This window comes from Paramormyrops kingsleyae, chromosome 12 (assembly GCF_048594095.1).
Source record: "Paramormyrops kingsleyae isolate MSU_618 chromosome 12, PKINGS_0.4, whole genome shotgun sequence".
NCBI lineage: Eukaryota > Metazoa > Chordata > Actinopteri > Osteoglossiformes > Mormyridae > Paramormyrops > Paramormyrops kingsleyae.
The window spans coordinates 513,909-585,997 of NC_132808.1; the positions used below are offsets into that span (position 1 = coordinate 513,909).

Genomic DNA, 72,089 nt, shown 5'->3' on the forward strand with positions numbered 1-72,089 from the left:
TCAAAACGCAAGCGTCAGTCAGTGTTGTCAGTGTTAGGGCAAACAGCTCTGTCCACGGTTCTGAATCAACCGCGCTTAGGCCTACATCATGCAAATCATGATGAAAACAGAATAACTCACATAACAATCATAAAAAAATACATCAATATTAAATAGGATTAGGGCCAATCCTCACAAACGCACAGATCAAGTAAGTAATTCCATGATTCTTACCTTAAATCAGAAGTGACCACAGAGGCCTGGGGTCTTCTGTCTTTGCTTTCCGTCCTGTAACCCAGGATGTTGAGGGTCGGTGACTGTCCCGATGCTTGTAAATCTTTTTCTGCAGGTTATTCTGTGACTCGCTGCTGACCTCTCCATTCATCCATTCCTCTGACAGATGTACTCCCGTTGCTCTTTCGGCGAGCAGCAGGCTTTTTGCCTCCATGCATACTGTACATCCTAACTTCTGATTTTTGGAGTAGAGCCATGTATTCCTGATTCTCCACTCACTCCATTGCTTTGTTGTCCAGTTGAAAGGTGTTGCATGATCGCCTGGTCCGCTGCAGGTCGCAGCGGTGGTTTCTGGCGCCAAAGTCTCGCTATCCTCGGTGCTGGTGCTGTCACTAGCAGCAACTTTTAGCGGCGGCAGCGGCGGTAACACCGGCAAGCTAGTTGTAGCTGGTGCACTGTCATCACTCCTCTTCGTTTGTTTTGTAAATCCAAATTGACTGAGGTTTGGCTGCTTTCTTTTTGACATTCTTATTAGTATCCACAGAGTGTTCCAAAAAACGAATAAAGTATGTTTTGAACTTGAAGTTAAGCTAACATTCAAATACCAACTCAGTGAGAAGTTCAAGTGGTGACGTAAACGTAGTACCGTAATTTTTGGACCATAAGACGCACCTGACCATAAGACGCACCTAGTTTTAGAGGAGGGAAATGAAGAAAAAAAAATTCTCAACCAAATAGTGTCCTAAAATATTTTATGTCAACCATCCTTACCTGGCCACATCCCTCCCCCCTTTTATGGCGCTGATGGGGATGTATCTAGATCGCGTTTCACCGCTGCGTTGTTCAGCAAATTACCATGCGAATGCGATTTGAATACGCGCTAATGCGGCTATTTAGAATGTGAATAGCGATCTTCGGGTGACAGCGGTACTACACGCCCCCGATGCAGGTAAAACAAAGTAAGGTGACATGGTTTGATTTTTTTAATGTATTTTTTTATTTAACGTAATTTTGAAAAGACAGAAGCCAGCGTTTTTTCATTATTCTACATTAAGATTTCAGTGAGATATAAACTGAAATAGACGCGAAAAGTACGCTGTACAATGCACTCGAACCCAGAAGGTTAAAGCACGTGAGCAGAGCAATATTCGGACCATAAGACGCAGGGACTTTTTCCACCCACTTCTGGGGGGGAAAAGTGCGTCTTATGGTCCGAAAAATACGGTAATTTCAGTGCAGCGCCGCCACGCATGGATGGTCACAGCAGGAGACAGCGGAAAATAGTGTTCGGAAATAGTAATGTAATGAGCGAATAAACACACAACATTGACACATTTTTAATATCATCATTTATTTCAGGAACCTTAATGTACAGAAAATCAAAATCCATATGCGACACAAAAAATGGAAAGTGTTTTAGAGCTCCCCCTAAATGTGTCAAAGTAGGCTTTCAGGGGAGCCCAGGTCCTTTTCAGGGGAGCCGAGCTCCCCTTAGCTCCCCCGTAATTCGAACCCTGGGGGAGCAGTACCTTCCAATGACTAGAAGGTGGAGCGCCGGCTTTGATTTTGCAGACACCGTGTATTTAAATTTTACTTGCATATAAATGGGTTAAAAATAGAAATAACTCTGATAGATCTCATTGATTCCCTCCTGTTGTAGGCTATGCCACTTTCCCCTGAATAATACTGTCCCCGATAGTTCAGATACAACACACTGGGGAGCCTGTGTGTAAAATATAACAATAAAATGATGAGTATGAATGGATTAATACAAGGAGTAACAGACTCTCTGTGGATCCTCATAGAATCATTGGTGTCAGAAACAGCAGATGGAGCTAGTTACTCAACCCGGTCCGTAGAGTGTTCAGGGGGACAGTCAGGACAGGACAGTCACTGGTCAGCTGCCTATTGTAAGGAAGGTTCCTTACAGTAGCCAAGTGCACTTTCTATTTTGTCATCACTGCCACTGCTGCCTGGTGATTTATCATCAAACTTCTCTGCAGTTTGTGTCTCTTCTGGACCTTCTTCTGCCTTTATCTGTTGTTCATTCCTGCTATTTTCAGCAGGGTTTAACCCATCCATCACTTTACTAATTAACTCCCTCATATATACAGTTAAAAAAAGCACAAGGAAAGAAGGCAGGGAATAACCCAGGATGAGGTGCAGACCTATAACACTGGTATTGTCTGAGTGTCTGTATTTGTGTCGTACTTCTGTGTGCTCTGCATTACCCTTGGGTCTGTGTGTAATTATACTATTTCTAAAGGGAAATATGCCGGTAGATGTGTAATTACTGTTTTATTAAATAAAGCCCTGTAAATATGCAGCTAACAGAAATGGCTATGAGTGCTTAATCTTTCCATGCTGAGTCCCACATGGCTGCCCTGGTTCCTGTCTCAGGTGCCTGATTCAGGTGTGATAAACAGCAGACTGAGCCTGTGATCAAACCACTGGCTGCTAAGCAGCTCATCATACTGTCATTATGTTGTGTTGCAAGTGAGTAGAAGTCATTCCTCAAAGCATAACTGGAGCTGTGTGTGGCTCAGTGGGCTAAGCCTGTGTGTCTTGCATCACAAGGTTGCTGGTTCAAACCCTTAACCTCAAGGCCCTTAAACCTTAGCTCCCCAGGTACTGCTATGGGTGGCTGCCCTTTGTGGACAACATAATTTACATAGTGCAAGTTGAGGGGGACATAAAGACAATTTCCCCACAGGGATCAATAAAGTATTTATTATTATCCATTTGCATGGCCATTGTAGGCTCTTTTGACAGTGGACTGGGGTTAGAATGGACCCTCTGAATGGGGTTAGCATGGACACTGATTTATGTGTCTGTTTTCCATGCATACATTTACATTATTCATTCTTACATTGTATATTTCTCTTACTGTTTTTTTCAATATGCTCCCCAACCAAGAATGTTATTTTTTGCAAATTAAACGATTTAAATAAAAATCCTAAACCATAACATTTCAATAGTCTTTATTTAGTAACAAGCTGGCAATACAGTATATGTGCAACTCAAATTTAACTACTGGCTAAATAAAACTTTAGATATTAAACAATAATATGCAGTTAAAATGTATACGATTTGGAAGATAGGAAATAAAGTTACAGGAGAATTAGGCTACTGTTTTAAAAAATAACAAATTAAAGATACTGACATATATTATGCAGCAAAAGATGATAGGAAAAAATATTAAAGGAGAATAAAAAAGTGGCTGAAATGTAATTTAATAAAAATGTTCTACATTTTTTCCCAGCCTTTTCTTCACCACCTGAACCCAGTGAGCTCCGGGATCGACACACACTTCATTGCCCTTTTTGGTGTAAAGTCTTAAATTGAAAAATAAAATGACATGAGTCTGTTTGTCACTTGTTAGAATCCTTCTCCATATACATCTGATCCCGAACTACAAGTCAGTTCTATTATAGACATTTTGCACACAACAAACATTAAATTCCAAAGCAGTAATAGTTCAAAACAATACATGAATAAAGTAAATATTTACATAATTCCAGGTTTAGGACAGTTCCCTGTGGTCTCCTCAAATCCAGCTATCAGCCCCATCCTCAGTATTCCAGGAAAGTATGTAAAACAGCACTGATCTAGTCCTTTGGCATCAGGAGAGATATGAAGAACATAAGAACATAAGAACTATACAAACGAGAGGAGGCCATTCGGCCCATCGAGCTCGCTTGGGGAGAACTTAACTAATAGCTCAGAGTTGTTAAAATCTTATCTAGCTCTGATTTAAAGGAACCCAAGGATTCAGCTTGCACTACGTTATCAGGAAGACTATTCCATACTCTGACTACACGCTGTGTAAAGAAGTGCTTCCTTAAATCCAGTTTGAAATGTTCTCCCGCTAATTTCCACCTATGGCCACGAGTTCTTGTATTTGAACTAATGCTGAAGTAACTATTCGGTTGAACAGCATCCAAACCTGTTAGAATCTTATAGACCTGGATCATGTCCCCCCTCAGTCTCCTTTGCTTGAGGCTGAACAGATTTAGCTCAAATAACCTTTCCTCGTATGACATTCCTCTAAGACCAGGAATCATTCTTGTGGCCCTACGCTGCACCTTTTCTAAGGCCGCTATGTCCTTTTTAAGATATGGTGACCAAACCTGTACACAATATTCTAGGTGAGGTCTCACCAAGGAATTGTATAATCTTAGCATTACCTCCCTTGACTTAAACTCCACACACCTGGAGATATACCCCAACATCCTATTGGCCTTTTTTATTGCTTCCCCGCACTGGCGAGAATGAGACATGGAAGCATCAACATACACACCAAGGTCTTTCTCATAATCAGCTACCTTTATTTCAGTAGGTCCCATAAAATACCTGGACTTTATATTTCTGCTCCCTACATGGAGTACCTTACATTTGTCTATGTTAAATTTCATCTGCCAGGTGTCAGCCCAGTCACTAATTAAATTAAGATCCCGCTGTAGCTGCTGAGCCGCTAGTTCAGTATCTGCTACACCACCCACCTTGGTGTCATCTGCAAATTTCACCAGTTTACTGTATATATTGGTGTCTATATCATTTATGTAAATTAGGAACAAAAGTGGTCCTAAAATTGAACCCTGCGGTACCCCACTATGAACGCAGGCCCACTGTGACATCGAGCCTCTTATAACTACTCGCTGCTTCCTATCCGTTAACCAGTTATCAATCCAAGTCGCTACAGTTCCTAAAATACCTGTCGCTTTGAGTTTAAGTGAGAGCCTCTTGTGGGGAACAACATCAAAAGCCTTTTGGAAATCTAAATAGATGACATCATAGGCCTTCTTATCATCAACTTCCTGAGTAGCTTCCTCAAAAAACTCCAACAGATTTGTTAAACAGGATCTACCTCTCCTAAATCCATGCTGGCTATCCCTCAAAATGTTATTTGAGTCCAGGTAATCTACCATTTTCTCTTTGATTATAGCCTCCATAACTTTACCAGTTATACAAGTTAGACTGATTGGCCTATAGTTTGACAAATTACTTCTATCCCCTTTTTTGAAAATGGGCGTTATGTTGGCATGCTTCCAATCTGATGGTACCACACCCGCAGATTAAAGTTGGCTAATAATATCCCTCATCTCTTTTAAGACTATTGGTAAGATGCCATCAGGCCCCTGCGATTTATTTATTTTGAGTTTAGCTAGGCTTAGTATCACATCAACCTCAGTTATACATATATTGGTCATAGACGATGCTGTATTCGTATTAATTGGTGGTAAGTTACTTGTGTTCTCTATTGTGAACACCCTTGAAAAATAATCATTAAACTCATTTACCATATCAATTTCATTATCAATTATAAGTCCCTTACTATCCTGCAAATTAGTGATTTCAGCTTTTAGTGCTCTCTTGGAGTTAAAATATTGGAAGAAACCTTTACTGTCATGCTTAGCCTCCAATGCAATTTTTCTTTCTACATCCCTCTTGGATAGCCTAATGTCATTTTTTAACTCTGCCTGTAGACTTAGATACTCCTGCTTAATTTTGAAATCATTAGTTATTTTCCATTTTTGGAACAGAGCCCTTTTCCTCCTGACTTTATTCTTAATTTCCTTAGTAAACCACCTTGGTTGTCGTTTCCTAGATTTAGTTTTGCTGGAAACAGGTATGAAGTCCTCTTGCACTTGCAACAATGTGCTTTTGAAAAATTCCCATGCTTCTTCTACTGTTTTGCTATTTAACTCTGTCCAGTTTACAGTTTCTAATTTCAGTCTCATACCATTAAAGTTAGCCTTCCTAACATTGTATACTTTTAATTTCGACTTTGCTCTTCGGACACTAAAATTAACCTCGAATTTAACCATGTTATGATCACTACCGTACAATGGGTCTAAAACCTCTAATTTTCCAATCCTATCCTGGTTATTACAGAAAACCAGATCAAGAAGGGCTTCTCCCCTGGTAGGAGTATTAACAAACTGAGTAAAAAAACAATCCTGTACTAATTCCACCATCTCAAGTTCATTTACAGAAGAGCCAGAGATTGTGTCCCACTGTATCCCAGGTAAATTAAAATCACCCATAACCACCACATCATTTTTATTACTCATAATCCTGATATCGTCATATAACATTCTGCTTTCCTCTACAGTTACATTAGGTGCTCTATAACAAACCCCGACAATTAGGCCATTTGAATCTTTAGCATCAAGTTTTATCCATACAGCTTCTGAATTTTTATTTTTATCAGTGAGATCCCTCGCCTGCAAGTTTTCTTTTACGTATACTGCAACACCACCTCCCTTCTTGCCTATCCGGTCTCTACGGAACAACGTATAACCATCCATATTATATTCATCACCATCATTGTCACTCATCCATGTTTCAGTTATTCCTATAATGTCATAATTGTCTGAAGAAATTAAAGCCTCTAAGTCAGTAATTTTGTTTCTAATACTCCTAGCATTCAAATACAGACCACTAATGGTAGTCCTGGGTAAATCCCTGCCTTGGGCCCCTGGCCAATTGCCTTATGCAGAATAGGAAGCTGTACAATCTGTGTCCATGAGTGCTGCCTTTACATTGACACTCTTGCTGAAAGACCGTTTTTATTACCAGTCTTTACGTCGTGGTTAAGAAGAGTATACAGTATTGAGATTGGTTTTCATTTAAATTGATAAGTGCTTGGTAGAAAAAAATCAGAAATTGTGTGTGTGTAAATTTACATGTTGCTTAAGCTCGTCTGTGCTTTGAAAAATAAATAAGGGCCCCTGGTTCATTCCATAGGGTTAAAGACATTCAGGTGGTTAGGTGAATGTGATATAAACAAGAATAAAACCTGACCAGGGCTGGGAATTAACTGCAGAGAGGTCTGGCTGTCAAGTGGCCCTAACAAGCATTACTTCTGTGTGAGATTCAGAAACTGCATCTGCATTTGTGCCTCTTCTGGCTGAAGTGTCCCAGTGGAAACCAGCAATGATCTGCTCATTCCATGTCGTCAGAGGGCCAGATGAAAATGGTGTATGCAGGCTACATCCGGCCCAGAATGTTTCTGCTGACTGGGATGAACATCCAAGCAGCTGACTGGAAATAATTCTTGTAAATATCTGGTAGATAAATGTGTAACTTTGTCTTCAGCTTTCTCTCGAGCTGCCAGTGAATAAAACCCCATCTGGAGTGTCAGAGACACACTCACCATCTCCCCTCATAGCTTCACCTGTGTCATTACAGCCCCCCAGCTTGGCCCTACCACCCAAGCTTTCCTTCTCAACTGCATACCTGCTTACATGGTTTACCTGTTTTATACTTCATAAGTACAAATACTATAACATGTACAATATAAATTGTCAGGGTCAGCCCCTGCTGTGGTCCTTCCGTGTCCCTTCCCCATTTGACCAGCAGGCATTGCTGGTCATCCCGTCCTTCATGTTTGTCTTTGAGTTTCCCCTGTTACCTGTCTGGTCTTGTGGCTCAATGTGTTGAGCATGTGGTTGTCTGTGTACCCTTCTGTCGTGTGTTTGAATCCCACCTCCTGTTTTTGTATTTTGCTCCCTAGTGTTTCATTTGAGTTTCTTTAGTTCTTATGTCTGATTTTGTAGTTGGTTTTGGTTTTGTTCCTTGTGCCCCTGCTTGTGTCTTTATCTGTTTAAATTCCCTAGTGTTGGTTTCGGTTTCCCTTTTTCCTTGGTTAATTCTTAGTTTCCCTGTTTTGTTCCCTGAGTTCATTAGTTCCACCTGTTTCCTGTTCCTGTGCCTGCCCTTGTGTGTTTTCCTGATTGCTCGTTGTCCTGCACCTTCCCCAATTGGTTAATTGCTTGTCTCACTCCTGCTGCCTCGTTACTCTGTTCAGTTTTTCTATTTAAGTTCCTGCCTGAGTTTAGTTCACTAGTGGTTCATTGTTGTTGAATTTAGTTTCCGTGTGATGTTGCTTGTCTTGGTTAGTTTGGGTTGATCTGCATCCTGTTTTCCTTCCTAGTTTTTGTTATTTATTCCCTTTAGTGTTTGACCCCCCCGTGGTCCTTTGTTTTTGGTTAGTAATTTGTAGTGTCTTCTGTTTTATTTAATAAACCCTTTCTGTTCCCTGAGCCGCAAGTGGGTCGTCCGCCCTTTTTCGTGCACCATGCGTCGTTCCCGTGCCCGAGCCGCCCGGATCCCCGACAATAAATATTAATTTAATTACCATAATGTGTGCAATACCTGTTTACACTGCATACTTGCACTTTTTCCTTTTTACCTTATCTTGTATTCTGCTTGTAATATTGTCTACTTGTAATTTTATTGTCTACTTGCAGACTTATTGTGCATTTTGCTGCATTGCTGCTGTCTTCTCTCGAGAGCTACTAAACACAATGTCTTTGTATAACTACAATGACAATAAAAGTCTTATCTTATTACTCACATTTGAAATTGCTCCCAAACTGGCAGACAAGCCGGCTACCCTGCAGAAGTCGAGACTTGCTGATCCACATTTCGCTGATCCTTGCTTCCACTCCTCCAAACACATCTCACTTGCCAGGATGCCACAGCGGCATGAAGAAAACTTCCATGAAAATAGATAAAAACAACAGATAATATATGAAACATACAGGAAAATATATTCAACATCCCTTTTTAGATGAAACATAAAACTAGTTGAAATAGCCAATACATTTCAATGGATCCTCATTTTTACTTGCAAAGGTAATTAATATGCAATATATGTAGGTTTCTAATATTTCTAATATAACTACTGCTCTGGAAACATAGTTGTGCTGACAGAAGGCTACACTGCGAGGCAGGCTGCTTCAAATGTACAGCAGTACACAAGAACACGGTGAAGCAGGAGACATTGGGAACTACTAGAAACCAGCCGGGTAAAGGGCGCAACTTTCTAATGCCAGAGATGATCGACAACTTGTCCGTCAGTGCCTCATAAATCAGCGGATGACCTCAAGTGACCTTCAAAAGGAATGGGAAGCATTAAGTGCAGGTGTGATGTGCACTGCTAGAACAGTTCATATCAGGCTCCTAGAAGCAGGACTGAAGTCCCATAAAGCAAGGAAGAAGCCCTTCATTAATGAGAAACAGAGAAAAACCAGGCTGCAGTTAAAAAAAAATAAAAAATCAGACACACAGCCGTAAACTGAGACATGAGTGAACCAAAAAACTGCCTTGTAGTCGGCGTTAGTTATACAGTCATGCAGGCTTCAGATGGACACTATGCATCCTGGATTATTCTCTGCTTTGTGCCCATAGTGGCTGCGTGAGTCTGTGAAGCAGGAGCGACACAAATTGGAGCAGCTGCATGGCGCTTCGGGTCCTACTGCTCCCGCTCCCATTGCTCATCCAGCTCATGGCGCTCCTGAGTCAGCCGGGCCTCCCAGCTGCGACACGCCTCCTCATGGCCAAACAAAGCAGCCTCCACCTGCTGCCTCTGATGGTCCTGCACACAGCTAGGGTCATGCTGCGGCTCCTCGCAGCAAGTTACACACGGGGCTCCATGCTGCGGCTCTGGGACCACTTCCTGTATCCCACTTCTAACACCAGTGTAGCACTTAGCAGACTGAGGCATCACAGTGGCAGAGAAGAGATGAGGCCAGATGGGTTCAGTTGGAGCTAATCTTTAATTATGGTCCTTAAAAGAACCACACAAATAACAAGCATGCACTGGAATGTAAGACACACAGATGGTGACGATTTACAGAGGGCAGGGAAACTGGCACAGAACAGAGCAAACATAGACAGACACACTTACATAGACTGAAGATTCAGCATTACTGTTTACTACAACAATTACACATGGGGGTATTTACATGTCTGGCGAGCATGCTGGGAAATACTAATAGGTTCTTCTATGCAGTGCCATCTCACCAGCGCTACAATACTATTCACAGACGGATACCCATGAACTGAGAAATGAGTGAAACAAAAAATGTTGCTGTGGTCTCTTCATTTTTCCAGAGCTTTATGTTCGGTATGTGTGAAGCAGTGCAGAATGGTGTCTGAATCCATGGGTTGGTTTTATGGTGTGGTGTGGGGGCGGTGTATCATTTACAAGACGGGGTGGGGGACGGAGAAGTGGGACAGTCTGGCTACAGCTGTTGGGGAAAAGTTTTTTTAGGCTTGTCGTTTGGGCAGCATTTGTCAGATAGCAGTTTTTCCATATAAGACGTCTCTGGGCAGGGAGAATCCAATTAGTCCAAACTCCATCCAGCCTGACTGCTTGCTGGCACTGAGCCTGTGCAGTGTGTGTCTGACTGGTGTGGAGGTTCAGTATCTGCTCACTCTCAGACAGACTGTATGATTGACTGGCCCAGCTCTCAGATGCTGACCCTTGTGAAAAAAGATTATACTTAAGCACACAAGTATTTCAGCACATCTTAAGTTGTGTTGGGACACTTTTTTCATACTAACTTATAATGAATTACTACTAATGAAATATAATCAGTACACTGAAAATATACTAAATATACAACCCATATGCTATTTTGGCCACCCTTGAGATATACTTAAAATATATTACTGTATGACATCAAACTAAGTGCTTTGTAAGTGTACTTAAATTATATTTTAAGTAGTTTATAGGTACTCTTCAATTATAATTTTAGGGTCATAAGTATATACTCCAAGTATACAATCATTGTATTTCCGAATTGAATACAATATATTTATGAAACGCTTCAAGTGTGCTTGCAATACAAGTGCAGCACACTTAAATATAGTTTAGGTAGTTACCATGTAACTAACTGCACTATGCTTAATATATACTTTTAGCTATTTACTTATTATACATTTAAGCATATACAGAGTACATTTCCAGTTTTTCAATTTCTAGTACATATCCATTATAATCAAATGACTACTGTTAAAGTTAACATGATTATAATGGCCAGGTAGCTAATGTGAATTAGACCACCAAATACTAAAACTACAAAATAAAAATAATTTTGATCTCAATTCCACTTATTCCTAAAAAGCTCTTAATCAATTTTTTCCCATTCATTAACTGATCAAACTATTGTATTTAATACTGAAACAAATACACCAAAGATAATAAACTACGTTTATTTAAATTATTTAAATTTCTACAGCTGTAAACAACTGACTGATGAATTAGTTAACACAACTTAACAATTAGAAGAATATAAAATTAACATTAAACCTTCGCAATCGATCAACAATCACAACTTTGTTTCTTACCATTAAACAATTAAGAATAATGTAAACATTCTGCTCTAATCACTTAAAGTTGAACAGAATACAGTTCAATACAACTCTTCAAAGTAATAAATAAACAGGCTTTTTATGTAATCAATGTGTCACAGTCTTCTTTTTTGAGTAACTCTCATTGTTACATTTTCTCCGTAGAACATTCCTGACATCTTGCACAGTTGTTCCAGGGAATTCTGCTATAACACAGTCTGCGGGAAGAAAAGGCTATGAGTTAGTACTTTGATATGAAAAAAGGACACTCACGCAACTGGGTAAACTACATGTCAATACAAGAGTATATCAAGTGTATAGCTGAAAATATGAGGATGACAAGCAGACTGATAGATCAGACAGATAAATGCTTGAATGTTTGAAGGCTGTATGTTTATAATAGAATAATGATTCCAAATTTTTGTACACTGCATATTTTTGTACTTAATTTTAAACATGTCAATGTATATAGCCATGAATTTAGCAATAACAGCTTAACACCATTACTATTTTAATTCCTAGTACTAATTACAGCAATAACAGAATTAACATGGAAACAATTAATATGTAAACAATCCTGTAAATTGACTTACCAGTCAGAGCATTCAGTTTTTCTGGATCGAGCGGAGACTTTTCAGGAAGGTCTTTGAAGGCATGACTGTGCTTCCCTGTAATTGAAGACGTGGCAAGGGTTTCCTTTCCAAAAACAAGTACGGCCAATTCCTGAGCAAAAACCGACATGCGTGTTCTATTCAGCCTCTGAAAGGACCTTCTTGAAACGCCAACATTTGAATTAGTCAGCAGCACCTACAAGTGAACAATACATCATACTGGACAATGAAACTGGTCAACACATCACAACAGTGTGTGCAAAACTAATAAAAAAAATAATGAAAACCATCTATTTTCATGACATCCTTATGAACAATCATCTTCATTATCTCATTTGTAAGAAGCTTTTAACCAAACTTACACGAGTTTAAGTTCAATAAGTTACTAATGAGTACTAATGACTTAACAGTGTAAAGCAGATCAGCTACTATACTACATAACTTCCTACAACAAAGAAATTTCAAGGTCAGTTGTGTAATTAAAGTTTTGAAAATGTAGCCTAAACAATGTTAAGTATTACAATGTCTACTGTTGGAGAACTAGCCATGCTCTCATCTGGTGTTTGTTCTGACCAACAGCCTGGCAAAGATGTTTCCAATTTCTGTAGATATTGCTTCATAGATTTCATGAAGGATGGCAGTTCTGGGGAAAATAAAGTATTTACCACTATCTCTGCATGTAATGAATCATAAAATCTAAAGTCAAACCTTTAAGTGCTAAAACTGTCTATTTGTATTACCTTTAAGTGCTTGAACAGTCTCCTCATCAAGCTCTACTATGCAAGGTTTTGATATTTTTCTTGCCCTTACATTTTCTATATCAGTATCTGAATCACTCTCCATCTGTAAATTCAGCATAATTAGCACAATACAAAATGAGTTAAAGAAGTCATACTCTCTTAAAATGCATGGAAACTCAGAAAGTAATTGTAACAATGTGAATGCACCATTACATCTCTGATTATACGCCTTGTCATGAACACATTATGAATCTGGGAAATTGTTATTAATATTTTACTGCATTGTTTGAAGAATTTTATTTTACTCAAAGTAAGGTTTTGTACATAGTTTTAAAGGATGTCCCTGTGTACCACAGAAAATAAAAATAAAACTAACACTAAAATAAAGTCATGTTTACATGTCAAAGAGAATCATTTTACTAACCAATGTTGTCTTTCCCCTGTCTGTGTCTTCATAAAAAAGTGGCTCAGAAAAGCCCCTATCAACAACCTGAAGAGACAACATATAAACACATTTCATGTGTTTGGTTTTATTAACAGTTGTCAGAAAACTATGAGAAGGTAGCTGATAAAGATAGACTAGACAGCAATTTCACATTATGTCATACCGGAGTATTTGTTACACTTTGTTCAGAATCTTCCTCAGAATCTTCCATATCAAGGATTACAGGAGTCTTCTTTGTGGTCCTTTTTTGTATGTCTTTTTTCATTTTTTCTCCCATTTTGAAGGCACTCTCCTGGAGAAATCGTCTGTCAGACTTAAGAAGAAAACACAAAATTAGCACATGCAAAAGGCTGATTTATCCATTTGTTTTGTCACTTGCTACAATGCACTATTCTCATCATTTTATTTAATATTAATAACTTTTAAAAACGATGAATATATAAAGTAGCACACCATAACACAACTGGGGAAAAATGTTCGAATGAAGAGGGAATATACAAATGATAACATTTATGTATTTTTTATTGCCAATATAAATTAATTACTGCAGGAATCGTATTATAATTATTATATTAATTCTGTCGTTTTTAAGTGTGAGATGATTATGTAATGTTGACTATTGTGTTGAATGTTTGTTGATTTGCCTTTATTAAAAGGGCTGCACCATATCACATTACGATGTACTCGCGATTATATGGCGCATGCGCGATAATCACCAGGGCTATAGAGTATAGCGAAAACATTTGTCCAGATGCCAGATTTTCAGTAAAGAACGTTACTTACACCCACAATTTCATAAGCAGATTAATATGCGTCTAATAATGAACATTACGAATCTGTACAAATTGCATATCCTTATGTTTAATAAACGTTTCGGACTTCTGCAAAAAGAATTTATACAGACACTTATGGGTGTCACAAAACCGGCCCCTGGTGATTATTATGCATGCGCAATATGATATCGTGCAGCCCTAATTATTAGTTTTAAAATGTCCCCTGATTTTAAAGCAAGACGTAATTTGTTGCTACCACAAAACACTTTGACTAACTTTTTGAGGTAAAGATGCACTGCATCCTTCTGGCTGGGTGTATTCCTTTTGGTGGCACTTTTAGCAACTGTCCAGATATCTTCCCCTTTGATAAATCTGTCCCTTTTTTCAATGAGTGACTTTTGGTCATCTGCAATATTGAAAAGATAGGCTGATTAATTAATACATCACTGATAGCACACAAACACACATACAGCCTCTCATCGGGGCTACGTTCCGACAAACCTATCGTAAGGCGAAAATGCATTTTAATCCAGTACACCTAACCTAAGAAAAATTATAGCCTTGCCTGTATGATCTATCACAAGCTTAGAACACTTATATTAGCCTACAGTTGAGTAGAATAATTAACACAAAGCCTATTTTATATAAAAAAAAATAGTTGAATATCTCATGTAATTTATTGAATGATGTACTGAAGGTGAAAAACCATCGTAAAGTCGAAATATCGTAACACGGACCATCGTAACCCTGTATATATATTCTCTTAACCCACTGGTTAATTCACTGGCAACCAAACCAATACGAAATTTGTTTAGTGACAGTTTAAGTTAAATTTAGGCTGCTATACACATTTTCTGTAGTGTTATTTTTATAACTTTCTAAGAAAGCAGCTGTGTTCTATGGTATTGTGCCAAATTCTTTAGCTACTAACACATGCTAGATTCTCCGTTGCAATTTACCATTAACTTAAGCAAACCTAAGTTGTTAGCAATACAATATAATTGCTGATTGTTATAATATACGGTTATTAACTTACTGTCACGGTGCGGCGTGCCGTCGCTCGGGGAAGCAGGGAAACGGAGCCAGGGAGTCGGGTAAAGCGGGGATTTATTGGGCAGGGCAGGACAGGACAGGACTGGGGAAGCAGGACGGCAAACAAAGGGTAACGCTACAATGACAAGTCTGGGGAAGACTGACTCAGACGAGGACTAAATACACAAGACAAGCTAGACTTAATAGGACACAGGCGATCACATTTAGGGCTGAACACGAGGTAACGAGGTGGGCGTGGCACACATCGGGAGCGGACGGAGCGGGGCGTGACACTTACATTTCATAACCCGCCCCTTTCATATACATATATATTACTTCACTTACCTCCAAACAGCAAGACTTTGGCTGCATGACGTTCCTTCTTCCCTCCTTTTTTTGTGGGCCAGTTCACTTCAATCCATCCTTTATTGCTCGACAGATCCGGACACTCAGTTATTGGAGAGAATGGCCGGTCGCCTTTCTTTATAATTTCTGAATTTGCAACCTCGACAGATTTATCACAAAAATATAACAACGCGAATTTTCCAGCCATTACTTCTCCTCGGACTTCCTCCCACCAACTCAATGACACGGTGCGGGAGTCAGTCGAGGTAAGGCTCATGCTCATTGGATGATGTGATGCATTGATTTACGATGATTGGATGATTTTTGGCGCTACATTTAAACTGCAATAAGGCACCACGTACATCCTTCTCATTTCACAGTTGAGAAACAGGTAAGACGAATGTCGTTTTAAAGAAATAAAAGTTGTATATATTATTTATTTTTAGCTTTTCAAAAAAATATTCAAAATTACCTTTTTATCTCTCTATATATGTGTGTGCGTGTGTTATGTGTTCGGGAAATTAGAATAGTACCTGAGAATTTAATTAAATTATTTTTGTTTTTATTTATCAGGATGTCTAACAAAAGGGGTCCATATAAATTATATCTGGAGGAAGACTGCCCAATTCCCAGGAAGAGTCAAAGGAGACGTAAGAATAATGACAAAGTAAATGCAAATAATAATAATAATAATAATAATACAACAACATATATAATGGTATTTTGGAAAAAAAGTAGTTCCATTGTTTTTGTTTTCATGTAGTATGTGTTTATGTATTTGCAGGAGGCAAACAAGAGCATTAGAAGAAAATACCCTTACAAAACTTACATTGAGACTGAGGGACCAGTTCCAAAGAGTACCTCATTTCGGCATTTGCGTAAGAAACTGGTGTGTTGAGTTTGTTTCTTAAACTTTTTTTCACTTATGCTTGTTGACAGCATCTGTCTGAACATTCAGTCCACTCATCAGATTTTACTTGACTGATTTTCCATTAAAATTATTCCCTTTTAGTGTTCTGCAGTCAAGGAACAGACCAATACTGTGGTCAACACTACTACAGAGCAATCCACTCACACTGTTACCAGTCACACTGAAGATGAACCAAAGCAAGCACAGGTAAAAAAATAACATTTGTTTCTAATGATGGAATGTGTGGAAAACAAAAATCTTTACCTAATGTTTGGCAATATCATTTTGTTTATTAAAGATTCATTATACTGTATAGAAAAAGCCAATTAAACTGTGTGGACATTAATGTTTGTAGGTTTTATACAATGAAGTCATGAGTGACTTAGAGGAGCCGAAGGACAGCTCTGAAGAGTCTGAAACTTGTAGGTTTTATACAATGAAGTCATGAGTGACTTAGAGGAGCCGAAGGACAGCTCTGAAGAGTCTGAAACCAGTCAGTGTCAAAATAAACTGACAAATGAACAGGTGACTTTTCTCTACTCTTATTTATGAATAAATTAACCAAATAAATTCACTCAGGAGCACTTTAACCTAACCCAGCAAAAAAAATCAAGCCATTGATGATGAGTAACAAAGTTACAGAGCGTTTAATCTGTATTTTTTAAATTTGTGTAGCATGTATCAGCTTATAATAACTGTACACCCAGACCACCTAAATTAAAATCCACATAAAATTTGAACATCAAAATAAATAAATGTCTAACCACGTGGGAGATTTAAAGTAATAACAACATAATTAAGGAGAAATGTGACAGAAGCTATACCATACTAGTCAAAATAGCAATAGAACACTCAATGTACACTAACCAATTCAGAAAGAAGATGAACATTCAGGTTATATTCTGCTTTTTCTTTTACAGATGGTACCTAACAGTGGGGATGAACCTGTCTACCCTGGGGCTCCAATTACAAAGGCACAGAGCTTACTGTTGTTAATGTCTTATGTTCTAAAACACAATTGTACTGGGCAAGCCCTTGATCATCTGCTTAGGATGTTTAATGCACATTTTCCAGGGCTTGTTCCAGAAACACGTTATCTCTTTCACCAAGCATATGGTGAATATGGACACTATGAACCTCATTTTTACTGTTCATCATGCTTGAATTACTTGGGAGACTCAAAGACATCTCCTTCACAATGTGATATTTGTCAGACTGATTTTGATGCTGACAAGAACTTAAAAAATGGTTCATTTTTTCTTGTGATGAGCCTGTCTTCACAGTTAAAGGATCTGCTAGAAACACAGAAGTTAACACTACATAGAAAGACCAGGGGAAGTGTTGAACTTTATGATATTCAGAATGGAACTGAGTACCAGAAAATGGTTCAGAAAAATGAATTGTCTGAGGATGATTTGACATTGTTGTGGAATTGTGATGGTATTCCTCTTTTTAAAAGTTCAAAATACGAGATTTGGCCGGTACAATGTCAGATAGTGGAGTTAAGTCCCCGTGACCGTAAATGTAATATATGTGTGCCGTGTTTATGGTTTGGAACTATAAAACCAAACATGATGACATTACTCACACCTTTTGTGAATGAGGCATTGAATTTGCAAAATGATGGCATTAGATGGCAAGACAAGCAGAATGTGGTACATGTGTCTAAAGTGCATCTACTTATTTGTAGTTCAGACTCGATTGCAAGGCCAATGCTGAGAAATGCAAAACAGTTCAATGGGGCTTATGGCTGTGACTTTTGTTATCATAAAGGTGGGAGTTCTTATGTCTATTATTTACCTGAGCCTGCGGCAAGGAGAGAGGATGAGCACTACAACCATGCAATGTTAGCTACTCCTAATAACCCTGTGTTTGGAATTAAAGGTCCATCCCCACTGATGAAACTTGACAAATTTCAAATGATTAATGGATTTGTGCCTGAGTATCAGCACAGTGTGTGTTTAGGTGTAACAAGACAAATCGCAGGACTTTGGTTTGATTCTTGTCACCATGAAAATGAATGGTACATTGGGACCAAAATTAAAGCAGTAGATAAAAAGTTGTTAGCAGTCCAGCCCCCAGTGGAAATCACTAGAACTCCTCGATCAGTGGAGGAACGAAAATATTGGAAAGCCTCTGAATGGAGATCATTTCTCTTGTTTTATGCCTTGCCAATGCTCAATGGTATTTTACCAAGAAAATTCTGGAACCACCTTTTCCTTTTGGTTTTTGGTGTTTATATGCTTCTTAAAAGCAATGTCAAACAATGTGAAGTAGACCTTGCCGAGAGAGCACTGAGAAAATTTGTAATAGATTTCCAGGAGCTATATGGAATAATAAACATGGCGTTTAATGTACACTTGTTAATGCATATTCCACAGAGTGTGCGAAACTGGGGGCCACTTTGGGCAACATCTACTTTTTCATTTGAGTCTTTCAATGGTACACTTAAAAACTACTTCAATGGAACCACTCACATCCCTTTACAGATTGTGAAGCAATTCATGAGGTGGAAGAGCATCACAAAAAAGGCCCAAACATGCATGAATGATGCCGATAAGTATGTCCAACAGTTATTCTGTGAAATACAGAGTAACAAGAAAGCTAGACAGGCAGCTAAATCTGAGCATTTAAATGGAGATGTTAGAGTTTTTGGAAACCCTATGGCAGAAAGCAGTGTCTCTGTCTTAGATAGACTTGCAGTGGAACGACTGGTTGGAGCAGTGATCAATAAATGTAGGTACTACAGTCGATTTATTGTCAAAGACATACTGTTTCATTCAACTGACAGAAAGATGATCAAAAGGAATAACTCAGTTGTGATGCTAGATAATGGAACTCTTTGCAAAATTAAGGGTCTTTTGGCTTTCAAAGTGGAATGTATGCATCCCAGTTCTACAGTTTGCTATTGTAGAGAAAAATGTTGTGTGCTGGTAAAGACACTGAAGAAATTACCCCGTTCTTTGTGCCGAAATACAGAGCTGCACATCTCCTCCACATTTATTTTTGAAGTTGAGGAGTCTGATAATCTTGTTGCTCTGTATCCAGAAACACTAAATTCTAAATGTGTTGAGGTCTTTGTTGGAGAAAAAACATTTATAATTCCTCTTCCAAATCAATTTGAAAGGGATTAGAAGAATTCTGGTTGAGGCAATAAAGTTCAAAATGAAACTGAGACTACTGTTGTGAAATTGTCATGTAAATATTTCTCTTATTATAAAATATATGTATTTATTTATTTCTGTTCCTGAAATGTATGATTTACTGTATGTTAATGTATACTTTCTTACTGGTTCTTATTAAATCATCTACTATGTCGAAAAGGTTTTAATTGCATTAAAATGACCTTTTGTGATATGCACAGGCTTTAATGTGAAAATGTGTCTTACCAACTGTTTTTGAGAAGTTTGAGAAGCTTTGTAGTTTAAAAATGATCTTCAAGTAGTATAGAGGTAAAACGTAAAATTTGTTAGAACTTTTTAATACAAATAAACATGTTAAAGTATAACTTCTGAAGCATTGTTTTAAAATACTTCATGGAAGTATTATTTTATCATACAAAAAAGCACTGCCGATAAATTTGTACTCATAAAAAGTACATCTCAAACACCAAGTTAAATAAGTACACTATTTAAAAGTATACCAACATATTAATTAAATATACTAAAAGCGAAGTATAAAGTGAAAAAGTACACTTGTACATTGTTGTATATAATTGAAGTACATTAATGTCATACTAATGTATACTATTTTTTCACAAGGGGAGGTCCTGCTGGCAGGTTCACTGCTTCCTCTATCAAAGTGAGCAAAGAAATTGTTGTATTTCTCACGCACTGGGGCGTCCCTTTGGATGAGGGTGGAGAGCTGTTGCATTTTTAGTCTGTGACAGACTTAGCAGAGATTGCTGTTCAGATGTAGTTCTGAATATTTGTATTTTACCTTCTTGATGCCTTTTTGAAAATTTCCATGAAATCACAGTTTGGCTGCTCCCTGCGTTTTGAATAGTCTACAGACATCCTTATTAAACAATGATTCTTGGTTTGCAAGGCTTCCATGTCCTTTTTTATTGCAAAATTGGCAGTGCAGGAGTTACATAAGTCATAACAGTAAATTTCACTCTTTGAGAAAGCAGAGCACCATGAGCAAATAGAGTTAATAGCCTTGCTTAAGTCAGTGTTTCTCAAACCAGTCCTCGGGGCCCCCAGACGGTCCAGGTTTTTGCTCCCTCCCAACTCTCAGTGAACTGGGAGAGAGCAAAAACATGGACCGTCTGAGTGTCCCCCCACACTGATTCGAGAGACACTGGCTTAAATACCCAATGGTGAAATCACTCTCATAATCTTAGGATTGGAACCCACAACCTTCTGATATTCAACACTTAATGCACGTCAAGCGATTAGTGGGTACAAATCTCTCATAGTTTTGTAGAAGCAGAACAAGGAACAATAATTAGCTAGAAATATTAAATCATACTGTTAAAATGGCACATTTTTAATCGGGAAAGCATACTTATGGTATCATGGATGACATGTTTGAATAAGTTGTGTTAACTCTTGTTTCAGGTCAGAGAATCCATTGTTATATGTTACAAAGACACAGAAAACAAGATTTTAATCACTTATCAACTATGGGGTCAAACCCATCCCAGAAGGCACCTGTCCATGTTTTTGGACCCAGTAGAGGCCTGGAGTAACCAGAGACTCACATGACATGGGGAGAACATGCAGAGTGCAAGTACCTGCAGGAAGTCATTCTGTACCTGGATAACTGCTATTACTGCTGTAAGTACGATCATTAGCAGCTCTTAGCTGACTGCAGTAATTGTTTGTTTGATTGGACGGTGAACCCAGTATATTATGTGCTGTTTGATTTAACGCATGTATTTGGTGATTTTCATATTCATGTATCATCCTTTAAAGCAGGGGCAGTCTGTTCCTTAGGGCGACCAGACGACGCACGACCAGAGTGGGAAAAGGAGGGAATTATCTACCACACCGTTACTCTAATGTAGACAGTTACTCTAGCGTAGACAGTTACTCTAACGTAGACAGTTTGCCTTGCATCTGAATATCATAGTCCAATCAGCATCAGGCCATGTTCTGTGGAGTACTCTGTCATGTTAAGGCATTTTTTTTCAAACTGCAGGCACTGTATTGTACTCTGTATGGGCTCGAGAAGGGTTTGCACTAATTTGGCTTTATCAAATGCAATCTGCTTTATAACTGGGGCAGCCAGCAATCTGTCACATTCAAGGTCAACATGACTAATGTTACCTCAACTCAAATGACTTGATTGAACTTAATGATTCAACTTGATTCAACACACCCACTTACATTGGAGACTACCGGTTGGGCGAACGCTGGCGCGATCTGACTGCCGCTGCTCGCCAGTATCGAGTCTTCCTTGGATCTGGATCTGCCCACTGGACACTTAAGTTGTTAAGTTGTCCGAGTCCTCACTCACTATGTGGCTCAGTTGCATTTTTATCTGGTTTGTGTTTATCTGGACTCCACTGTCGCTTGTTTTCCAACCTGCAACGGGTCTGCTCCAATATTCGGCGGCTGAGCTCCTCCGGCTACGTTTCCACCTGTCTGAACATTCGCCGACTATACTGCAGCTTTACCCGGACATCGCTTTCTGCCCTCGCCGGAGATACATTCACCGTGGGTCCCGCCGGGGTTTCCTGACCGACACCTCGAAAACAATAAGCTCCATCTGGTCCAGCTCCCGTCGTCCTCCGTGTAACTCCAGCAGGACTGTCGACCACAGTGTGCTAGCAAGCCTAGCTCGGTCGACTAGCACTACTACAGTACCTTACGTGAAACTTCAACTGTCAACTTCGGTCTGTTAATTAAACATCCGCTCACTTAAGAGCAAGGGACATCTCATCCAGGATCTCCTGATTGACCGTAAGTTTGACTTTTTCTGTTTAACTGAGACATGGCAACTGACTGATGACTTTTCTCAGCTTAATGAATCTACTCCTCCGGGGTTTGTTTATACATCTGAACCCCGTGGCTCTGGTCGGGGCGGAGGTCTCGCGATAATTTACCGTGAGAAATGGAGAGTTTCCCCGGTGTCTGCTCAGACATTCGGGTCCTTTGAATCCACTGTATGTCAACTGTCTGGACCTACTCCTACCATCATTGCAACTGTTTACCGTCCCCCTAAATCACATACTGACTTTTTAAATGACTTTGCTGCTTTTCTAACCCACCTATCTACGTTATCGTCAAATATAATATTGCTGGGGGATTTTAATATACACATGGACAATAATAATAACCCCTTTACAAGAGACTTTATATCTTGTCTCAAGAGTTTTGGACTTCAGCAGTACAGCAATGCTCCGACCCACTCTAAAGGGCATATTTTGGATTTAATTTGCTGCTCTATGTTATCCCTTCTGATTGTACAGCAGTCGAACTCCCCATAACCGATCATTTCCTCATCTCATTCAAAGTTGAACTCACATTTTCTGTTCAGAAGTTCCCTCGTTTCATTTCCTTTCGCAATATCAAGAATATTAATTTGGATTTACTTATGTCAAGCATTAACTCCCTTATGGACATTCCCAATATTTCCACCTCAGAAGACTTAGTTACCTATTACAACTCTGGGCTTTGCGACATTCTTAACTCTGTTGCCCCATTGAAAACCAGATCTGTCTCTTTTTGTTTTTCTGCTCCCTGGTTTACACCTGAACTTCGGCTTTTGAAAACCAAAGGCCGCCAACTAGAGAGGCTTTACAGGAAAACTGTTCACAAACAGATGTTCAAAGACCATATATCACACTACAGAGATTCTATTGCTCAAACTAAATCCAACTATTTTTCCCATATAATTTCATCCAATAAGGGTAATACTAAGGCATTGTTTTCAATACTCAACAATATCACCCAACCCCTGGATTTTTTACCATCCCATCTTTATTCAACAGATTTCTGTAATTCCCTTATGTCCTTCTTTAATGAAAAAATACAGAGGATCCATTGGGACCTTGGGTCAGCCTCCATTAGTAGCTCATTTGAACTCTACTCCCCTACTCTTACATTTTCATCCTTTCAGCTTCCCACCCTTTCAGAAATTTCAGATATTATATATAAGTCCAAGTCATCCACCTGTCAGTTATACCCTCTACCCACAGATCTGGTAAAAGCCTGTCTCCCTTCACTGATTCCCCTAATTTCTCATTTACTCATCTCTCACCACTGGAACTGTTCCTCCGTCGTTCAAAACTGCTGTAATAACTCCAATAATGAAACGACCCGGTGCTGATCCAACCGACTACAATAACTTCTGTCCAATATCTAACTTACCATTTATATCTAAAATTCTTGAAAAAACAGTAGCTATTCAACTTCATTCTCACTTATCACACAATCATTTGTATGAACAGTTCCAGTCTGGCTTTCACTCTCTTCATAGCACAGAAACAGCACTCATAAAAATCACTAATGACCTACTTATGGCAGCTGACTCTGGTTTACTAACTATTCTCATTCTTCTTGACCTGAGTGTGGCCTTTGATACCATTTGTCACAACACTCTCATAGATAGATTATCCTCCATTGGTATCAGGCAAACTCCGTTACACTGGATCAAATCTTATCTCTCGGGCCGTACTCAGTTCATTCAGCTCAAATCCTTCACATCTCAGCTTTCCACTGTCACTTCAGGTGTGCCACAGGGCTCTGTCCTGGGGCCCCTCCTCTTTATTATCTATCTCCTTCCCCTTGGCAATATCTTTCGCAAGTACAGTATCAATTTCCACTGTTATGCGGATGATACCCAGCTCTACTTCAGTAGCAAACCCAATTCTTCCAGTTTAACTTCCACCCTCACTGATTGTTTTGCAGAAATTAAGTCCTGGTTCTCTTTAAATTTTCTCAAATTAAATAAAGACAAAACTGAGGTTCTTCTAGTTGGAACTAAACCAGCACTGTCCATCACTGACAGTATTTCTCTAGTAATTGATAACTCATCTGTCCTCCCCTCCCCCCAGGTTAAGAGTCTGGGTGTCATCCTCGACAGCACCTTATCCTTCCAGTCTCACATCAATAACATCACCCGGTCTTCATATTTCCACCTACGCAATATTAACCGCCTACGTCCTTCCCTTACCCCACGTTCCACTGCTATTCATTTTAACAGTCTTATTACCACTCGCTTGGATTATTGCAATTCTCTTCTCTTTGGTCTCTCTAAGAAATCCCTTTATAAGCTACAATTGGTACAAAATTCCGCTGCCCGTATCATCACCTGAACCCCCTCCGTCCACCACATCACTCCCATTTTGCTGGAGCTTCACTGGCTGCCAATTAGGTTCCGTATTGACTTTAAGATCTTGCTGTTAACATTTAAGGCCATCCACAACCTTGCCCCTCCATATCTGTCTGACCTCCTACAAGTTGCCACTCCCGCTCGCACCCTCAGATCCTCGTCCTCCATCCATTTCACCATCCCCTTCGCTCGTCTGGCTACCATGGGGAACAGAGCTTTCAGTCGCTCAGCACCTCGACTCTGGAACGCATTACCATCGGAGCTCAGAAACATTGACTCACTTCCACTGTTCAAATCGAAACTTAAAACCCATCTGTTCAAGCTGGCTTTCTCTCTGTGAATTCAGGTGCTTTGTTTAATTTAACTTGTGTTTTTAATCTTGTATTTTGCATTATCATGGTTTTTATATTGTTCTTTAGCATTTAGAGTGTTTAGAAAGGCGCCTATAAATAAAATGTATTATTATTATTATTAATGACTTGATCATGTCATTAATAGAAACACCGTCCAGTTGTCACCTACCATGCTGGCACAGGTAGTCCTGGGTGCAGCCATGTGGAACTCAGGCCCACCTCAGCACTCAAAGCAAGCGATACAGTACAATGCAATGATTGTGACAGACAAGTACGTGTGTGTGTCGTTAGATCAGTTGGAGGAAATGTGCTGTTAAGAGACAAGTAGATTTTTCTCTCTCTTTACTAATGTGGTCTTAGTGATGCCACAGGTCATTTAAAAACTGAAAATACTGTAAATGTATGGTAGTTGAGTCTGTAGTGTGATTATGATGTGAATTGGCCTGATTTTCTGCTGACCCACCCACGCTGTGATTTCTGGCTCTGCTATTGGTCGTCATAGCAGAGCCGGCCCAAGGCATAAGCGAACTAAGCGGCTGCCCCCTGGTGGCCACAGGGCCCCCAAGAGTACATGAAATTACATCGTTTTTTAATTTTTTTCATTTATATATGTTTAATATTTCAGTTGATATCATATTGGTAAAGAAATCCATTATTCAATTAAAAAAAACAACGCAATATTATTTTAACTGGCTGCTGCAGGATGCATGCTAGGGATGTTAACCGATGACCGTTTGACCGGTGGTTCACCGTATCAACGTTAACCGGTCAAAGTTGTCGGTAGTCGGTTAAAAAAAAAAAGTGATATCTAAATTAGGCTATTATAGACAGTGGACTATACGCTACTACAGTTAGCCATCTCATTCCTCATCTTTTTGTGTTAAGTGAACAAATTATCCCTCACACTCAATTTTTCATAACTCGCCTGTTTGTACTTAATAAACCAATAAAAACATTTGGCGCGAGGTCACAGCGTTTGGGTTCGCGCGCTCACAAGGTTTGCGAAATTTAACTTTAACTTGTTTTTCGTTAATTTATTTTCCAAGAATAACTAATGGCCAAATCGTTGTGTTATGTTTTAATAATTAGCACCCTTAACACCTGTCTGTGAGCTGTTTGTTGGCTACAGTATTCTCATTCATAGATTCTAATAATTTTTCGTTTATTTAATGTTATTCTTAAGAATAGCTGTAGGTTTTTGTCTGTTATGGTTTAGGAGATGTTGCCCTTAACAGAAGTTGACACTTGTCTTTTTGAAAAATAAAAAAAAAATATTAATTATACAACAGAGTTGTCCTGTCCGTTATTAGAAGGCACACAGTGAGTTAGACCTGCCTTGGCCGGTGCGTCTTTTACGCATTCTGAAGGTGCCTGTTTTATCCATTGGTTTTATCATGTTGCAGTCTATTAGGCAACATTCCGCATAAGATGGGCTTAGATTTGGAAATACATTACATCTACATTTCAGTGGTAACCGATAAGGTGATGATGATCATCATCTTTCTTTATTATGGTTAGCACTACTGTACCTCAACTAAAGCGGCATCTCTTCGGAGCTGTCATTTTCTTAAATGAGCCGTGGCAATGTTTCAAATGAGCTTCTAACCTAGACAAATGCCTTTATTTTCAAAGCGATCACCTTGTACCCAAACCATTTGAAACTAAGGAGCCATTTGTCCTACGATTACATACAACAAGCTCTTCGGCGCCGCGTTTGCGGGACTCATGTTTCGCGCTGTAGGGGATTTAAAAAAAGTGACGTGAGTGGCAGTGTGTGTGTGTGTGTGTGCGGGAGGCAGAGCGGCAGAGAGATGCGACAGAGTTGCGAAATTGCAGGCGCGGCTCGAAATGGCTGTTATTTCAAATAGCGTACCATATTTTAAACTAATCGGTTAACCGGTTTCAACCGGCTACTGAGGCTCGGTGGTCGGTCAAGAAATTTTTTAGTTTTCGCCATCCCTAATGCATGCACAGTTGGAGTATGACAGCCGTACGATGCCTGAGGTAAGTTAACTTAAATTCATTGAAGAAGCAGCGTCACTGCAGCAAAACAACTAATAATGTCACAAAAAAGGACATATCTTTCTGGTGCAGAGAAAAGAAAACGGAAGAAATCAGAGGAAGAGAAAAAACAGCAAGATAAAGGTAAGTTAAAAAAAATGAGTATAAACTAAACAAGGCTAAATTGCAAGCTAATGTTGCTTCTTCCGCTTAAAGCAGGTTTCAGACCGAATGCGGCATGCGCTGCACTTTGCTCTGAAACCTATTATTCTCTATGACTTGCGCGGCACAAGAGCGATTTTGAGCAATTTTGCGCAAGAGCGGCCTTGTGCGCGCACCGCGGTCAAAGTTGAGATTTGTTGAACTTTGACCGCTGCGCGCCGTGACGCATTTTCACGCGATCAATAGAATCAAAGCATCGAAGCGGGCTAACTTTCGGTCTGCCCCTTCGAAACACACACTCACACAAAGCGGGTATGGAGGAAATGATCCTTTGCAGGTTGGGATGTCTTATAATATATATTTTATCTTTAAACGACATATTTTCTCCACTTTAATAGATGACGAATGTAAAAAGACCTGGAAAAATCTCAGGGACAGTTATATTAAGGGGGAAGAAAGTCAGAGAAAAGAAGAGTGGTGCAGGGTGAGGGGTTAATTATACAAAAATCTGTGCACAGACTAAAATGACAAAAATCTGTGCACAGACTAAAATGAATTGGGTTGATGCTTTACCGCTGGCACTGATGTCAGTAAGGTGTTCCATAAACAGGGGGACCGGGTTCACTCCCTTTGAGCTCCAGACAGGCAGGCAGTTCCCAGGACCCCAGAGAGGGCTATCCTGGACCCCCGATGAAAAGGGGGAGCGAAATCCAAGGTCATATTATGATGGTTTGCAAGTTCTCGTTGCAGATTTCTCCAAACAGATCCAGGAAACGAGACCTGGGAAGCAGCCACCCGAACCACACACGACAGAGTGGGTCCTCCTGAGAGTCATCAAACGGAAGTGGTCAGAACCCAGGTGGACGGGCCCCTTCCGAGTTACTGAGAGGACGTCACACGCGGTTCGTCTGAAAGGCAAAGGCGACACCTGGTTCCACTGGAGCCAGTGTGCGGCTGCGGAGGAGCCAGGCAGAACCACCACAGAGATCCAGAAGGACCTCGGAGAAGACACACAGAGCGTCAGTTCGGCTGAACCAGACGCAACTCAGGTCTCTACAGAAGGGCAGAATAATCCCTTGACCTGAGCAGATCAGCAGGGTGGTCTATCCCTGACTGGTTGAAGAAGTCATCACCTCGTCCGTCGCTGATCATCAGGACCAGGATGCAGAGATTCAAGATTAAAAGGGGACTTGTGGGGGGAACCAATGTATTGTGTGTACATAAGAGGCACCCCCACCACTTTCGTGTTCGACTTATGTGACGTGCTGGATTGCCAGGAACAGAATGCGTCATACCGGGGTTATGATGTGTGGCTTTGTTACGATTATTACTATCATACTGGGTGCAGTACTGGTCAACAGTGGGTGAGACGTTGGTTCATAGGGTGCGGCAACTGGGACATGGTGGCTAAGTATACTGGGCCCTGGGAGCCCTTTGGTCCAGTATATAATAGGGACTGGTGGACTAACATTACCTTCTCCAGAGTAGCCTCTACGGGAAAATTGGGCTTTAATCCACTGCCGCTGTCTGTGGGAGAGTATTACCATCCCCCGACGGCAGGGGACCAGCTGACCGTTCTGGTGGGCGTTGATCAATCCGGACAGGACCCCTGGGGCATAGTGCGCATCTGGTTTGTCGACCCTCCCAGAGAGGTTATACAGCCCCCGGGAGGGCCTGACGTATCCCCGTCCATCAATGGGACCAGGGTGCTTCAAATAGATTATACCAGGCTAAATCCTTTGGACATTTTGGGACTGTCCACTGGGTACAAGGATGGCAACCTTTGGTTGGCCTGGATTGCCCAGACAGCGAAAGAACAGCAGATGGAGGGCTGTGTGGCCTGCGCCTTGGCCAGACCCCAGCTCTACACAGAACCGGGCCCATTATATGTCTCAGACACCTGGGGCTACGGCTGTATGATAGCCTTGACCTGAGAAGCCACCCCGGCAAACTGTACCACTTTAGGAGGAGGATAAGAATCCATCAGATAACCAATGCTTATTTTAAACTGTTGCACAATATTAAGGGGGGGGATATGTACTCGCTGGCTACTTAGAACAAATGTCGAAATATGTTGTAGTCACGTAGATGGAAAAGTACAGACAAGGGGGGCCACACCCCGAAAAGGCCTACTGTATAAAGACCCAGAGCCGACAGCTATGGTTAGAGCTTCTTCCTGTACATGCTGAATGTATGTCAGATGGTCGCTCCCTGATTATAATCAGAATAGACAATAAACTGGTGACTTGCAACTACTCCTCGACTGTGCTGTGAATCTCTTCTCATCAACGGACCCGGCGCAGTTCGACTCCAACAAGGGGCAGAGCAGAAAATAATTTGGAAGTACTTAACAATCATGAGCTTCCTGGAGCCTTATGTCAGGGAGAGGGCCACCTCCTACAATATGTCCCCATCCTCACAGAATAGACCCCCTCCAGTCCCCAGGCTACCTCAGCTCCTTTACCAGCCTGAATTACCCAAGCTGCTCTCTGGATATGAGGGTCTCATGCACCCACAGCCTATTCTTTCTTGGTGCTAACAGAGCTAGTGCTTTTCTTTTATACATTGTCGTGACTGACCGCGGGACGGGACAACAACAAAACAGGAGAGTTTAGAAAACCACGCCTACTTCTTGCGCTGAGCCCCGCGGCAAGCACGGCGCGTTAAGCGCACTCGCTGTTTTTTAGGAGGAAGCGCAAACCCTGCGGTGAGCGCAGCGCATGCCGCGTTCGGTCTGAAACCCGCTTAAGCGATCACCAGCGGCAGCTAACGGCTCGTCGATTCATGTTCGTGCAAAGGATGAGACGGACAAAAATTACCGATGAATAATAAAAAATAAGCTTCTGTTTTATAACTTTGGTTATGTCTGCGTCGTGGCCGCATTACCACCTCGGGTGTGCATTATTTTTCTAATAATTCAACGGTCCGGAGTCAATTATTCCGCTTATACTACGGTTGCCACACCTCAAGACATCGATCAGATGATATATTTCAAGGGATTCGTCCGGTTTTTCTACTTAAATCGCTATTGTGAGTAGGATTATTTCTTCCGCATCTCATCCAACGACTCTTTTGCTAGTTCCAAAACGTCATTAGCTGTTGTTTTTTTGGTGTTTTCTTCGTGTTTTTCTCCCTCGAGTATGTCTAGCTGTTCTTCGCTGATCGTTTTATGTCTTTTGTTGTTGCTGGCTGCCTTTGATGTCCGCTTCCGTTTATGTTGTTTTTCATCTGGACTGTCTACAGTAATACTGCTGCAGCCCAGTTGTTGAAAGTTTCATATTCACCGTAAATATTAAAATTTACTTTCGGAAAATCGTCTGTCATGTTGTTGTTTTTGTTAGTCCTGTGTGCTGTATAGGTACTGTATGCTAATTTCCATTATTAAAGTTAACTATGCGAAGTGATATGGAACTGTAATACGGTCAAGAGAGCTGCCTGGAACTACGTTCGCCGTGCGTTTCCCTGAAAATAATTGCACACCTCAGAACGTTCGTCAGCCAATCAGATTCAAGCATTCAACGGTCCCGTAGTATAAAACGCTATAATTGTTAATAAAGCTTTTAAAAAAAGAAAAAAGTTAGCAACACTATGGCAGCGCTGGAGCCACACTCCACATTAATCATGGAGTTGTTCAAAACTGGTATGACACACGCAGAAATTTCCTGCACACTGAAGCAGATGAATATCGTAGACTGCTCGGAAAGAAGCGTCAGAAGATTTTGTGCTGGACACGACCTAAAGAGAAAACGACTTTTGGCAGACGCAGCATTAGAGAGGATTTTGGCTCGGTCGATTTACGAAGTAAGTGTATATTTCGATTCCCACCGCTTATTTAGCAAATATTTCCTTTAATAATGTGACAATTCCGTGACAGACTGGACCATCGTATGGCCGGAAGTTCATGACTGGCTATCTGGCATCAATGGGGCTTCATGCAGGAGAAGGTCGGGTCGGAAGATTCCTGAAGGAGCTCCATCAGCCATACCATGAATTCCGGCGTCAGGTAGGATGACTAGTAGGTAATACATGTCAATATATTATGTTAAACTGATTAACAGCACTAATTTTTATCTACGACACATCCCTGGCTAGTTAGTTCATGCTATGAATAAACCCTTTTTTTTATATTTCTGTACAGAACTTTACTGCTGCTTTTCACATATTTGAAATAAATATTTATTGCTACAATAAACACAGCCAGGTCAGAGGTCAGGGAGGGTCTGACAGGTGAAAAGCTGAGAAAAAATATCTATGGAATAAGTCGGACTAAGAAGGATAATTTCCACAGCAATATAGCTGTTATTCCTCCTAATTCTGTCAAAATTCTGTCACATTCTTATTTTTCTTTAACACCACAATACTAAAGACCAGAGTCAGGGAGGAGACATAATACCAGAGGCTAGAGCAGGGATGATGATGATGATGATGACGATGTACTGTCTTCACAGTTAAGAGATTAGGCGAGCTGAGAAAGCTATACTCATTGGTGGGAGAAACCAGACAGGAATCGTGGTTTTCAGAGATATTTCACTCAAAACTATGTTTATTTTTTATTGGGTAACCCACCAGGATCATTCAGTCTTCTTTTGCTTATTATTCTTTAGAAACTTTAACCATCTCCCTTCTCACCAGATATTTTAAGGATTGTAAATTGGGCAAAGCAGATGATATGTGTCAGGATTCGGGATCGGGCGAGCCGAAAAGCAGGCGATCGGAGCCGTCAATACGGACAAACGGGGTTTTATTAGGCGAGGGAAGACAGGAACGAACATCCAGAACAATACAATGACGGAACTGGGGACTACTGACTTAGACACGGACTAAATACACAAGACAAGCTAGACTTAATAGGACACAGGCGAGCACAATCAGGATTGAACACGAGGTAATGAGGGGGGCGTGGCACACATCGGGATCGTACGGAGCAGGGTGTGACAGAACCCCCCCCCAAAGGCGCGCACACCGGGCGCGCCAGAGGAGAGGCGACGGACGAGACGAACCGGGAAAACAGGACCTGGAAAACAAAACAGAACGTCAACCAAAACCAGGGAACAGGATGGAGACACAGAAGAAGACCAAGGACGAGAGGAAGGACAAGAGACGACACAGAACAGGGAAGGCAGACAGGCAAACAAGGAAGGGAGACACAGAAGGGGAGACAGGCGGAACAAAAGGGCCAGGAGTGAACGGAGGAGGAACAAAGGGACGAGGAGCAGAGACAGGCGGGACAAACGGAAAGGGAGGAGGAACAAGGGGAGCACGAGGGAGCCCAGGCGGGCGACGGGCAGCGGCCGGAGGGGCCGCAGGCGGGAGGGAGAAGGGAGCTGAAGGGGACCACCCAGGGGCCAAGGGAACGGGACGAGGGAGTGACGGAGGGGACACGGAGGGAGCAGGAGGGAACACCGGTGCAGGCAGGCAAAAGGGGGAAGCCGCGGCAGGCGGAGGCGCAGCCGGAGCCGGCGAAGGCGCCGTCCGACGCCCAGCCGGAGCAGGGGGGCCCGGAGGCGACCGACATGGAGCCGGAGGAGGGACCGAGGACCAGCACCGAGGATCCAGGGGGGGACCCGGCGGCGACCGCCGACCCCGAGCCGGAGGACCCGCAGGCAGCCACCGAGCCACAGCCAGGGGCTGAACGGGCGAGCCAGGGGGCAGGGCGGGCGGGACCCGGGCCCTACGCCTATGTCCCCGTCCCTTGCTGGAGACGGAGAGGCGGGGTCCTGGGGGGCGTCGGCTTTGCCGGGGTAAGGGCGAGGGAGTCAGGAAGGAGGTGCCCGAGGGTGTAGACTCGGGCAGAGCAGGGGGCGTGGCTGCAGGTGATGCAGCCGGGGCCGCGGGCGCGGCCGCAGGCGGGCCGGGCAGGACTGGAGAGGCGGCCTCAGGCAGGGCCGCGGGCAGGTGTCCAGCAGGGGGCGCCGCGGTGGGCGCCACCTCAGGCAGTTCAGGCGAGTGGCCAGCAGGGGGCGCCGCGGGCAGAGCGGCGTCATCCTCCGCTGGCGTGCGGCCAGCAAGGGGCGCCGCGGGCAGAGCGGCGTCATCCTCCGGCGGTGCGACTGCCGGTGAGCAGGGCTGGCCGGACAGGACAGGCGAGACAGGCAGGACAGGAGCCGGCAGGGCAGGCGAGACAGGCAGGACAGGAGCCGGCAGGGCAGGCGAGACAGGCAGGACAGGAGCCGGCATGGCAGGCGAGACAGGCAGGACAGGAGCCGGCAGGGCAGGCGAGACAGGCAGGACAGGAGCCGGCAGGGCAGGCGAGACAGGCAGTTCAAGAGCCGGCAGAACAGGCGAGACAGGCAGTTCAGGTGCCGGCAGAACAGGCGAGACAGGCAGTTCAGGTGCTGGTAGGACGGGCGCCGCCGTCACGTGGCCAGCACGGGGCACCTCAGAGGGCACCTCGGGTGTGCGGCCAACAGGGGGCGCCTCGGCGGGCACCTCATTCGGAGCTGCAGCGGGCACCCTTGGTTCCTGGTCACCAGGGGGTGCCGCCATCACGCGGCCAGCAGGGGGCGCCGTCGTGGGCGCCGCCATCACGCGGCCAGCAGGGGGCGCCGTCGTGGGCGCCGCCATCACGCGGCCAGCAGGGGGCGCCGTCGTGGGCGCCACCATCACGCGGCTAGCCGGGGGCGCCGCCATCACGCAGCCAGCAGGGGGTACCGCAGCGGGCGCCGCCCTCACGCGGCCAGCAGGGGGCGCCGCAGCGGGTGCTGCAGCCAGAGTGGTGGCAGCTGCAGGAACCGCAGGCAGGTCAGGCAGGACAAGCGGGTCAGGTGGGTCAAGTAAGACAGGCGAGTCAGGCTGGACAGGCGGGTCCGGCAGTGCCGCGGGCAGAGCGGCGGCATCAGCAGCAGGCGGTGCCGCGGGCAAAGCGGCGGCATCAGCAGCCGGCGGTGCAGCCGCGGGCAGATCGGCGGCGGCAGCAGGCGGGTCAGGCGGGACAAGCAAGACAGGCTGGACAGGCGGGTCAGGCTGGACCGGCGGGTCAGGCTGGCCAGGCGGGTCAAGCAGTGCCGCGGGCAGAGCGGCGGCATCAGCAGCAGGTGGTGCCGCGGGCAAAGCGGCGGCATCAGCAGCCGGCGGTGCAGCCGGCAAAGCGGCGGCATCAGCAGCAGGCGGCGCAGCCGCGGGCAGATCGGCGGCGGCAGCAGGCAGCGCAGCCGCGGGCAGATCGGCGGCGGCAGCAGGCAGCGCAGCCGCGGGCAGACCGGCGGCGGCAGCAGGCAGCGCAGCCGCGGGCAGATCGGCGGCGGCAGCAGACAGCGCAGCCGCTGGCAGATCGTCCCAGGCAGGGAGAAGCGAGCAAGCCCCCACGAAGAGCGTCGGGGCAGCTTCTTCGGCTTTACCCCTTCGCTTCTTCTTCTTGCGCCGCCCGGAAGCTGTAGGAGGCTGTGACGTTGTCTCAGTACCGGCGAGGGGCTGGAACCACTTCGCCCGGAATTGGTGGACCAGCTGGAGCAGCAGGGAGCGCACCTCCGCCAGAATGCGCTCCTCTGTCACAGGGTTTACTTCCTGGAGGAGATCCCGGCTCCGTTCGACTAAGCCGAATAGCGTGGGGTCTTCCTGGATCTCCGGCTGCTCTCCCCAGTACGCGACCTCATGCAGCAGGACGAGCCAGAGGTCGTCGCCCTGCTGCGTCGCGTTGTTTGGGAGTTCCGTCATTCTGTCAGGATTCGGGATCGGGCGAGCCGAAAAGCAGGCGATCGGAGCCGTCAATACGGACAAACGGGGTTTTATTAGGCGAGGGAAGACAGGAACGAACATCCAGAACAATACAATGACGGAACTGGGGACTACTGACTTAGACACGGACTAAATACACAAGACAAGCTAGACTTAATAGGACACAGGCGAGCACAATCAGGATTGAACACGAGGTAATGAGGGGGGCGTGGCACACATCGGGATCGTACGGAGCAGGGTGTGACAATATGTGTAACCTGTAAGAAACGGTATTCTGAAGAGGTGATCTGTCACCATTCTGTTATTTATTGTGATTTTCTGAAGCCACTGCATGAACTTGAACCTTTAATCTTTAACCATTTGCTCTTAAATATTTCCAGATTGACACTAAAAGTCATTTGAGACTGACATTTAAGCTAAGTTATTTGTTTCTGCAGGGGAGGTGTTGCCTTTTAACTATTAATTTTATTAATACATAAGAACATAAGAAATTTACAAATGAGAGGAGGCCATTCGGCCCATCAAGCTCGTTTGGGGAGAACTTAGCTAATAGCTCAGAGTTGTTAAAATCTTATCTAGCTCTGATTTAAAGGAAGACTATTCCATACTCTGACTACACGCTGTGTAAACAAGTGCTTCCTCAAATTTGTTTTAAAATGTTCTCCCGCTAATTTCCACTTATGGCCACGAGTTCTAGTATTTAGACTAATATTGAAATAGTCATTTGGCTGAACGGCATCCAGACCCGTTAGAATCTTATAGACCTGAATCATATCCCCCCTTAGTCTCCTTTGCTCAAGGCTGAACAGATTCAGTTCCACTAACCTCTCCTCGTAAGACATTCCTCTAAGACCAGGAATCATTCTCGTAGCTCTTCGTTGCACCTTTTCTAAGGCAGCAATGTCCTTCTTGAGGTATGGTGACCAAACCTGCACACAGTATTCTAGGTGGGGTCTTACCAAGGAATTATATAAGTGTAACATCACCTCCCTTGACTTAAACTCCACACATCTAGAGATATAACCCAACATTCTGTTCGCCTTTTTTATTGCTTCCCCACATTGGCGAGAGTGGGACATGGAAGCATCAACATACATACCGAGATCTTTCTCGTAATCAGCTACCTTTATTTCAGTGGAACCCATAAAATATCTGTACTGTATATTTCTGCTCCCTGCATGGATTACCTTACATTTATCTGTGTTAAATTTCATCTGCCAAGTATCAGCCCATTCGCTAATTAAATCCAGATCCCGTTGGAGCCTCTCTGCTGCTAGATTAGTATCTGCTACCCCGCCCACCTTAGTGTCGTCTGCAAATTTAACCAGTTTACTGTATGTATTCTTGTCAATATCATTAATGTAAATTAGGAACAATAGTGGTCCTAAAATTGAACCCTGCGGTACCCCACTATAAACGGAGGCCCACTGTGACATAGTGCCTCTAATAACTACTCGCTGCTTCCTATCAGTTAGCCAGTTTTTGATCCAAGCTGCCACAGTTCCTAAAATTCCTGCAGCTTTAAGCTTTAACAAGAGCCGTTTGTGGGGGACAACATCAAAGGCTTTCTGGAAATCTAAGTAAATCACATCATAGGCCTTTTTGTGATCAATTTCACTTGTAGCTTCCTCAAAGAACTCAAGCAGATTCGTTAAGCAGGATCTACCTCTCCTAAATCCATGTTGGCTATCCTTTATAATGTTATTTGCATCTAGGTAATCTACCATTTTCACTTGAATTATAGCTTCCATTATTTTTCCAGTAATGCTAGTTAAACTGATTGGCCTATAGTTTGCCAGATTACTTCTATCCCCTTTTTTGAATATGGGTGTTATATTAGCATGCTTCCAATCTGAAGTAATAACTTCTTGGACCAAAGGAAAGGATAATGACATAAAACTACAATACAATGCTTAATACACATTTTTTTCTACAAGTTATGTTTGTAAATAAGTGTTCTGTCATTAAAAACCATTTCCTGAACGTTGTGAGCCATTATTAGTCTGAGAGTTTGCATTAATTTAAATTATTTTTATTTTTACACAGGGTGCTCGAAATTTAAATCCAGCTCCCTATCATGCTGAATACATGGGTCATAAACTTCATCTGGACCAGAATGAAAAGCTTGTAATGTTTGGTGCAACACATGTCTTGGCCGTTGATGGCTACAGCAGCAAGATTGTTGCACATTCCACAATGCCAGTAAAAAACAACCTTGTCATTTACGAGGAAATATACAGGTAAGCAATAACTACCACCTTAAAAATTTGTCATAATTCATTCCTCCCCTGTATGTCTTGTAAGTATATACATCTTTCTCTGTAATCTGTTAAAGTCCATTTAGTCAAGTGAACATTATTTCTTCCAGACCTGCAGTTGTGAAGCATGGCATGTGGGACCAAGTCAGAGTTGACCATGGCAGGGAGTTTTTCCTGTGTCTTTACGTGCAAGAAAAGCTGTCACAATATAGGCACAACCTCAGCAGGCCACCATATCTCCAAACCACATCAACAAGGGTGAGTGCTTGGTAATACGAAATCAAATATAGGAACTCATTCTCATCTGTACTCAGCCCCTTGTTGCTTTTGTTTACTGTTGCTTTTATGTGTTTGTGTGCATGGGGGTTGGGTTGGGTTGGGTTGGGTTGGGTTTGGGGGGTGGGAGATATAGCTGTGACGATGTTTTTATTTTGGGTTTGGGAAGGGTGATTTTTGTGGGGTCATTTTAATCTGTAAAGCCCTTTGAGAAGCTATGTAGTTTATAAAGCGCTTCATAAATAAAGTTTGATTGATTGATATAATGGGAGTTGTCCAGGCAGAGTAAGTGCGGCCTCTAAATAAGACATTGTCTGCCACAAATCTTCATTTTGCCAATGTTTTGTTATGAATCGCTAGCACTATTCCTCTGTTATTTTGAAGCGTCTTGGAGGAGCTTTAGATGTTATCATCCGGGGACTTTTACAGCTGTTAAATAAAACTAGCTCGGCTACACTAGCTGGCACTTTCAGTGACGTCATGACCTTAGACCATCTTGGTTGCAGTCTGAGCAGAACTTTCACTCTGTGTTTGACAACAGCTGTCAGTTACACAGAACTTGCTAATGCAAATACCAACATGGTCCATGTTTGCTTGTTTCCAATTTCCAAATTTTCCGACCATCAAATGGAGCACAGAGTGAAAGTTCTGCTCAGACTACAACTCAGGTGGTATGCAGCCATGACATCACTGAAAGTGCCGGCAAGTGGAGTGCCAGCGTAGTTTTACTAAATGGTTGTAAAAGACCCCAGACATGCTCAGAATTAAGAGGAATAGTGTTAGCAATTCATAAGAAATTCATAAATTTCAAAAGGAAGAGGTTTTGTGGCAAATAAGGCCTTATTTAGAGGCTGTTTTGTTGATGCCTGTACCACTCCCATTAAATGGATAGACGCTGATCGTGGATAGATCTACAAAATCTCCCAGAGGACTACAAATACCAGGGTGAGTAAATGAACATATTACATGCTATAAGGTCCAGGTTTAAAAAAAAATAAATGTAGTTGTTCCTTTAACACTGAAAATGTACTATTTCCAAATATGTCAATAATCTAATCTTCCTGTTAACTTGTTTCTGCTGTCATATTTTATGTGAATAAAATGATTTGGACTTGTAATCAACAGAACCTTCGAGTGGAAAGGTTGTGGCCAGAGGTGATCAACCGTGTGAACTACCCCCTGAAACAGGCTCTGGTGCACCTACTAGACCAAGAGGTTGTGAACATGGAGGACAACCTAACAAAATTCTGCATATCAAACCTGACATCTCAAGTGAGTCAAATTGACAGAGTGGTCCAGTCATGGAATGCACACAGGATCCCAGGTATGCTAAACACAATATTTAAATGTATTAGATTTAAAATGTAAACTTGAAAATACAGCAAATATAAACAGTTTTGTTTTGATTTTAAAAAAAATTAGGACGTGGAATTCCTAATGAACTGGCTGCAAACAGATGTCGAGCTGAAGTCTCAGAGGAGCTGCTGCCATGTGCCTCTGTCGTGGCAAACCTGTATGAGCAGGAGCTGGGATCTTCCCTGACATGGGTGTCTACCTTTGGAACTGACCCCTTTTCATCTGCAGAAGAAATCTTTGCAGAGATGTACCCTGACATTTCTCTTCTTTTTAATCATGTAGTGAACAATGACTATGCTCCTTTCCAAGATGCCTTAATCTCCCTAATACGTTTAACTGTAAGATATGTTTGAGTGTGTATAGAGTTCAGTGATGGACTGGTGAGCTGTCAAGGGTGTATCCTGCCTCTCGCCCAATCATTGCTCGTGATAGGCACCAGCCCCCCACAGCCCTGCACAGGAAAGAGGGGTGTAGATAATGAATGGATGGATGTTTAGCATCTGAGTGTTTTAGCGGTGTTTCCTCACAAACATTGGTGTTCTCTAGCAGCTGAATAAATAGAGCATTTGGTCTATGGCTGTAGATATTGATCAGTGATACACAACTATCATACTTCTAAGTTGTAGGATAGACAATAAAGGAGAAAGTTTTATTGCTTTGAACTTTTATTTCAACCTCACTAAGGTACAAAAACAGAGGTAAAAAGTCAGCAGCAATGAAAAATCCTACTGTACATACTGTTTTCCTTTAACTAGTTCCATTTAAGTGTGGACCTCAGATTTGTCAGAACATAATTCCTATGCTATAAAATGTAAACAATTTTTGTAACACAAAGAACAGATTAGTCTTTGTTGGAAAAAAAAACCCAACAGTGCTTAAGTTGCAAGCATTTACAGGAAATGTGGGAACATTACAGTAAACATATGTGAATCTGACTTAATTAAAAAAACAGCAAAACCATTCCACATAAAATTGTGTAAAAATCAGGTAGTTTGGCTCTTGCAGCATCTTACAAATAAAAGTAACTTCTCATATCTTTTGCAAACATTTTACAGTCTAAAGTGCTTTGAATGCATAACATTGAACTTTGACATTAACATTGAACTCTGCTGAAAACAGCCCAATGGCATACTAACCACCTTTACTGCCACAAAATGTTGCCCAGAGCAGCCAGTGCATCAGACAGTCCAGTTAGTGTTTGTGTGTTCATGTGGAAGTCATCGGCTCGACATTTTGGGCAAAACACTGAATTTCTCTTACACTCATCGATGCAGCTTCTGCAACCAACAAGGCTTTGGCAGCATGAAGAAACAATGGGCTCAACCAAAGGACCTGCAAATTTGATAAAAACAATTGTAAATGAACAAAAAATTTACTGTCTAAGTAACTGTTCCAACACAGACACTAATGCATGCTTTTATCACCTGTAGAATTGACGCCTGTAATGCCCTTCTTTCTGGTCTTCCTAAAAGCAGTATCTCAGGTTCACAGCTTCTACAAAATTCAGCTGCACATGTCCTGACTAATACCAGAAGGTGGGAAATAATTCTACTCTTAAGTATGTATTTGTATAGGAGCTGAGTCACGGAGAGGGGGTGTACCTGATCTATGGGGGAGGGATGGGAATGTGGTTTGTGTGGGGTTATTTTAATCAGGAATGCACTGATTTGCAATCTTTGTATGAAAAGTGCTTCTGAAATTAAGTTTGATTTGATTAGTGTTGGTCTATATTCTTCATGAACTTCAGTATATGAGTTGCACTGAAATTTGCATGTAGAAGATTTTTTTTTCAATTACCTTTGCAGATAAGACAGGCAAAGGCATCTTTAATAGTTGCTGCTTCAGCTGCTGCCAGGGAAACTCTGCGGTTGGAACTGGCCAGCTCCATCAACTCCTTCATTGTTGTTGACACCTCCTGAAGTCCTTGTGATGCCAGGACCACCTCCTCAATTTTATCAAACACAGCATCAAGGCCATTATCATCTCGTCGACTGAAAAAAAATAAGCAAAAAACATTGCAATTTGTTCTCTCAAAGTTATTTCCTTTGTTTAAATAAAATCTGCAAGTTTTTTAGTCCTGTTGTCATGTTAATTGTCATTTTATTTTAACAATTCTAAATGTAATAAGTATTGTTGCAACTTACATTGATCTGTCACCCAAACTCATTTAATTTAAGCAGACGAACAATAGTGATCCCAACTAATGCAATGGAAATAGCAGAAACTAGAAGGGCTTATTTTGGCAAAAAGTATCACAATAATGCAAGTCCTCACTTCCTAGAATATCCTAATATACTGCACACATGCAGCTGACAGAAGTAAGCAAGCCAGGAAAAAAGTTGGTCAGACAGTAATGAAAATACAGTTTATATACCTCAGCCTCCTTTTCTTATTTCCTTGTAACTGCAAGAAATCCTCCACCTTCACAGCCAAGACTTTCCTTGCATTTTGCCTCCAAAATGCTGATCCTGCAAGTGAAGTAGATTATTTAATTGTACATTAATTAAGTATATTTTTCTGATAAAATTTTGTAGTTTTTCTTAAAACCTTATGGCTATAAAATTTCAAACTTACCTCTGGTTCCTTCTGTTTCCAAGATTTTGTTACCCTGTCCATCAGTAAGGATGATGGAGTCCTCTTGTTCGAGGGCCTCATTCACTTTACTGGTGATTCCCATGACAGAAGCCTCAAATTCAGAGAACCTCACCGTCAGGGCTCGGCTTGTTTCTAATTTTCCATCCACAAGGTCAGCAATGAAGATGGTCCTGAAAGCAAAAAATATTTTAGTTGAACAACAAAAAAAAAAAAAAAAAATTTCTTGGGACAATCCAGGAATATGGCAAGTAGTTAAAAACTGTAATCTTTAATTTCTATAGCAGGAAAATGCTACATACACATTCATAAACTCGTATTAATCTGATCCAATCATATGCACATAATAGTTTGATAGTGTTGACGGTGGCCAGTTCACTGCAATTTTGGCCATAACTTTTATATTAAGATTTTTTTATTTTATTTTATTTATTTTATTTACTAACACTGTTTGGATACAGATGGATAAAGATGGCTGTTATTAAAGCAGTACTTTTAACACTTCTATCACAATACGTAGTTGAGTAATTGTCGCAGTTTCAAGAAATTACAAATTTGTTTGCAAATGCAGCAGTCACATATGAATACATGCTAGGCAAGATTGTGGCCACTATCCTTTGTTTTGAGAGTTAATCCAAGGAGATCTGTTGTCCCCAGGGCCATCAAGCCTTTTAATGTACACAGGAGAAGATTGCTGACATGGAACTACAGACGTATTTTCAAAATATATTTTTTTAGTATTTGTGTCTCTGCGTTTTTATGTGTACAAGCTACTCCACATCTTAACTTCTTTCATTATAATTAAAGTATCTAATCTACAACAGTCACCTTTGGTATGCCTTTGCCACTGTAGCTCTTGAAGAAGGTCTCGCCGCTGAGCCCGCAGCTGCACTCGGCGGTCGGTGGAAGGAAAAGCGGGTGGGGTTGTATGGTACGGGCCCGGGTACCTCCTCGGCATCACAGCTCTCCCCATGCACTTCGTAATGACCCCTTAACATCAGGTCACAAGTGCTGAAGTGCCCATCACTTGCCGGAAATACGGCCACATTGGAATCATCGGTAATATAAAGACTGAGTGGACGAACCTTTAAAAAAGTACGAAGTAGCCTAATTAAAAACAAATTTTTGCACATGTTGCGTGGTTTAAAGTACAGAACACGTGCAATTTAAGACAAAAATATTTAGGGAAGCTACATAAGAGTCCATTACCTGGAAGATCCTGCTTATTTTTTCGGTGATCATGTCTTTTTCTTTTAGAGTCAGCCGTTTTGTTCCCCTGAACAGCACATAACTATCCATGTTTGATGAATAACGGTTGGAAATGGCTCATGAGTCGTGATGGGCCGCCTGCTCGCTAGCTCACTGAAACAGTAGCTCGCAAAAAATAACAATTTCCGGGTGACGCACAACCCAGCAATTAAATATTTAAAACAGATTCTGTTGTGTGGACCCTTTTCAATTTTGTATTTTTGATCCAAAACGAAATTTTAAAATATGAAATACAAGACAATTTTCATTTTTCGTTTCTGATTTAAAATCAAATAACAAAAAAAACAATCAGATTTTCATTTTTTGATTTTCATTTATCAATTGAAAATGGAAAGGACGAATGATACACGGATTATTCAGCTACCACTCAATCTGTTACAAAAACTGATTTTTAAAATAAACTGCATTAAATTAATGCTTGCCGCACGTCAGAGAGTCATGTGACCGTGCCACCGCCACCTCCATCTCTGCCAGGTCAGCTGCAAGTGCCATCTGCACCCATCGCAGCTTCTCTGTGACGTGCATCAGCACCTCAAAATCTACAATGGAGTACCTCAAGGTGAAGGTTTCGCCACGGCCCTCAGTCACCCGACCTAAGCATCACTGAAAATCTGCGGATACATCTCAAAAAAGCAGAGCATGCAAGACAACCCAAGAATCTTGCAGAATCAGAAGCCCTTTGCAAGGACGAATGGGAGAAAATCCCCCAAATAAGAACTGAAATATTGAAGGATTGAGTGTAGATGAAGATCTAAGAACATCAGAGCATAATATTTGAGTGTAGTGCAAAAATAACAAATTCATATCCTTTAAGTGCTAAATTGAACATATATTTTGGCAAGAATTTACTTTAAAAGTTTGATTACTTAAATGTTTTCAGGTGATCTGTATGTAGGCGGGGCTGTTCTGGTGAGGCTGGGTGTGGTCGGGGTCTGATGTGGGCGTGACACACACATAGAGAATGGATACATTTATATTATGTTAATTGCATGATTCTCTAATTGTCTTTTTCAGATGCCCACCAAGTACCAGAATGTTGTTTTATAATTAAAATACTGATAAAAGAATTAAAACTCAATATATTCAAGTATAACATTCTGTAAAATTTTATATGACTTGTAAAATGACAGAAAATAATTTTACAAATGAATTAAAGTCGACCTGGCGACCCAGAAGGATAAGCGGTTTGGAAAATGGATGGATGGAAGCTCAAGTGTAATAAAATTCATTCATCATGTTTTGCCAGGAGGACGGGAGGCGTTACTGCAGATCCAGCTTCTGCTTGACCTGCTGAACCCAGTCATCTCTGGGATCAACACACGCTTCTTTACCCTTTGTGGTGTAAAGTCTGAAAACTGAAGGGAAAAAAATGACATGGTTCTGCTTCTCACTTGTTAGAATCTGTCTCCATATGCATCTTACCGTGAACTAAAAATTAGTTCTGTTATAGATTTTTTGCACACAACAAATATTAAATCTCAAAACAGTAATAGTTCAAAACAACACATGAGTAAAGTAAATATTTACATAATTCCAGGTTTAATGCAGTTCTTACGGGTCTCTACATATCCAGCTATCTGGTCAATCCTCAGTATTCCAGGAAAGTACATAAAACAGCAATACACCGACAGATTGCCATCTGGATTGACATAAAGAACATAAAATGTATATATGTACAGCCTGCATACAAAATATATACAGCCACTCTGAATATATACATGAAAAATGCACAGCGAAAAAACTTATAATTGGGTCAGTAACCTTGCTTGTATCAAAGAAATTTAAAGAATCCTATAAGTCCTAGACTTAAATGGTCTGCAGCCATCTGGACAGACATGAAGAACGGAAAATGTATACACAATCTATATACAAAATATATACAGCCATGTATACATACATACATACATGAGAAATACGCCCAGAGAAACTGTGTTCATGTTTCACAATTGGGTCCATGATCTTTATTAAAATCCAAGATACTGACAACGTCCTGATGAAAGCTGTGAGATGCTGCAGACTTACCTTGAGCCAAAGTGGAGGACAGCAGCACTGTCGTCGGGAGGAAGAAGGCAGAGATCTGATGGGGCTTCAGGATTCCACTGGACATTTCTGAAGATCAGCGCCGCTTCTACAGCTAAACTGAGGCCAGCAGAGTCTAACCACGTCCTTTTGTTCTTATGTTCTTTTAGAGGGGTTGTGTGTCTGAGGTGGGGGTGGATGATAGATAAAAGGAATAAACATTTATCTAATATGTATTAGCAGGCACTTTTATCCAAAGCAACAAACTTCTTTTTGAAAAAGCAGAGTCCCTGCAGCAATTGGAGTTAAGGTCTTTGCTCGAGGGCCCAACTGTGAAGTCGTAGGATTTAAACAGGCAACCTTAGGCTCACAGACTGTAAGGAAGAGGACTCCCTTACTAGTTTTATTGTAATCTGCATGGTATGTTGGTAGTATGCTTCTCGTTTTATTAAAGGCACTGTATGTACACTTTGTTTGGCATCGCACTTTCACGGCGGCTCCTCATCAAGGAAGGTGGTGGTGCCCGTGAAACAGAAAAGGAATGGTGATTGTAAGATGTGCTGACTCACCTTTCTTTCCTGTGTTCTCTCCAAGGTGTTTGGGCAAATGTTTCCCCGGGGGTCCAGACACCAGTTAAAGGTTCCGGGAGAGACCACGGGTTAAGGGAGTGTGGGGAATCTTTTGTGTTTGGGGTTTGTTGGGGTTTAGAATATGGGGTTTGATGTAAGAGTAAAGTGGAAAATATTTATTGATATGAAAATGTGAAATGTATTTGTATATTTATGTATTCAGGTTAATGTGTTGTGTATTATGGTGGAAGGTTGGGATTTAAGAAAATACCTGTGAGTGGAATGATGGTTTAACCTGTGACAGCTGAAAGTATTTAAGGCTGCCAGTTGTCATTAGACGGGTTGTTGTTGCTGTGCTGTGAAGAAGCTTGACGGGGAAATTGTTGTAAGAAGAGCCGCATGACAATAAATATGTGTTGTTCCACTGCATTGGTTTAGTCTTCCTCACTGTCCAATCCAGCCGCTAAGGGCCGCCTCGTCACACAGACACAGCACCGTAACCCACTGAGTCACACTGCAGCCACACGATCACCAGTTAATGCACATGAAACAAACTCTGACCACAGACATGATCTTCACTCACTTTGTCAGGAGATTAGTAAACACAAATCTCTCTTACAGTGTTTATAGAACAAAGAACAAAGAACAATAACTAGGTAGAAATATTACCTCAGACTTAAATGACACACTTTTAACTTGGAAAGCATATTCATTGATGACATGTTCAGATGTTTGGGTGACAATTAATACAGTATGTTTTAACTCATCTCAGATTAGAAAAATCATTGAATGCTGCCTCAAAGTACCTGATTATCAATCTAATTACGAAGGGAGGTATAAAATACCTGTAATACGTAAAGCCCAACATTGTGTGACTTTTCTCAATGTAATCAGGTTCAGCAGATCTGTGTCTGTGGTCCTTTCAGGTGCCATCATCAAGTGATACTGCTTCAGTTTTGGTGGGAAATGTCTCAGATCATCACCTATACCAGTGATTCTCAATCTTGACTGAGCCTCCAAAAAATGTTTGTCAAGTCTGATGATCCCTTTTGATACAATAAAATGTACTGAGTGGGGGGGGGGGGTTTCCCATGATAATTTTTTCCAACCTTCTGACAGATTGTTACAGATAAATTGTATGGTGAGATCCCACATGATAACTTTCACAGAGAGGTGAAAATCATGTTGGGCCCCACAATGTTCATGGGGAGTTTGGAAAAGATCCATTGAATACTTTAAGAGGTTCTGTGTTCACAAGGTCAATTGTCGTCTATAGCCGTCCAATCCTTCCTTTGTTGCCACCTAGTGCTGCTGTTTCAATTCTGGGCCAATTTGTCTCAAAATGAAACCAGGTCAAGATCTTTTTTGTGAGGCAGCACCCAGGAAAAGCACTGGCACACCCTGCCCTGGAAGGAGCAATCCGGGATGGGGCTCCAACCTATCACCAAGGCCACACAGTCACTCACTATGGGCTGTTTGGTAACTCTGAATAACTTCACATGTTTTTGGACTGTGGGGGGAAACTGGGAAACCTGGAAGAAGCCCCATGATGACACAGGGACAACATGCAAACTCCACACACAAATCAATAGAATGCACAGCTTGCGGATTTACATTTTAGTAAAACAAGCTGCAAAGCAACATTAAATACATCCTTCGCTGCATGCCACAAAGGGAAATTGTCGGTCTACGTTATTGTAACTAACTGTAATTTCCAGAGTTCAACGATGTCCGTGTTTGCGACTTGCTTATCATAGGAATCGTATATATATATATATTTTATTCACCTTTCTTTTTTTGTTATTAATCGTATATTAAATATATTACGCCAGCACAATAAGAGTGCGATTACTAAATTAAATTATAAATATACTTAACTAAATGCAACTTAGATTCCCCTTTATAAAATAATATCGTGGCAATAGCTACATTGGCTAATTGCCGGCTTCCTCTCCGCGCAGCGCTCCGCGAGCCATTTGCAGCCGCTGCGCGTGGTGTTTCTTTCCTTCCCTTGGGTTTGGGTACCTGACAGTAAGATCGTGTCGGATGGCTGATTACCTGTGATTTCTTGGAGGGGAAAAAAAGTTATTTCATGTTTTCGTTCGAATTTCCGATGCGTTACATAATTATGGAACGTACCTTGTTCCGTTGCCTAGTTCCTGGACGCCACTTCGTCGGTTTCTGTCTTACTGCAACATGGCTTGTCCTCAGCGGAGACACGAAGTTCCTGAGATCATCTTTGATCACAGAAATGAGCGATTTTACCGCAGACTCGAACTGTTGGGAGAAGTATGTACTATAAAGATACCGTAGATAATTAAGTTACAATTTGTCTTGTAGAGTAGAGGTCTGCAACGGGGTGGGACGCCCGCGGGACTCGCGGGACGCGGCGCGGGTCTACATTTGAGAGTTTCTTGTGCCAGAGCGGGATGAAATATCAGTCCTGCGCAGACCTCTAGTTGAAATAAACGCAGAGCCGCGCCACAAATTTCAATGTTTCCCTATATTTCTCTCATTTTGACTGTGAAATATTTCTGTTGAGACTGTTTAGATATTTTTTAATTCAGGTCTGTAGCCTAGTTAGATAAAAAAAAATTGGTACCTTATTTAATTTTTATAAGCCAAGATATTATAGCGTTTAAAATGTGTCCGGTATTTTTGGCACACCCTATACTCCAGCAGCCTTGCTTGCGGGATTCAGCAGGTGGGAGCTGGACAAACCATAGTAGATGCGGGCGGGAGTGGGTCGAAATATTACACATTTCTGCGGGATCAGGATGAAAAATCAGTCCCGCGCTGACCTCTACTGTACTTGTGTTTTTAGGGAGGTTTTGCCCAATGCTTCAAGATGATGGACATTTTCACTGGAGAGATATTTGCAGTGAAGGTGATTCCGATAAAGCACTCTGATGGAATAAAAGAGGTATGTGGTCTGAATCCTGCTTGAAGTCAGCCCCCTCCACAGTTAAACTGCATTTCCCTTATGCTCATTGTGGTAACACGTCTGACATTTCAGAGTCTCCGAGAAGTGGTGCTGCTGAAGCTGCTGCAACACCAGCACGTTGTAAACTTCTCCCATCATGTAGAAGATGATAAATTCTTGTATATCTTCATGGAGCTGTGCAGTAAGGGGGTGAGCCCAGCTGTTTCTGGCCTTTGCAGACAGTTTGTTAAGGTTAAGACTCTATGTCGACTCACGCCATCCTTTCTTTTCCCATTCCAGTCGATGCTAGACCTCCTTCAAGAACGTGAAATCCTGAGCAAGCCAGAAGTGCGATATTACTTGAGACAGCTCATTGGGGCATTACGACACATCCATGGCAAAGGCATTGTCCACAGGGACCTCAAATTAGGTATGTGTGCATGCACACGTGATTTGTTTAATTCTTCACATGTTAGTGTTGGCATTTTACATGGCATTTGTATTCTGCAACGGTTTAATGTCTGGTGTTATTAGGTGAAATATTTGAGTCATTGGTCTTTCAGAGAACTTATTATTAACGGAGGCCTTGGGATTAAAAGTGGCCGACTTTGGACTGGCCACCAAGCTGGAGCCACTGGAAAGGAGGCAGAAGTGGGTTCTTTTTCTTAGATTCTCCAGCAAATCTTTCAAATTGCTCATGCAACGGGCTGAAGCACATGTATACTGTTTTCCTTTTGTGTGTGTTGTAGACGCTTTTGTGGGACGAGAGAATATGCGGCTCCTGAAGTGTGGAAGATGGAGGGACACGGGCCAGAGTCAGATGTCTGGGCGCTGGGGTGTATCATGTATGTATACCTTCTCAATCGTCCTCACAGTCAGAGCCAGAGTCAAGAATGATATCTGAAATGCACCAATGCAGAATGTTGTTATATGCAAATGAAACTCAAATGCCGTTGCTGACTTTCTCGATACAGGTATACGATGCTTGTTGGTGCATACCCCTTTGATGGCGACGCTGAAGAGATCAAGCTGCGTGTCACTCAAGTAGAGTACACTCTACCAAAGTCCCTCTCCTCATCAGCCAAGAAATTGATTTCTTGGATCCTGCAAAAGAATCCACAGGATCGGCCCACATTGGAGCAAATCCTAAACCATAAGTTCTTCACTAAGGTACATGCAAACTGCTGGTCTGCTGAGTTCAATAGTATTCATGCGTCCTGAGGAGCTGCTTTGCTCAACCAAAACATCTTAAACTACAACCCTAGGGCTTCACTCCGGAGGAAATTCCATCAAACAACTACCACAAGGTGCCAAGATTCAGAGCAGTGAAACGCGTAAAGCACTTCTTCGTCAGGCTGTTCCGCCGCATATTTGGACAAAGGAGACCCAAAGGTAAGTAAGCTCCTTCAACACAAACCTTGCTAGTCTAGTATCTCTCAGTTCATCAGGCTCAGATACCTGGTTTTCCCATGTTTTCTTGCAGATATGCCCCACTGTGAATTCAAAATGAAAACCAGCAGAGAGAACAGAACCCTTTCGTCTACAGCAGGGCTGTCCTAACTTTTTTTAGTGAGGGCCACATACAGAAAAATAATCCGAGGGCTGGGCCAACTTACTAGATATAAGCTATGTATGGGGACGCTCGTCGCTAATGGCTGCCTAGCTCTGCTCGTCCGCGCGTCCCATCCGCCTTTTTGCCCTTTAGTCTGTCCCCTTGTCACTCTCCCGTTCGCAATTTTGCACGATTTCGGCGCTTGCCCTGTTATTCCTCCTGATGGCTGCTAATCAGCGTAGACTTCGCCCAGCCCTTTCCAGCCCGGAGAAGAAAGTACCCCGCTCTGATGGCGGCGTTACTGAGGAGGCCCTTTCCCCTCTCCTGGCTCTCTTTCTCGCGGAAATGAAGAACTTCGTTTTCGAACAGGTGAACTCGCTAAATGGCACGCTTCAGCAACACCATTCGGAGCTCCGCGCTGACCTGAACTCGCTGAGGGCAGACTTTAAATCCATGCAAAAAGAAGTCACCTCGGTGAAGGCTGTGACCGATCGGCACTCCAGGGAGCTGGCTGATTTTAATAAGGCTCTGCTTTCCCTGGATAACAAAATCACGGAGATTGAGGACCGCAGCCGTCGCCTCAATCTTAAAGTGGTTTGGATTAAGCTAGGGCGCGAAGGGGGCGATATGCGGTCTTTCCTTAATAAGCTCTGGCCGGCTATTTTCCCCCATCTTCCCAATTTCCAGCCAGCCATTGACCGTGCCCACAGGCTGTACGGCCGGTCCGAAACCTCTTCTCGGCCCTATAAGCCAGTTATTTTATTTTATTATTAATGTACTTGTTTTTTTGTTTAGTTTTTTTTTTGCTTCTACTACTATATTAATTGGACGTTTGCTGTACTGCTGTTGCCCGGTTCACTGACGGTTACTCCCATTTGCCGTTTTTTCCTGCTCTGTACACGGGGCAGCAAGCAGTGGCACGGGGTCAGTTTTATTTTACTTCCGTTGCTGTTACTCAGAAGGCGGTGGGGATGTGTGCGCGGAGTTAGTGTGTTTTGCGGCTTGGCTTCGGGCGCCACGTGCGCGCAGTTTCCGACATTGGTCGGAGGGGGCGGGAGGGTAGATGTTCTGGACCTGGCAGCAGAACCATTTACCTTTCTATTGTGTTTAATGTTGCTGCTGCGTTGCCGGTCTGGAGCATGGGTTTGGGGAATTTTTGTGTTTGTTTGGGGGGGTGGGAAGGGGGTTTTCCCTGAGACACACTTCCTAAAGTTACGGTTGACCGACCAGGGCATTCAGCCTCTGGTGCATGCCTGGCATATTGAGACTTTTATTTATTTTTATTTTTTATTTTTTTATTTTTTCCTTGTTTACACCTTACTGTCTGTTCTGTTTTTGATAATGGTCAATATAAATATAGCTTCATGGAACGTTAGGGCCCTGAATACCCCCGAACAACAACTGTCCAGTGTGACTGAATTTCTGAAAAGGCAGCACGCTGACCTTGCCTTTTTAAATGAGACCCATTTACTCCAGCGAGATGCACTGCGGGCGGCCTCCAGGTTCTACAGGGTTGTCTCCACTTCATCAGCTTCCTCGCGTAGATGTGGGGTGGCCATACTGGTGAGGCGGACCCTTCAGATTCATATTCTCAATTCCGGGGGTGATGCTGATGGCAGGTACTGTTATGCCCTCTCCGACCTGGGGGGCAGGAAGGTCTGCTTTGTTGCTGCATACGCTCCCACTCCCCCACGCACCTCATTCTTTCAGGATCTTTCTGACCACCTTCTTAAATTTCAAGACTTCGACTTTGTTATTGGAACTGATGCTAACGCTGTCCACGATCCTGTCCTTGATAAATCTCCCTCTCTCGTGGGTAGCCTTGCTGCCCCCCTCTACACGTTCCCTGTGTAAATTCGTGGAGGTCCTGAATTTGGTCGACTCATTCCGCCTAATTAACCCCTCCGCTAGAGAATTTTCCTTCTTCTCACCCCGCTTCAACTCCCAATCTCGCATAGACTACATCTTTGTTTCTCGATCTGTTGCCCCCGCTGTTTCTACGGCTTCTCTGATCTCTTCTTCTTTATCTGACCACAAGTGTGCTCTCCTCCACTTAGCTGTACCTTCTCTTTCTCCTCGGGCCCCACGATGGAAGCTCAATACTTCTTTGCTTCGAAACTCCAAATATATAGCCTATTTGATCCCTAGACTTGAAGAATTTATTTCAATTAATTCAGGCTCAACTGATGACCCAGTCTACTGCTGGATGGCGATAAAGGGCTTTCTCTGTGACACCACGGTTGCTTTTGCCAGTGGCCTGGCTCGTGAATGTCGCCAGAAGATCTGTGATCTCGAAAGGCGCCTAACTCACTTAGAGAGTGTTCGTCCTGCAGTGATTGATCCGGATCATGAGACCCTCATCTTAAACACAAGGGCAGAGCTAAATGTTCTTCTGTCACGCCGTGCCGAGTTTTTGGTTCATCGCACTAGGTCTCGATATTATGTCTCGGGTGCTAGGCCCAGTAAGTTGTTGGCTCTCGGCTCCGGCAATGTGACTCTTTCTCCACAATCTCTTCTGTTAGAACCAAGGATGGAGCTCTCACCACTGACCCACAGGAAATTAACAGTAGCTTTTTTCAATTTTACTCAGATTTATTCTCCCCTCCCACTGTCTCTCCACCCTCTGACCCTGATTTGTTTCTTGATTCTGTACCTCTTTCTTGTCTCTCAGGCCCAGAAGCCTCTATGCTCGAGGCTCCCCTTTCGATGACAGAACTTAAAGAGGCTCTGGACTCCATGAGCCCTGGGAAGTCTCCAGGGCCCGATGGCCTCCCTCCTGAACTTCTTTCTGCCTTCTGGAAGCAGCTCTCTACCCCGCTCTTCCACATGCTGAATTCTGCTATTTCTGCCTCCCATCTCCATCCTTCTCTTAATCAGTCCTTGATGACTTTGTTGCTCAAACAGGGTAAGGACCCCTCAGATTGCTCCAGCTATCGCCCATTGTCCCTGATGAATTCAGACATCAAACTGTTTGCCAAGGTGCTTGCCCGTCGACTGCAGGCGGTGATTTCCAAATTGATTCACCCGGACCAAACTGGCTTTATTAAATCCCGTCATGCGGCCGACAACATCCGTCGCCTGCTGCATGTACTTCACGCTGCTCCTTCCTTTCCCTTCCCTGCTGCCCTTCTCTCTCTAGACTCAGAGAAGGCTTTTGATAGGATGAATTGGTCATTTTTGTGGAGAGTCTTGCATAGAATGGGCTTTGGCCCTTATTTTAACAACCTTGTCCAGACTCTTTACTCCTCCCCCTCTTCTGTCCTTTTGACCAATGCCAACATCTCTCCTCCTTTTCGGCTTCTTCAGGGGGCCAGGCAGAGCTGTCCCCTCTCCCCCCTACTCTTTAATCTGTAGTTGGAGCCTCTGGCTGCTGCCCTCCGCCACTCAGACCTTATTTCCCCCATCCTAGTGAAAGGTGTCCCTCAGTCAGTTTCTTTATACGCTGATGATTTGCTCCTCTACCTTGGCAACGCTCCTGTGGATCTTCCTCATGTCCTTAACCTATTTCAAACATATGAATCCCTGTCTGGCTATAGGATTAACTGGGCAAAATCCTCTCTCCTTCCATTGAATCCTGCCTGCCACACCCCTTCACTTCCTCCTTCTATTCCCCAGGCGAGGTCTTTCAGATACCTGGGGCTGGACATCTACCCGTCATCCCAGAGCTCACAGCTGCTGGCTTCCGCCGCGTTCTCAAGGGCATTAAAGCCTCAATCTCCTCGTGGTCTTCTCTTCCCCTTTCATTTCGGGCTAGGCTGGCCGTTATTAAGATGAACGTGCTCCCGAGAATTAATTTTATTAGTTCCATGCTTCCTCTCTCCCCTCCACCCGGGTACTGGGCCTCTGTCAAGTCTGCTATTTCCACATTTCTTTGGGATGGCAAGAGACCCTCCATCAGACACTCTACCCTAATCCGCGACCGGTTGGATGGGGGTGTCTCTCTTCCGGACTTCGAATTTTACCACCTTGCTTTTACCCTGAGGCCGGTTTGGAGCTGGATCAGTCCTCCCCAGCATCCCCCTGCCTGGCTTCCTATCGAAGCAGAATATGCTCTCTCCCATCATCTAGCCTCGCTTCCTTTCCTCCCTGTTAAATTAAAATCCATCTCTGCCTCCGTCGGTCCGATTATCTCTCAGGCGCTTCGCACCTGGAGAAGGTTTGAGAAATTGTTGGGCCCCTTCCCAAAATGGCATCCCAGCGTTCCGTTCCGTTGCTCCACAATCCTGTCTTGAACATTGGAGGCCGCACCATCTCTTCCTCGCCGTGGTCTCAGTCGGGTATCTCCACCCTGGGTGACATTTTTGACAGCTCTGGTCTCAAATCATTCCAGTCTCTTATGGTCACATTTAATCTTCCCTCTTCCTCATTTTTTTTCTACCTCCAGCTGAGGTCCATGCTTAGGGCCTGTAATATCTCTTTTTCCTCGCCTCTTCCGCTTCACCCGCTGTGCAGATTTGCTCTGTCCTTTTCCCCCGTTTCTAAACCCGTGTCCAGTCTCTATTCCCTCCTAGACGCAAAGAAGGCTTTTGATAGGATGAATTGGTCATTTTTGTGGAGAGTCTTGCATAGAATGGGCTTTGGCCCTTATTTTAACAACCTTGTCCAGACTCTTTACTCCTCCCCCTCTTCTGTCCTTTTGACCAATGCCAACATCTCTCCTCCTTTTCGGCTTCTTCAGGGGGGCAGGCAGGGCTGTCCCCTCTCCCCCCTACTCTTTAATCTGTCGTTGGAGCCTCTGGCTGCTGCCTTCCGCCACTCAGACCTTATTTCCCCCATCCTAGTGAAAGGTGTCCCTCAGTCAGTTTCTTTATACGCTGATGATTTGCTCCTCTACCTTGGCAACGCTCCTGTGGATCTTCCTCATGTCCTTAACCTATTTCAAACATATGAATCCCTGTCTGGCTATAGGATTAACCGGGCAAAATCCTCTCTCCTTCCGTTGAATCCTGCCTGCCACACCTCTTCACTTCCTCCTTCTATTCCCCAGGCGAGGTCTTTCAGATACCTGGGGCTGGACATCTATCCGTTGGTCCCAGAGCTCACAGCTGCTGGCTTCCGTTGCGTTCTCGAGGCCATTAAAGCCTCGATCTCCTCGTGGTCTTCTCTTCCCCTTTCATTTCGGGCTAGGCTGGCCGTTATTAAGATGAACGTGCTCCCGAGAATTAATTTTATTAGTTCCATGCTTCCTCTCTCCCCTCCACCCGGGTACTGGGCCTCTGTCAAGTCTGCTATTTCCACATTTCTTTGGGATGGCAAGAGACCCTCCATCAGACACTCTACCCTAATCCGCGACCGGTTGGATGGGGGTGTCTCTCTCCCGGACTTCGAATTTTACCACCTTGCTTTTACCCTGAGGCCGGTTTGGAGCTGGATCAGTCCTCCCCAGCATCCCCCTGCCTGGCTTCCTATCGAAGCAGAATATGCTCTCTCCCATCATCTAGCCTCGCTTCCTTTCCTCCCTGTTAAATTAAAATCCATCTCTGCCTCCGTCGGTCCGATTATCTCTCAGGCGCTTCGCACCTGGAGAAGGGTTGAGAAATTGTTGGGCCCCTTCCCAAAATGGCATCCCAGCGTTCCGTTGCTCCACAATCCTGTCTTGAACATTGGAGGCCGCACCATCTCTTCCTCGCCGTGGTCTCAGTCGGGTATCTCCACCCTGGGTGACATTTTTGACAGCTCTGGTCTCAAATCATTCCAGTCTCTTATGGTCACATTTAATCTTCCCTCTTCCTCATTTTTTTTCTACCTCCAGCTGAGGTCCATGCTTAGGGCCTGTAATATCTCTTTTTCCTCGCCTCTTCCGCTTCACCCGCTGTGCAGATTTGCTCTGTCCTTTTCCCCCGTTTCTAAACCCGTGTCCAGTCTCTATTCCCTCCTAGACGCAAAGAAGGCTTTTGATAGGATGAATTGGTCATTTTTGTGGAGAGTCTTGCATAGAATGGGCTTTGGCCCTTATTTTAACAACCTTGTCCAGACTCTTTACTCCTCCCCCTCTTCTGTCCTTTTGACCAATGCCAACATCTCTCCTCCTTTTCGGCTTCTTCAGGGGGGCAGGCAGGGCTGTCCCCTCTCCCCCCTACTCTTTAATCTGTCGTTGGAGCCTCTGGCTGCTGCCTTCCGCCACTCAGACCTTATTTCCCCCATCCTAGTGAAAGGTGTCCCTCAGTCAGTTTCTTTATACGCTGATGATTTGCTCCTCTACCTTGGCAACGCTCCTGTGGATCTTCCTCATGTCCTTAACCTATTTCAAACATATGAATCCCTGTCTGGCTATAGGATTAACCGGGCAAAATCCTCTCTCCTTCCGTTGAATCCTGCCTGCCACACCTCTTCACTTCCTCCTTCTATTCCCCAGGCGAGGTCTTTCAGATACCTGGGGCTGGACATCTATCCGTTGGTCCCAGAGCTCACAGCTGCTGGCTTCCGTTGCGTTCTCGAGGCCATTAAAGCCTCGATCTCCTCGTGGTCTTCTCTTCCCCTTTCATTTCGGGCTAGGCTGGCCGTTATTAAGATGAACGTGCTCCCGAGAATTAATTTTATTAGTTCCATGCTTCCTCTCTCCCCTCCACCCGGGTACTGGGCCTCTGTCAAGTCTGCTATTTCCACATTTCTTTGGGATGGCAAGAGACCCTCCGTCAGACACTCTACCCTAATCCGCGACCGGTTGGATGGGGGTGTCTCTCTCCCGGACTTCGAATTTTACCACCTTGCTTTTACCCTGAGGCCGGTTTGGAGCTGGATCAGTCCTCCCCAGCATCCCCCTGCCTGGCTTCCTATCGAAGCAGAATATGCTCTCTCCCATCATCTAGCCTCGCTTCCTTTCCTCCCTGTTAAATTAAAATCCATCTCTGCCTCCGTCGGTCCGATTATCTCTCAGGCGCTTCGCACCTGGAGAAGGGTTGAGAAATTGTTGGGCCCCTTCCCAAAATGGCATCCCAGCGTTCCGTTGCTCCACAATCCTGTCTTGAACATTGGAGGCCGCACCATCTCTTCCTCGCCGTGGTCTCAGTCGGGTATCTCCACCCTGGGTGACATTTTTGACAGCTCTGGTCTCAAATCATTCCAGTCTCTTATGGTCACATTTAATCTTCCCTCTTCCTCATTTTTTTTCTACCTCCAGCTGAGGTCCATGCTTAGGGCCTGTAATATCTCTTTTTCCTCGCCTCTTCCGCTTCACCCGCTGTGCAGATTTGCTCTGTCCTTTTCCCCCGTTTCTAAACCCGTGTCCAGTCTCTATTCCCTCCTAGACGCAAAGAAGGCTTTTGATAGGATGAATTGGTCATTTTTGTGGAGAGTCTTGCATAGAATGGGCTTTGGCCCTTATTTTAACAACCTTGTCCAGACTCTTTACTCCTCCCCCTCTTCTGTCCTTTTGACCAATGCCAACATCTCTCCTCCTTTTCGGCTTCTTCAGGGGGGCAGGCAGGGCTGTCCCCTCTCCCCCCTACTCTTTAATCTGTCGTTGGAGCCTCTGGCTGCTGCCTTCCGCCACTCAGACCTTATTTCCCCCATCCTAGTGAAAGGTGTCCCTCAGTCAGTTTCTTTATACGCTGATGATTTGCTCCTCTACCTTGGCAACGCTCCTGTGGATCTTCCTCATGTCCTTAACCTATTTCAAACATATGAATCCCTGTCTGGCTATAGGATTAACCGGGCAAAATCCTCTCTCCTTCCGTTGAATCCTGCCTGCCACACCTCTTCACTTCCTCCTTCTATTCCCCAGGCGAGGTCTTTCAGATACCTGGGGCTGGACATCTATCCGTTGGTCCCAGAGCTCACAGCTGCTGGCTTCCGTTGCGTTCTCGAGGCCATTAAAGCCTCGATCTCCTCGTGGTCTTCTCTTCCCCTTTCATTTCGGGCTAGGCTGGCCGTTATTAAGATGAACGTGCTCCCGAGAATTAATTTTATTAGTTCCATGCTTCCTCTCTCCCCTCCACCCGGGTACTGGGCCTCTGTCAAGTCTGCTATTTCCACATTTCTTTGGGATGGCAAGAGACCCTCCGTCAGACACTCTACCCTAATCCGCGACCGGTTGGATGGGGGTGTCTCTCTCCCGGACTTCGAATTTTACCACCTTGCTTTTACCCTGAGGCCGGTTTGGAGCTGGATCAGTCCTCCCCAGCATCCCCCTGCCTGGCTTCCTATCGAAGCAGAATATGCTCTCCCCCATCGTCTAGCCTCGCTTCCTTTCCTCCCTGTTAAATTAAAATCCATCTCTGCCTCCGTCGGTCCGATTATCTCTCAGGCGCTTCGCACCTGGAGAAGGGTTGAGAAATTGTTGGGCCCCTTCCCAAAATGGCATCCCAGCATTCCGTTGCTCCACAATCCTGTCTTGAACATTGGAGGCCGCCCCATCTCTTCCTCGCCGTGGTCTCAGTCGGGTATCTCCACCCTGGGTGACATTTTTGACAGCTCTGGTCTCAAATCATTCCAGTCTCTTATGGTCACATTTAATCTTCCCTCTTCCTCATTTTTTTTCTACCTCCAGTTGAGGTCCATGCTTAGGGCCTGTAATATCTCTTTTTCCTCGCCTCTTCCGCTTCACCCGCTGTGCAGATTTGCTCTGTCCTTTTCCCCCGTTTCTAAACCCGTGTCCAGTCTCTATTCCCTCCTCCGCAGATCCTCTCATAAACCTCTCCCCATAATTTCTGTCTGGCAGAGGGAGCTCTCTCCCACCCCTGTCCTATCTTGGAGTGTTATTTTTCATAATATTAAAAACTGCTCTAAAAATCCCAATCACCAGCAAACACAATTTAAGTTTGTTCACCGATTATACCCCATTCCCCGGAAACGCCATCTCATGGGCTTAGAGTCTGACCCCTTATGTCACCTCTGTCCCCTTCAGGTCCCTGGTACCTTTCTTCATATGTTCTGGGACTGTCCTCCAGCGGCTGCTCTTTGGGATTATGTGGCCAGATCTCTCTCTTCAGTTCTTTCCTCTCCCATCCCTCTGTCTCCCGTGGTCCTTCTTCTCCTGGACTTCTCTTCTCTCTCTCTATCTCGCTTCCAGCGGAGGCTCCTGATGTCTGCCTCGTTAGCGGCTAAGTTGTTATTAGCCTCTCGTTGGAAGTCTCCTGATCGTGCCATTCCCACTGTCTGGCAGTCCACCTTTCTTGATCTGCTTCTGCTGGAACTCTCTGCGGCCCGGATTAACAATTTGTCTGCTTCTACGATCCAGAGCTGGCTCCGTGACGTGCAGCTGGTAGAGGACTGGCTGCGGGTCATGTCCTGAAGCTGTATTCCTTTTTTTTTTACTGATTTAAGTATGTTATCTCTTTTCTCCTCAGTTTTTAGCTGCGCCCTTCGGGGCTGGGTGTGCCGGTGACCATTGTTGGTCTCCTTTGAGGTGCTGTCTCAGGGTGTATTGAGGGGTGGGGTGGGGGTCGAATATGTTTTGTTCTGTTCTGTCTTGTTCTTTGTAAAAAAAAAAATTAAATCTCCAATAATAATTTGATCACAAAAAAAGCTTTGTATGGGCTAATCTCTTTTGTATTTAAGTTCAATCAATCAAATCTGGTCAATAAATGATAATTATGCTTAATAATTTAATGTGTTTATATCATGCTATATCATGTTTATTTTATATCATAAAATTTAAATGTTCATTTGTCCTGGCTGTCATATGTGTCTTAAATAAATCAGTGTGATTTTTTTACTGTGACTATTGTCTATTGGCTTTTTATTCTTAACCCAGAGGGATTTTAATATTTATTATTGTCTATTATTGTTTGTCTGGTGTGTGTGTGTGTACAGTAACGTGGTTTATGAAAACACTTAAAGAGCCAATCATAATGCATTCTTCAGTTACATATGTGTATAAAACCTAACTGTATGGTCCAACCTCCAATAGAGTTAACAGGAGTCCCATGTTCAGTAAAAGAACGGAAATACTGGAAAGCATCTGACTGGGGATCTCTGATTATATGCATTACCAGTGTTGTATGGTGTTCTTCCCACAAAATACTGGAACCACCTCTTCCTTCTTGTTTTTGGAATTTATACTCTGCTTCAGGAAAAGGTTAAACTGGTTGACATTAGTACTGCTGAGAAAGTACTGAAGAAATTTGTTATGGTGTTTGAAAGGTTGTACAGAAAGACGAACATCTCTTAATGTGCATTTGGTGACAAGTGTGAGAAACTGGGGTCCTTTGTGGACCACCTCAACTTTTTCCTTTGAATCTTTTAAAGGAGCTCTGTTGAAGTACTTTAATGGAAGCATGTATGTCCAAGATCAAAAGGTTCCTTAGGTGGAGGGATCTCACACATAATGCTGACAAGTCAATGAAAAATGAATTGGTATATACTGTATACATATTCAGCAGTAGAACAATGTTACAATTGTACACTTCCAAGTACAGCCAATAGCATTTTAAATAAGACTGAAACAATTTCATTTTCACAAATTAGACTAAAGTGCCGCCAGAAGTGTACAGTTTTGTAGCACGTTTTTTAAAGCATAATTAAATACATCTGTATGGACTCCCTTTAGGTTGGCCTCCCTGCAAAATCTATACAAGTGCAAAGTGTAACCTATTATTATTAGTATGATTACAATGTAGAAGTAGTATGATTACAATGTAGAAGTAAGCACATGAGAATTACAAACATATTCCAAACATACTGTATGAATTGAAAATGATGGAGGTCAAGAAAACTTTCTGAAAGAACTGCTCATTCAATTGCTTTGAAGGCAAATAAAAAGCCAACTTTCACACACACTCTCACACACATACACACACACACCCAGACAAGGGGAAAGAGGGATAAAATAGGGGAAGAGAGCCCTAGGCTCTCTTGTGTGTGTGTGTGTGTGTGTGTGTGTGTGTGTGTGTGTGCGCGCATGTCTGTGTGTGTGTGCATTCTAAGTGTATGTGTGTTGATATGAAAGTGTGTGTATGTGTGTGCATGTACATATATACGTGTATGTGTGTGTGTACGCATACGTGTATGTGTGTGTGTACGCATATGTGTATGTGTGTTGTGAGTGTATGTATGAGTGTGTAGGTTAATATGGAATGATTCCCAGTGTGTGTGCGAGGCCACAACAACATCGCCCTGGGGCCCCCAGACGGCCGGGAGCTGTCACGGACCCAGCCGCCCCACAGCGGCCAGGTACCCGGGCCCCCGCCACTGGACAGCTGCGCGCCCACCCAAGGAAGGCAAGGAAGGAGGCACCGGGCGCCCCCCCCCGGCGAGCACGAGGCAGGAACCCCACGGCCACAGGCGGCAGCGCGCCGCCCCCCCCCAGGGAGGCCGGCCACGCAGGCACAGACAGAGCCCGGACCCCGGACCACCTGCACACCCCGCTATAAAAAACTTATAATTGGGTCAGTAACCTTGCTTGTATCAAAGAAATTTAAAGAATCTTATAAGTCCTAGATTTAAATGGTCTGCAGCCATCTGGACAGACATGAAGGACGGAAAATGTATACACAATCTATATACAAAGTATATACAGCCATGTATACATACATACATACATGAGAAATACACCCAGAGAAACTGTGTTCATGTTTCACAATTGGGTCCATGATCTTTATTAAAATCCAAGATACTGACAACGTCCTGATGAAAGCTGTGAGATGCTGCAGACTTACCTTGAGCCAAAGTGGAGGACAGCAGCACTGTCGTCGGGAGGAAGAAGGCAGAGATCTGATGGGGCTTCATGATTCCACTGGACGTTTCTGAAGATCAGCGCCGCTTCTACAGCTAAACTGAGGCCAGCAGAGTCTAACCACGTCCTTTTAGAGGGGTTGTGTGTCTGAGGTGGGGGTGGATGAAAGATAAAAGGAATAAACATTTATCTAATATGTATTAGCAGGCACTTTTATCCAAAGCAACAAACTTCTTTTTGAAAAAGCAGAGTCCCTGCAGCAATTGGAGTTAAGTCTTTGCTGTGAAGTCGTAGGATTTAAACAGGCAACCTTAGGCTCACAGACACAGCACCGTAACCCACTGAGTCACACTGCAGCCACACGATCACCAGTTAATGCACGTGAAACAAACTCTGACCACAGACATGATCTTCACTCACTTTGTCAGGAGATTAATAAACACAAATCTCTCTTACAGTGTTTATAGAAGCAGAACAAAGAACAATAACTAGGTAGAAATATTACCTCAGACTTAAATGACACACTTTTAACTTGGAAAGCATATTCATTGATGACATGTTCAGATGTTTGGGTGACAATTAACACAGTATGTTTTAACTATTATCTCAGATTAGAAAAATCATTGAATGCTGCCTCAAAGTACCTGATTATCAATCTAATTACAAAGGGAGGTATAAAATACCTGTAACACGTAAAGCCCAACATTGTGTGACTTTTCTCAATGTAATCAGGTTGAGCAGATCTGTGTCTGTGGTCCTTTCAGGTGCCATCATCAAGTGATACTGCTTCAGTTTTGGTGTGAAATGTCTCAGATCATCACCTATACTTGCTTAATACATCACATGATGCCACACATACAGTCGCTCTTTAGAACGCCTGTGGCCTTGGCCTGGAGCCGATGTCGTCAGACGGTGCCCAACCTTCTCAGGGTGTTTCGACCCTTATCCGCTACACCCTCCAGTTGGCGGGTCGGCAGTGGTGGCCAGGTCACTGCCCATCAGCTCCAGGCCTCCAGCCCCCCTCCTCCCTTTTAAACCACAACCAACAAGAGGCTCTTTCTGCTGCCTCTCCAATCCTGCGCACAGCTGCCTTACGGTCCTTGCCTGATACGCCGAGTGTAGTGAGCACCGACCATACAGACTGTGCTGGAAACCCTCTACACCCCACCTCTACTGGAAACAGCCACGTTTGCCATCCTTTCTCTCTGCACTACATGATGAGGTCCTGGTATTTCAGATACTTTCTCTCATGGGCCTCATCACAGCCTTCTTTCCAAGGGACAGTCAGTTCTACCCAGATGATCTTCTTTGCCTGCTCTGACCAGATGACAATGTCAGGTCTCAAGGTGCTCTGGACGATGGGAGGGAAAATGAGCTTCCTACCCAGGTCGACTATCATCTCCAATCCTTGTGCCCCCTGGAGGATGTTGGTCCTGGTTCTCCTTGCAGAAGATGGCTGCTCCCCTGCCTTGATGAACTGCAGCACTGATGTTTGTGGCTTGAGTGGTTGTGGCCTTCTCCTGGCCTGCTCCAGGAGCTGAGCGCTGAGCACCTGATCATGCCCCCACCTGTATCTCCCCTGGGCCAGAGCTGTTTGACACCCAGCTAGAACGTGGGAGAGTGTGCCATTCTTCCCACACAATTTGCAGAGTGGATCCTCCCTCAGGCCCTACCTTACCAGGTTTGCAGGTGACGGGAGTGTGTCATATACAGACCTCAGGAGGAAACTCACACGGAACGGTTCCAGCCTCCAGATTTCGGTCCACGTGACCCTCTTTTTTGGGAGGTCCCATCTGGTCCAAGTTCCTTGGGTTGCTAGTTCGACAGCCTTCGCCTTTCGTGTCTCATCTACCTGGTGCCGCACTTCGGCTTGCACCATCTATCTCCTCTGCTGCACAGTTGCCTTCCCCCACTGGATGAAACGGGAGGTTCCTAGTGTCTGCCGGCCAGTGCAGACATTGCCAATGATATCAACTCTATGGAGCTTTCAGCTTGCCTAACTGCGGTGTCTGCTACCCACTTGCGGCCTGTTTTTGTTATGACCCCCGCATTGCTGACACGCTCGTCTTTAGAGTCTCTGAGTACCATTGCCACCCTGCACTTGGCCACCTTGAACCCCTCCACCACAGATGAGAATGGAAGCTGAAGCTGGCTGACGGGGGTTAGCATGGATGCTCCTCACTAGGATTAGCATGGACACTCTGACTGGGGTCAGCATGGACACTCAGACTGGGGTTAGCATGGACGCTCTGACTGGGGTTAGCATGGGTGCACTGACTGGGGTTAGCATAGAAGCTCTGATTGGGGTTAGCATGGACGCTCTGACTGGGGTTAGCATGGACGCTCTGACTGGGGTTAGCATGGACGCTCTGACTGGGGTTAGCATGGACACTCTGACTGGGGTTAGCATGGACGCTCTGACTGGGGTTAGCATGGACGCTCTGACTGGGTTTAGCATAGACGCTCTGACTGGGGTTAGCATGGACGCTCTGACTGAGTTTAGCATGGGCGCTCTGACTGGGGTTAGCATGGACACTCTGACTGAAGTTAGCATGGACACTCTGACGGGGGTTAGCATGGATGCTCCTCACTAGGATTAGCATGGACTCTCTGGGTGTGTCCGAAATCACGCACTTGCGCACTTTTAGTGCACTGACAACTAAGCCAAAATTAAGTGCACTGAAAGTACCCGGATGGTGCACTGAAAACGGCCAGAAAACGCAGTGCAGAACGATGGACACTACTCGCACTAAACGGACGCCATTTTGACTACGTAGCGGAAGGGGAGGGACTTTCGGCAAGTTTAAATAATGGCGGACAACACATGCAAGCTCAAGCGGAGGCAACTGCATCATATAAATGTACTGTAACATTAATAAAATTATTTTACTGATGTATACTTCGGTGTGTAGCCTGTCACTCTCTGACGACAGTTATAGATAATTTGAGATTGCGATTATATCGGCTTAGAAGAGTTTGCACATGTAAATTTTAGCAGTTTTTTAGCCGGTTAGGCGGTCGTAGATAGGTTATATACACGCAAATAAAACCACAAGGAAATTTATTGTAAACAAAACACGGCAAATATTTTGGGGCGCTGGAGAATCGCGATCAAATGCTAGTCCGTCACTTCCGGTAAGTGCAAAACGGTGTTCCATTTAGGACAGCACTTACCCATGTTAGTGTGCACTACAGGAGGAAGTGCGCAGTGCGCACTACATCTCAGTGCACTGAGGCAAGTGCGCGATTTCGGACACACCCTCTGACTGGGGTCAGCATGGACACTCTGACTGGGGTCAGCATGGACACCCTGACTGAGTTTAGCATGGGCGCTCTAACTGGGGTTAGCATGGACACTCTGACTGAAGTTAGCATGGACACTCTGACGGGGGTTAGCATGGATGCTCCTCACTAGGATTAGCATGGACACTCTGACTGAGTTTAGCATGGGTGCTCTGACTGGGGTTAGCATGGACACTCTGACTGAAGTTAGCTAACCAACCAAAAAAACATTGTTTTACAAATGAAATGATTTAAATGAAAAACCTGAACCATCCATCCATCCATTATCTCTCGCTTGATCCAAGGTTGGGTGATTGTATGTTTCTCTAATTGTATTTTTCATATGCTAACCAACTAAAAAAACATTGTTTTACAAATGAAATGATTTAAATGAAAAACCTGAACCATAACCTTTCAATAGTCTTTATTTAGTAATATGCTTACAAAGCAGTATGTGTGCAATTCAAATTTAACTAATGGCTAAATAAAACTTTAGATATTAAACTATAAAATTCAGTTAAATTGTACATGATTTGGAAGATGACAGGAAATAATGTTACAGAAGAATAAATGGGGTGAACAGGAAGAAGCGCTGATCCAGCTTCTTTTTGGCCTCCTGAACCCAGCGAGCTCTGGGATCGACGCACACTTTAATGCCCTTTTTGGTGTAAATTCTGAAAATGAAAAATAAAATAACATGGGTCTGCTTGTCACTTGTTATAATCCTTCTCCATATACATCCTGACCAACAAGTCAATTCTGTTATAGACAGTTTGCATCCAACAAACTTTAAACCAAGAACCAGTAATAGTTCAAAACAATGCATGAAAAGAGTAAATACTTACATAATTCCAGAGGACAGTCTCCTCTGGTCTCCTCATACTTAACTATGAGGTCCATCCTTAGGCTTTTAGGAAAGTATGTAAAACAACATTGTTTTGCTGGTTTGGCTTCTGGATAGACATGAAGAACCGAAAATGTATATACAGTTTATGTACAAGATATTTATAGCATATACATACAAAACTGTAGCGGGTAATGTTATTAACGAAAAATGGGAAAAATATACCAGCTCTTTCTTTGGAAACAGCAGCCCCATTCTTCATCTGTCCCCCTGTAATCAATCCATCCACCTTCTCGCTCTCAGGAGCCTCAGGCCTTGCAGGTGAAGCTGCCAGCCTGCTCTGTCGGTCCTCCTTGTGGCTGCTTGTGAGGAGACTGTGGTCAGCAGTGGTGTGCATGGTGCTGCTGATCCCCTGCTGGTGTGTGGTGAGCTCCTGGAGAGCTGCCGCCTCATAGAATACATGCAGCCTCTCTGAATACATCCATGAAAAATGCACACAGAGAAACTGGTTTAGTCAGAACTACAATCATATTTCACAATTGGGCCTGCAATCTTTCCTATCAAAGATATTCAAATCTAAAATACTGACAAAGTCTTGATAAAAGCTGTGAGATGCTGCAGACTTACCATCAGCCAGAGTGGAGGACAGCAGCACTGTCATCAGGAGGAAGAAGGCAGAGATCTGATGGGACTTCATGATTCCACTGGACGAAGATCAGCCTCGGTTCTACTGTACACCGAAACTGAGGCCAACAGTTGAACCAGGACCTTTTAAAATGGCTGTGTGACTGGAGGTGGAGGTGGTGTGCAAATAAAACACCTTTTCCACTTTATGTGCCTGAAATAGACTGACCGCGGACAAGACAGAGTGGCAGAATTTGCTGAGACCGACATCATATACCTTCTGAGCATGTACTATAAGGTATTAATATTAGCTGCGATGCATGTGTGCAATTGGCTGTTTTTCAAACCACATGGAGCCACCTGACTGAGTATGTGGTCAGTCTATTTTAGGTGTTTTAAGTACTAAATGTTTTTTCTTCTCTTGTCTTTCTTTTTGATTCACCCCACCCCCTTCATGAAGTCCCATAAGGTCTCTGCCTTCTTCCTCCTGATGACAGTGCTGCTGTCCTCCACTCTGGCTCAAAGTAAGTCTATGTCTGCATTAATGCATTAATTTATTTTTTTTGACTGGGGTTTCTTAAGAAAAACCTTTCACGTTCACACTGCACCGTGTAAAATGCAAATGACATAGCTTATGGTGCATATTAGCATACAGTACACTGGGCATGTGGGTGAAAATTGTGCCACCAAGCACTGCTCAGTCCAGGTCTTACCCAGAGTCAGCATTCCTTATAAAGATTAAACAATTGCATTCAGAAAGCAACATTCAGTTCGATTTTTGAAATAGAGCATTTTTACAATATTACATTGGCTTAAAGTTTCCTCTGATTCCCCCTGGTTGGTGAGCATCTGAAAAAGACATTTAGAGATATTTACAATGTAATAATGAATAATGTAAATTCATGCATTCGGTATGGTACCTGGCTCCTGTTGCACCATGCACTGCCATCCGGACTGTGGGACAAAGGCTCCAGGGTGCCTGCAGGTGTGTCTCTCTGTGCAGAAACTGCTAGCACCAGTACAGCAGCCCATTGTGCTCTGTGAGACCCCCCCCTGTGAGTAGAAGGCCTTGGTCTCCAGGTTGAGAGAAGAGGACTCCTTCCACTTCAGCTGCTTCCACACCTGCAGCCAGCCAGCGCCAGGTCATTCTCCTGCTCCATCTGCAGCCATTGGCAGTCAACGGTCTCCAGTCCCTTGCCACCAATGGTCACCTGCACTGCTGCTGCCATGGGCCTGCTCTGGCTGTCCTTGATGTGGCGGCAGCAACAGGAGTCATCCGTCCTACAGGGGCAATGAGAGAGGGTGTCGTTGGAGCTTGCCTGGCCGATGGTGAACCTTGAAGTCATGTCACTGGAAGATGTCCACCCAATGTGCTAGTTGTGCCCAGGGGTTACAGAAGTTTAGCAACCAGGTCAGAAACACGTGGTCTGTCTGATTGGCCTTTCCAAATCCATCGTGAAAAAAGTGAGGAGGAAAATATGTAACACAAATCAACAGAATGCACAGCTTGTGGAATTACATTTTAGTAAAACAAGCTGCAAAGCAACATTAAATACATCCTTCGTGGCATGCCACAAAGAGAAATTGTCGGTCTACGTTCTTGTAACTAACTTTCATTTCCAGAGTTCAACGATGTCCGTGCTTGCGACTTGTTTATCATAGGAATCGTATATATATATATATATATATTTTCACCTTTCTTTTTTTGTTATTAATCGTATATTACGCCAGCACAATAAGAGTGCGATTACTAAATTAAATTATAAATATACTCAACTAAATGCAACTTTGATTCCCCTTTATAAAAAAATACCATGGCAATAGCTACATTGGCTAATTGCCGGCTTCCTCTCCGCGCAGCGCTCCGCGCGCCATTTACAGCCGCTGCGCGTGGTGTTTGTTTCCCTCCCTTGGGTTTGGGTACCTGACAGTAAAAGCGTGTCGGATGGCTGATTTAATATTCTCATGAAAACTAGAGGTGTATATTGTTACTGAAACAGATTTTTTCTTTTGGTCGAACTAATGCCAATGAGTGTGTTTGCAGAAACGTTTTATGTAATACCTGTAATTTCTTGGAGGGGAAAAAAAAGTTATTTCATGTTTTCGTTCGAATATCCGATGCGTTACGTAATTATGGAACGTACCTTGTTCCGTTGCCTAGTTACTGGACGCTACTTCATCGGTTTCTGTCTTACTGCAACATGGCTTGTCCTCAGTGGAGAAACGAAGTTCCTGAGATCATCTTTGATCCCAGAAATAAGCGATTTTACCGCAGACTCGAACTGTTGGGAGAAGTATGTACTATAAAGATACCGTAGATAATTAAGTTGCAAATTGTCTTGTAGAGTAGAGCAGGGCCGGAGTGAGACTCCTTTTCAGCCCTGGATTTTCAAGCCCACTTTAGTTCACGACTGACTATATTAAAATAACGTCATTTCCAATTCAGTGCAAATACAGTAGCCTAAGTGTATATGTATAAAATAAAGATTAAAATAAAATGTATTAAACTTTCTAATGACACTATCATGTCTTTTTCAAGGAAACAGCTGCTTTATAACAATACAAATATTTTTCATAAATATGAGAACATTAAAGGGTAAATCTCCAACACTATTCTTTAAAACATCACAATGTCCTTTTCTGCAATATCTGAATATATATTCTGTGCAAAATTGTTCACAGATATCCAGTCCTTAAACACAAATAAAGAATAAAACAAGTATTGCACTATTATCTGCAATACTTTTTTTAACTTGTGGTACAACAGCTTACCTGTGTTTTCCACATTGAGAGTCTCTTGCATGGTACAACTGGGTCCTGGCTCTGCGTCTGACACTAAATTAAATTTTAAAAATGGTAATATTTCTCACCACAAATTTCCCCTTTTTAGCTTTCTGATCAAGTTAAGTCAGATTTATTAATGTAGTGAATCATCTGATGTCATTAATTATCTCAGGGCATTTTTCATTGAGCAGGTGTAATATTCATTAATATTAATTTTAATTATTCGAATTCTTATATTCACTCAATGACAATCCTACCTGCCCATTCTAGTGTGTTGGGCTCATGACTTGTGCTTGGTAACGTTACGTTGCCTGGCTCTTCACTGTTAGCAGCTAACTGGACTAGAGGCTGCTGCTGCTGAAGAGCTACAGTACAAGAAAAAGTTCGATACATAAGCATGAACGGTGGTTTGCAGACATCGTTGTTTTGCACTGCTCCTAACTAGCTTAACGTTAACTTACCGGCCGTTTCATCGTCTTCATGTGTTGTTGTACTCTCGCTGCCGCTGGTTTTAACGAAAAATGTACTCAGCTTAGTACATTTGGTCGCGTCAGTTTCTAGAGCTTTCTTTTTTTTTAATTCTGGCCTTTTCAGCACCACGTTTTCGCTTTTTATTATCCATTTTTCAGCTCTCGTGTATCTCTTAACAACTGATTTTGATCTGTTGAGCAAAGTGCCGCTGTCGGGGAAGTCGAATGCTAATTACGTCATCATTAACCTGCAGGCTATATTCTGCTCATGGGGCTGCGAGAAAATAAATAAAAAGAGTGGAGCTGCGGTAAAAAAAATGAATAAAAAGAGTGAGGCTATGGTTAAATAAATAAATAAATACATAAACAAACAAACAAATAAATAAATAATAAAAAAGTGCGACTGCTGTGAGTGCAGGCAGCTATAGGGACACCGGCCCTGGCGGCCAAAAAACGGACCGGCCCACCGGGAATTATCCCGGTCCTCCCGATTGGCCAATCCGGGCCTGGAGTAGAGGTCTGCAACGGGGCGGGACGCCCGCGGGATGCGGCGCGGGTTTACATTTGAGAGTTTCTTGTGCCGGAGCGGGATGTAAAATCAGTCCTGCGCAGACCTCTAGTTGAAATAAACGCAGAGCCGCACCACAAATTTCAATGTTTCCCTATATTTCTCTCATTTTGACTGTGAAATGTTTCTATTGAGACTGTTTAGATATTTTTTAATTCAGGTCTGTAGCCTAGTTAGATAAATAAATTTGGTACCTTATTTAATTTTTATAAGCCAAGATATTATAGCATTTAAAATGTGTCTGGTATTTTTGGCACACCCTATACTCCAGCAGCCTTGCTTGCGGGATTCAGCAGGTGGGAGCTGGACAAACCATAACAGATGCGGGCGGGAGCGGGTCGAAATATTACACATTTCTGCCGGAGCGGGACAGAAACTTGTGGGAGCGTGCGGGAGCGGGATGAAAAATCAGTCCCGCGCAGACCTCTACTGTAGAGTAGACTCTGGAAAATGGACAATCAATTACATACTGTATGGCAGAAATTCTTAAATTCTTAATGCACTTGTGTTTTTAGGGAGGTTTTGCAAAATGCTTTAAGATGGTGGACATTTTGAGTGGAGAGAAATTTGCAGTGAAGGTGATTCCGATAGAGGACTCTGCTGGAATAAAAGAGGTATGTGGTCTGAATCCTGCTTGGAGTCAGCCCCCTCCATAGTTAAATTGCATTTCCCTTATGCTCATTGTGGTAACACGTCTGACATTTCAGAGTCTCCGAGAAGTGGTGCTGCTGAAGCTGCTGCAACACCAGCAAGTTGTAAACTTCTCCCATCATGTAGAAGATGATAAATTCATGTACATCTTCATGGAGCTGTGCAGTAGGGGGGTGAGCCCAGCTGTTTCTGGCCTTTGCAGACAGTTTGTTAAGGTTAAGACTCTATGTCGACTCACGCCATCCTTTCTTTTCCCATTCCAGTCGATGCTAGACCTCCTTCAAGAATGAGATATCCTGAGCAAGCATGAGGTGCGCTTTTACTTGAGACAGCTCATTGGGGCATTACGACACATGCATGACAAAGGCATTGTCCACAGGGACCTCAAATTAGGTATGTGTGCGTGCACACGTGATTTGTTTAATTCTTCACGTTAGTGTTGGCATTTTACATGGCATTTCCTGTGTGCTTTATATGATTGCTGCCTGCTGTTGTATTCTACAACTGTTTAATGTCTGGTGTTATTAGGTGAAATATTTGAGTCATTGGTCTTTCAGAGAACTTATTATTAACGGAGGCCTTGGAATTAAAAGTGGCCGACTTTGGACTGGCCACCAAGCTGGAGCCACTGGAAAGGAGGCAGAAGTGGGTTCTTTTTCTTAGATTCTCCAGCAAATCTTTCAAATTGCTCATGCAGCAGGCTGAAGCACATGTATACTGTTTTCCTTTTGTGTGTGTTGTAGAGGCTTTTGTGGGACGAGAGAATATGCGGCTCCTGAAGTGTGGAAGATGGAGGGACACGGGCCAGAGTCAGATGTTTCGGCGCTGGGGTGTATCATGTATGTATACCTTCTCAATCGTCCTCACAGTCAGAGCCATAGTCAAGAATGATATCTGAAATGCACCAATGCAGAATGTTGTTATATGCAAATGAAACTCAAATGCCGTTGCTGACTTTCTCAATACAGGTATACGATGCTTGTTGGTGCATACCCCTTTGATGGTGACGCTGAAGAAATACAGCTGCGTGTCACTCAAGCAGAGTACACTCTACCCAAGTCCCTCTCCTCATCAGCCAAGAAATTGATATCTTGGATCCTACAGAAAAATCCACAGGATCGGCCCACATTGGAGCAAATCCTGAACCATAAGTTCTTCACTAAGGTACATGCAAACTGCTGGTCTGCTGAGTTCAATAGTATTCATGCGTCCTGAGGAATTGCTTTGCTCAACCGAAACATCTTAAACTACAACCCTAGGGCTTCACTCCTGAGGAAATTCCGTCGAACAGCTACCACAAGGTGCCAACATTCAGATCAGTTAAACGCGTAAAGCACTTCTTCGTCAGGCTGTTCCGGCGCATATTTGGACAAAGGAGACCCAATGGTAAGTAAGCTCCTTCAACACAAACCTTGCTAGTCCAGTATATCTCAGTTCATCAGGCTCAGATACCTGGTTTTCCCATGTTTTCTTGCAGATATGCCCCACTGTGAATTGAAAATGAAAACCAGCAGAGAGAACAGCGGCCCTTTCGTCTATAGCAGGGGTGTCCTAACTTTTTTTAGTGAGGGCCACATATGGAAAAATATTCCGAGGACTGGGCAAACTTGCTAGATGTCAGGTATATGGGCTCATCTCTTTTGTATTTAAGTTCAATCAATCAAATCTGGTCAAAAAATTATAATTATGCTTAATAATTTAATGTGTTTATATCATGCCCCGCTCGTCTTCTCCTCCCGTGTGCCACGCCC

General features: G+C 43.4%; 2 protein-coding genes and 2 long non-coding RNA genes across 5 annotated transcripts; 2 read left to right on the forward strand and 2 right to left on the reverse strand.

Annotated features, from left to right (window-relative positions):
* The first annotated feature begins 30,595 nt into the window (after positions 1–30,595).
* Positions 30,596–38,428, forward strand: LOC140577730 (uncharacterized). The gene is made up of 6 exons (XM_072698023.1): positions 30,596–30,814; positions 30,888–31,016; positions 36,734–36,927; positions 37,056–37,203; positions 38,114–38,166; positions 38,410–38,428. The coding sequence occupies exons 1-6, from the start codon at positions 30,602–30,604 to the stop codon at positions 38,426–38,428; spliced, it is 756 nt and encodes a 251-aa protein (XP_072554124.1). The 5' UTR covers positions 30,596–30,601.
* Positions 38,429–38,505: 77 nt separating this feature from the next.
* LOC140593583 (uncharacterized) lies at positions 38,506–39,239 on the forward strand. Its single transcript, XR_011993985.1, has 2 exons — positions 38,506–38,545; positions 38,644–39,239. It is a non-coding gene; the product is annotated as an uncharacterized lncRNA (long non-coding RNA).
* On the reverse strand, positions 39,225–42,495 carry LOC140593576 (uncharacterized). Of its 2 annotated transcripts, none has more exons than XR_011993975.1 (6): positions 42,379–42,418; positions 41,998–42,159; positions 41,152–41,342; positions 40,952–41,045; positions 40,375–40,568; positions 39,225–39,909 (listed from the first exon to the last, which is right to left on the reverse strand). XR_011993975.1 is itself a non-coding variant. In XM_072718495.1 (6 exons), the coding sequence occupies exons 1-6, from the start codon at positions 42,466–42,468 to the stop codon at positions 39,719–39,721; spliced, it is 1,017 nt and encodes a 338-aa protein (XP_072574596.1). In that variant the 5' UTR covers positions 42,469–42,495; the 3' UTR covers positions 39,225–39,718. The 2 variants fall into 2 exon arrangements, 1 of the variants encoding a protein (XP_072574596.1); XM_072718495.1 differs by having other exon boundaries at positions 41,998–42,254; positions 42,379–42,495.
* A 22,322-nt stretch (positions 42,496–64,817) lies between these two features.
* Positions 64,818–66,910, reverse strand: LOC140593580 (uncharacterized). The gene is made up of 4 exons (XR_011993982.1): positions 66,786–66,910; positions 65,467–65,712; positions 65,243–65,350; positions 64,818–65,071 (listed from the first exon to the last, which is right to left on the reverse strand). It is a non-coding gene; the product is annotated as an uncharacterized lncRNA (long non-coding RNA).
* Positions 66,911–72,089: the final 5,179 nt, after the last annotated feature.

What these genes read in the sequence shown, in the direction of transcription:
- LOC140577730 (XM_072698023.1), top strand. Translation starts at nt 30,602, where the DNA reads ATGGCAGCGCTGGAGCCACACTCCACATTAATCATGGAGTTGTTCAAA. An exon ending in ACCATGAATTCCGGCGTCAG is followed by an intron (nt 31,017 to 36,733) that starts GTAGGATGACTA and finishes ATTTTTACACAG; the next exon opens with GGTGCTCGAAATTTAAATCC. An exon ending in ATTTACGAGGAAATATACAG is followed by an intron (nt 36,928 to 37,055) that starts GTAAGCAATAAC and finishes TATTTCTTCCAG; the next exon opens with ACCTGCAGTTGTGAAGCATG.
- LOC140593576 (XM_072718495.1), bottom strand. Translation starts at nt 42,468, where the DNA reads ATGGATAGTTATGTGCTGTTCAGGGGAACAAAACGGCTGACTCTAAAA. An exon ending in GTGGCAAAGGCATACCAAAG is followed by an intron (nt 41,343 to 41,997) that starts GTGACTGTTGTA and finishes TTTTGCTTTCAG; the next exon opens with GACCATCTTCATTGCTGACC. An exon ending in TGCCTGTCTTATCTGCAAAG is followed by an intron (nt 39,910 to 40,374) that starts GTAATTGAAAAA and finishes TCAAATTTGCAG; the next exon opens with GTCCTTTGGTTGAGCCCATT.